This window comes from Eretmochelys imbricata, chromosome 10, assembly GCF_965152235.1.
Source record: "Eretmochelys imbricata isolate rEreImb1 chromosome 10, rEreImb1.hap1, whole genome shotgun sequence".
NCBI classification, from domain to species: domain Eukaryota; kingdom Metazoa; phylum Chordata; order Testudines; family Cheloniidae; genus Eretmochelys; species Eretmochelys imbricata.
This window is the reverse complement of record NC_135581.1, coordinates 62,414,560-62,486,648: the sequence shown is the minus strand read 5'-3', so window position 1 is coordinate 62,486,648 and position 72,089 is coordinate 62,414,560. Positions and strand designations below refer to the sequence as shown.

The window sequence follows — 72,089 nt, the reverse complement described above, 5'->3', positions numbered from 1 at the left end:
GAGTCCAGATACACAAGCAAACAAAGGGGAAGTTGCCTGAGTCAACAGCGTGCCTCCTAGAAAGTAGCAGGAGGCAGTGGCAGTCTTGGGACAGTGTTGTCACCGAACTTCAATTTGTGATGACTCTTGTCCATGTGCATCAAACATATGTTCCTCCATCTCCGTGCCTCACATTATTGTACCCGTTCATCCCAACCAGAAGCACCTACCTGTGGTCACTGAAACTTACAGTACCCTGAAATCCTTAACCTTATAGTACAGTCAGCTTTAATTTGCTGTATGCAAATATGCAAGAGTACATCTTTAATCATATGCTATTGCATGAGTTATGGATCCATTGTTCAGAGACGCTCCTGCTGCTGTGTCTTTGTTTGCATTTCTCGTATGCCTGCGAGCCCAGATACAAAGTACAAATCCTCCTTTAAAGGTACAAAGTTCCAATTGTAAGGTTGCATCATCTTCCACAGCTCTTGGCTGGGGGTAGTTTCAAGAGAATGATCTTTGAGTATTATTAGCAGAGTTTTTCTTTTATTTCTAATGACCTTGTTAGTTGGATAACCTAAAGTATGAAATATTTTTCTACAAAGACAAGATATGAAACCTCAGAACACGTGGCTTAAGGCCCTATAGGAGGGAAGATAAAAGGAGGGAAGATAAAAGGTCATCCTGTATTGAAAGAAACCAACAATATTAAAAACAAACCAGAAGACTAAGTTTAGGTGCTGTAAACTTACTGGTGACCTAATAGGTTCATACTTTGCAGCTTAAATATTGAAAACATGGCCACTACATAATGTATCTGTGTATGCTATATAGGGTTGCCAACTGTCTAATCGCTCAAACCCAAACACCCCTGCCCCAAGGCCCCGCCCCTGCTCAATCCATCCTCCGTCACTTGCTCTCCCTCACAGTCACTCACTTTCACTGGGCTGGGGCAGGGGGCTGGGGTGGGGGCTCTTGGCTGGGGGGAAAGGCTGAGGGGTTAGGAGTATGGGAGGGGGCTCTGGGCTAAGCCTGGGGCAAGGGGTTGTGGTGCAGGGGGGTAAAGTGGTATCAGGGGATTAGCCTTAGAGGGATTCCAGTTAGTTGTTCAAAATTTTGTTGGCGCAGCCAGCAGATGCTATATCCACCCTACCAGCAAGAAGTGAGACAGTGCATTGCGTGTGGTGGAATAATAATTAATAAAAGATGAGAAACAGAGCAATTAGAACAACTGTCCTGAAAAGAGGCTCTTGGAAACCTCATTATAAAGAGGCAATTGAATACTGTCTGAAAACAGGTGTCTTGGGAACAGGAGAACCTGGAAATATAGCCTTTTGTGAGGGTAAGATGGGGGAAGTAGTCTTGTGTGGTGTTGGGCCACCAAAAAAGCCCTTAGGCAGCACCACTGCATCCCCCAGAAATGCACTCTGGAGTATTGTCTTTTTCAAAGTTTTATTGTTTATTATGTCTATTTAGACAAATGTGCTCTTTCTCCCTATATTAGCACTTGCCTGTTCTCTTCCCTTTTGATACAATGAAGGTCATAAACCATTTCTTATATTTCAGTCTGGCGTTACGTTTATTTAACTTATGTGATCTAAAAAGCACTGTCAACTAGCAAAACTAAGATCTGTTTCACAGCTCTGATGTCCTGGGGAGCTGATCTAAACTTGCTGCTGGAGCTGTGATCTATAGCTGATTTTAAGTGTAAAACAAAATAAAATGCAAGCAACATTTTCCCCTGATAACTGACTCTTTAAATGTCTGATGCCAGGACACGGTATTCTGTAACCATCTTGTGTTTACTCCAGGGGAGTTGAGTCCCCTCAGCCAATGGAAAAGCTCCTTTTTCACCGTGAAAGGCCTATTGGAGAACTGTCAGAGTACTCGCTCTCAGATGTTTTTGACCTCACGATTACCAATCTAATCTAATCCTTCCTCCACCAATTATTGTGATATCTAGGCCTCTTCAGGAGAAGTGAGAGTCAGTTCCAGTGCTGGAGGCAGGTTTCTGGTTTGGGGACTGTATGGCAGATGAGTAAGGATAAGGTAAGACTTTTACAATACACATTTAGCAAGATCTTTATTTTCACCCATGGAAACCAGACTGAAAAGGCCTCAAGCAGAGATGGATCAATATGTATCTGACTCCTGGGTGTGATGCTATTCTGAGATGTTACATTAGCTGAATCATCATTGACTGGTGAATCATCATTCTCAGAATCTTAAAACATTTTTGATTCTGAACCCTGCATTCCAACTCCTGTAGCCATCTCAACATACCAGAGACAAAGCAAATCCATTAATAATAAAGCTTTTTATTCTCATCAAAGTGCAAGATACGAAAGCAGCATAATATGTTCCATTGTATGGAACAAGAAAATAAACTTTTCTTAGGCTAAGAATCAGGCTCATGTTCCTGTAATCTGAAAGCTCTGATGTCCAAAAACAAATGGATATTATTTTATTCTTGTGTAATAACAGCTAGCTTTCCAGCAACGCCAATTGTAACCACTAAATTTACTTGTATAAGCAGTACAGTCAAATTTCACTTGCAATCTAGTCTGTTAGCAGAAAGTTTCATAATAAAATTCAGAAAAAGATAGAAGCAAAATATTCCATGAGTGAGGAATAAATATTTTTTTATTCCACTCATTAACTATAGGAATGGCAACTGTATCCCAAAAAACAATGGTGGAAGTGGTAGACAAGGTGCCAGCTCATGCCAAGGTCCCCAGGCCTCACCAAATACTTACAAATGCAGAGCTGGAAACCGGTCTTGCTCACCTGTTTGTTAGCATTATCAAAATAGACATTACAGTTCTAACAATATGTTTAGTATTTAAACTTTATGGAACGCTTGTAGGATGCTGCATGTATTACTCCTACTTAAAATATCTGTATCCCCATGTTATAAGGTAAGGTTTAAATGTTTGCTCTGTAACTATAAACATGTTTAAGACTGTAAATTCCCCAGAGTCAGGGAAGAAGCATTACCAAGTGTGAAATATTAGTTTACCCCAAGAGGTGTTATCTCCTGCTCATCAGGAAGGAGGCTTGAATCCAAATGGGCCATTGTGGAATAAAGACTTTGTCAATTGCTCCCTTCACCCATGAAGAGGTGTTGAGCCCTTGTCCCATCAGCTTGGATTCTTGGGGGGAGAGGGGATAAAAATCCCTGACAAGGAGAAACTGGATCTTTAATGCTCTCTGGACTCCGAAGGGCAAAGATTCCTATACATAAGCAAGAGATGCTGCTTGGCCTGGGCCAGCCCTAAAGGACATTTACAGCTGCTTATTTTAGAGGCTTATATTACCTTTTAAAATCCAAGACTGTAACTCATTTGTGTATGTATGTGTCCTGTTTTGATCTTATAAATAACTCATTTTTTTCTTAGTTACATCTTTAGTTAGTTTATTACAAGATTGGCAACAGGCATTGTATTTGGTTTGAGATCTGAGTACAATTGACTTGGGGTAAGTGACTGGCCCGCAGGGACTGAGAGTAACCTGAATATTGTTATGATTTTTGGTGTATAGTGACCATCTATCACATAGTCCAGCTTGCCTTGCAAGGGGACTGTCTGTGACTCCATGATAAGACTGTTGTTATGCTTTAGGAGTTCACACTTTGTTACTGGGTTGGTGAAACCTAATTGTAGAACATATACCCAGTTTAGGTTTTCTGCCCTGCTGTTTGACAGGCTGCCCTGAGGTCCACATGCATGGACTTTAGTCACTCCAGACAGCATGACGGGAAGCACTAAAGTAGTTCAGTTACTGTAAGTCTTGCTACAGTATCTCAAGTAGCTAAAAACATAGGCGCCAACTCCGTGGGTGCTCTGGGGTTGCAGCATCCATGGGGAAAAAATGGTGGGTGCTTAGCACCCACCAGCAGTCCCCCATCAGCTCCCTCCACCACGTCTGTCCATCGGTGGGGCCCCACAGATCCGTGCCTCCTGCCCACCACAATCAGCTGTTTCACGGCATGCTGGAGGCTCTGGGGGAAGGGAGGGGGTGCAAGGATGTGGGGTGCTCTGGGGAGGGAGTGGAACTGGGTGGGAAGAGGAGGGGTGGGGCCTTGGGAGAAGGGGTGGAGTGGGGACAGGGCCTGGGGCAGAGCCAGGGGTCAAGCACCCCCTGGCACTTTGGAAAGTTGGCACCTGTCGCTAAAACGTCCAATTCTTGAGCAACAGTCCTTGCCACAGATAGTGCAGGCATAAGGACAGGACCAAAGGATGAAGCCTGATACTTTTCCTGTCATTGCCTTAGTGCGAGGGCCAAAGTGTGTCAATATTTGATCTATCAGCAAGGAAGCTGCACTGACTGACTGGATCTACATGTTCAAAAAGAACTTGCAGTCTTTGAAGAATGACCCACATCAATGCCTTGCCAGCAACACAAGGAGACAGGTTCCTCTGTAGTTATTGCAATTACTCAAATCTCCTTTGTTTTTATACAACATTATGATGTTGGCATCCTTCATGTCTTGTGCTATCCTGCTTTCCCTCCAGCAGGCAAGCAAGGCATTGTGAATATGTTTTAAGGCTCCACCTGTCCTCCTTGTTTCAGTACTTCAACTGGAATTCTGTCTTTTCCTGTAGCCTTTTCTGGTGCCAGGCAGGTGATTGCCTTTTCAAGCTCACATATACATGGTTCTTTATCAAGCTCTTTGATAGTCTGGGGATCATATTGACCGCTTCGTCAGAAATGGTGGTTTCACACTAATAGAGTTCGTGATTGTGTTCTACCCAGTGTTCCATCTGTTTGCTTCAGTCAATGATGGTATCTCCATTACGAGATTTGAGTGGGACAGTCTTCTTGGCTGAAGGCCTATTGCTTTCTTGGTTCCATCCTACATACCTCTTAGAACTCCATTCTCAAAGGACATTTGAATCTTCTCACACAGATCAAACCAGTATGATTGAGCACATTGCCTTGCTGTACGTTGCAATGCACCATTGGCCACGCCAAGGTTAGCACATGTCTCGGGAGAGGGCTTCGTATTTTGGTGGTGATATGCTGTGAATTTTTCTTTAACTATACTATAGTGCAATATGCTAATATAATGCATAGTTTTGCTTCATTAACTACAGCATAGTACAAATTCACTCATGGTCATCTTGTCCTCTCTAATTACAGATTAAAAAGGAATATTTGGTGTCCATATACAGAATATTCCCTGATTATATCATATGAATGGGAAAGAGACATTCATTGAACATTTTTCTCCTTCCCAATGCTATCAGACATTTTTGAATTATTTGAGAAGCAGCTCTTTTTTGTGTTTTTCGTAGGTAAAAATTACTTTTTCTAAGTAGCTTTCTGACTGGAAGTTTTGATTCTTGAAAGGCAGCTATAATCAATATTTCATCCAGGTGCCATGCTAACATAGTATGATAAGACTGTACTCCAAGTCAATAAAAGAGTCAAAGTACATTACAGATGTTGACTAGATCACTTGATTTTTATGACAAGTGATGACTAAATGTACTATTAAAATATGCTACAGGGTTGCTCTATCTAAAGATAAAATGGTTAGCTAGTGTCAGCAACTTTGATTCTCCGTGAGTTCAGGTAGTTTAAGCCTTTCGCCAGCAGCTCCCATTGACTTCATTTGGAACTGTGGGTGCTGAGCATCACAGAAACAGGCTCAGAAGGTACTCCAGCTGGCAGGGAAGGCGAGGTTATTGCGGGACTGTCAATGAGTCCTGGCACCAGTTTTAATAGATGACCATCCATTCAAATCAGGGGAAGGCAAAATTACTCCAAGGACCGAGCATCTCACACCTAGTATGTCAGAGAAGTGTGCTCTTCCAGCGTGACCATATGTAACAGGTCTGACCTTGCCCTCTACTGATTTGAAAGGACATTGTGATGAAACTTGCACATGCCCACATCAGAGAAGGGTTCAAGAAAGATGGAACTAGGTCAAACGCCCCCATGCGCTGCTGACATTTTGAAGCAGCTCCAGTTTCTTTGCAAATACCGGTGCCTTTTAGGGTTGAGACATCTGTAGATGCTAAATATTATGTCATCTTAGTCAAAACTTAGGCTTCAAGCACTTGCGAAACCAAAGCTGCATGAGCCTGCTAAACATGTGGGGAGGGGAATGTGCATTCCCAGTAAAAGTGATAAAGTAGTTAAAAGTAAAGTTAGTTAAAAATATTTGGCTCCAGAAATATCTTCCGGCACCACTTTGATCCAATTTACAATGGTCTGGCTCAGTGAAGTACGACAAAAATGCTCTGAAGATATTTGATCCAGGATGTGACGTGATGGGGACTTGTGCATTAGGGCATGACAGAAGAGTGGCACTGAGCCAGGAAACCCTCCTGACTGAGGCCACAAAACTATGAGCCCAAGGTCAGCTCGGCTGCCTTGTGGTTGGGAATGGATTAACTCTGAAAGCGCACACTTGTGGGACATGCCATGTGTGGCATTAGTGCAGGGGTGAAAGTAATGGGGTACAGGCCGGTATGGCATACCGGTAAAAGGTAGCTGCCAGGACCGGCCCGTAGCGCTGACTTTAAAGCGCCGCTTAAAGCGCTTTAACGTCGCTGCCCCTTTCGCGCCCCCGCCGGGTCCCTACCAGCAGGGATGCCAATGGGGGGGCCCAAAAGGGGCAGCGATGACCCAGCTGGGGGGCGCAGAAAGGGCAGCGATGTTAAAAAGCTGCTGTGTTAGCTCTTTAATATCGCTGCCCCTTTTGCCCTCTCCCCTGGCTGCTGACGGTGGGGGGGGCAAAAGAAATAGCTGCCCCAGGGCCACGATTTAAAGGGGCCTGGGGCTCCGGCCGCCTCTGCCGCTACCACGGCTGCGCTGGCCAGAGCCCCGGGCCCTTTAAATCGCCACTGGAGCCATGGGCGGTGCGGGCCAGGGAGCACAGATGGACTGGCTGGGGCCCTTCTGCCTGAGGCCTCACCCCTTTGTGGGGGGAGGGGAGAGCGGCCCTGTACCGGTAAAATCTGCATTTGACTTTCACCCCTGCATTAGTGCCTTGAAAAATATCATACAATAGTGCACACAACCCTCACAGAATGCACCACTTTGGCACTGGTGACCCGTCTAAAAACAGGGAACATCAAGCAAGAATGACAGCTGAGTGGCAATTAAAACATTCACACAATTCCTCATTTGTCATTTGAAAAAGGAGTCCACAGAAAATCCGATGCAAAGAAATCTGGACAGCTCAATGCTCGTACCTGGAGCTAATTTATACCATCAGTGTTTGTCATCTTCAAAAGATTTCCACACAGCCTTCTAACCACACGAAAGCCCAACAAACCCATCTTCAGTCACACACTAGCGGCACTTGACTCCCAGCACAGTTCTTGAACATCATTTGTCATGGATGATGATGAAATTTCTCATTCCAGTGAAAACTTCTTGGCAAAGCATTTGCAAGGTTTTTCGGATGCTAACTGTTTTCAGATAGTGTGCTTGTGCTCTCTCTGTGTGTGTGTGTGTGTGTGTGTGTGTGTGACTTTTCCAACATTAATTGATTCTCACCACACCCCAGTGAGGCTGGTGGTATTATCCCCATTTTACAATTGGGTAAGCTGAAGCAGAGAAAGATTAAAGCTCAGATTTTCAAAGGAGGCCTTTGATTCTGGATGCCTCAAGTTCTGGTGGTCCGCTTAAGTGACCTTGCCTTGATTTTCAGAGGTTGTGAGACCAGCAGCTGCCTTTGATTCCCGCAGGAGTTGTGGGTGCTCAATACTTCTGAAATTGAAACCAAGATATCTCAAGTGAGGCACCCAAAATCAGAGGCTACTTTTGGAATTTTGGACCTAAGTGACTTCACCAGCACAACACAGCAAGTCATGGGGCACCCACAACAAGTTCATCTATAGCTTATGTATGCCCCGGGTCCCTAAAAACTTCCCAGGTGAGAGGTTTTGGTCATTTAATAGCATCTAATGAACCATCTAATTTGATTAGAGAGTAGCAGCAGAGAGGATTGAAATCACAAGTTTGATTAAAAGTGGAGTGCAGGAGAATGAGCAGAAAGACCTAATGTGCCTGGAATATCTCCAGTACTTGATTCAGGAGACCATAGTGGGTATGAGGAAGGGGACTGAGGAAGGAGATTGGTGCCTTCTAGAAGGGAATATTACTATAGTTGCCAACTTTCATGTGGTAAATAAGCATTCTTTTACAATAAGCCCAAAAATCAAGCTAATCCCATTTCAAAACATGGCCAAAACAAGCCAATCCCTAAGGATCCCAACACTCTAGGTGACTAGATCCCCTGGTGTGCAGTCTGGGACTGTGGTGGGCCTGCTGTGCACCCCGACTTTGCCCCTGCTTGCCCCCCCCCCCTGAACCTGCTTGCCGGGAGCCGATCAAAAAAAAAGAAGCAACAAGCTACAAGCCAATAACTAGCCAACGAGCAACTCACAAGACAATTAAGCCAAAAACAAGCCCAGGTTCTGCCTTTTTTCCACAGGTTTGGCGTGTCTGGTTATTGCTGCTCCATGGGCTGTGCATAGGATGAGCCAGGAGCACTAAACTAGAGATGATTCCCTCTTCGAGCATAGTCTGAGATCTTCAGAAAGCCATGCTATGATTGGTAGAGTACATCCAAAAGCTCTTGTTTGCTGATAGGTGAGTACCCTCACAAGAGTTAGATGTGAATTAGCACTGATACCATTAGACAAGATGTCACAGTCACAAGGTGCACTTTAGATCCCTTTGCAATCTTCTCAAGACTACCCCATCTATTTGTCATTGTAAGTACGTTGCAGCAGGGACTGTCTTGTTGTTCCGTGTTTGTACAGCACCTCACACAATGAGCTCCTGGTCCATGACTAGGTGCTACAATAACGATGGCTCTGCAGGGTGGTTCACAAAGTAAAAATAATTGTGAAGTGTAGATTGAGGATGAAGATTAAAAATAAAAAGGTCAGATCATCTGATTTAATGTTTAGTTCTTGTGGGGAAATGCAAATTACGGTGCTGGAAGGCTTGTACTAAGGACAGCTGTTTGAGCTTGCAGATGACAGGATGTAGTAGGCAGCAAGGATACTAACTGTGTAACTGCAAGGAGGTGAGTTTAGTATAATCAACAATCGGCTCAAGTTCCCTACGTCAGTGCTTATGGTGATCCCCACTGCTAGTCATCTTAGCATATGCGCAACGTGCTTCAGGATTCATCACCGAATTTGGTCCCCTGATTGGTTCATTAGCTTCCCTTGCATGGGCCAGGTACTGACAGGGAGTATGATGTGAATGCTGATCCATGCCCCTGCATTGTTAGTGATCTGTCAAGAGAAGCTATCAGAACAGTGGAGAGCAAATCCAGGTGAAAAGAAAAGGACTCCGATGAAGTGAGCTGTAGCTCACGAAAGCTTATGCTCAAATAAATTTGTTAGTCTCTAAGGTGCCACAAGTCCTCCTTTTTTTTTTGCGGATACAGATTAACACGGCTGCTACTCTAAATCCAGGTGAGAAGCTGATATTCAAGAACCTTGAAAGCTTGTGTATGTAAAGTATTTTGGGGGCAGATAGTGACTCCTGTATTGAGATTCCTGTGCTAAGCTAAAATGCAAGTCTGTTGCATTGTCCTAAACCTGTATGACTTCCATCAGTGCTCTCCCTCTTCTTTTTTTTATAACATCGGTGTGAACATTTGCTGCTAACACTGGCTGTCTGCCTGCTCCACTCCACCCTGCCAGTGTTTGTTGGCCCTGGTTATGCTCTGCCAACGCTAATCATCCCAGCACACTCCCAAAGTTCCACTGAAAACCTGTTTCTTCCCCTCCTCCTCCTGCTCTTTATCTGTAGCTGTGCCATTTCCCCTTCACCTCTGTCTGCTTTAGAATTTTAGCTCTGGTTTTTAAAATGAGAATTTTATACCAGCTTGAAACGATGCAACACAAACTTTGTTCCACATACTTTGTATTATACGTAATTCTTACAGTTAAAGCCCTGGCCAATTTTCTATAAGATCAGGATTCTGGTTTGTGAAAACTCATAGAAGCCAAAAAAACCCCACTGCAGGGGAAAGACGAGAATAGGCTGATTTCCTTCCTCTACCACCAGCACACATCCTCACTTTGCCTCCTACATGGATCACTCTAATGCAGTCCACTTAATGTCCATTGATTTCCAGGTAGTGGGCTGGCAGCCAGGAAGCTGGTTGGGTGGGGAAAGCTGGCTGGATGTCCGTGAATGTTTCCAGCTGCAGGGAAGTAACGAGGCTAGAGTTCTAACTCACCCACCTTCCTGCTGCAAGAACCTGTCACCGATCTACTTGTGGATGGACCTGCTTTAGCAGGGGACTATAACACCCATCGGCTCCCTACCACTGCATGCCTTTCTCCTTGTTAGGTAAGAGGGAAAGTCTTGCATATGACGTTGCCAGGCTTTGTGGTGTGGCGACTGCATGGCAAGCCAGGAGCTGCAGAGAGGGTGAAACGGGAGCCACATGGCAAGCAGGGAGCTGGAGAGAAGCCCCAGGAACCGTGGACAGAGACACATGTGGACCAGGCTGTGAGTGCCAGACAATAAGTTACAGCTGTGTGGGACTTAGGAGGAGCAGTAGTGGCTGGCCAGGGAGCCAGTGCTGAGGGGCTCCAATGAGAGACAATAATGGAACCTCATTTACTTGGAAGAGAGGCTGGACGGGAGAGGGCAGCCCAGGCACTTGGCCTGAAGAGTGCTGACTGTCAGTTGGACTGCCCCAGGGGCCTAAACACTTACCACTGTCACTCGCTTTGAACTATAACTCTTTAAACCTCCGTACTTAGGGTATTTGCAACCTTTCCCTTCTTGCTAGCGCTAGTAAAATACCCTTTCACTTTAGCCATATATTGGCGTGATTACTGAGACATACCAGGGCCTGTGCCAACAAGGTCTGACTGCTGAAGCACCTACAGTCCTTGGTTCCGAGATGTGATGCTACTGACACACTAGAGGTGTGGTGTACTGGGCAGCCCCAATAATTACATCCACTAGCACCCCCTATGTCTCCGGTGGAGGCAGCTAGATTCCAGGTATTTCTCCCCTGGAAACCAGCATGGTTCCTAAGGATTAGGATCTGGCGGTCATAGTGGATCACAAGCTAAATATGAGTCAACAGTGTTACGCTGTTGGAAAAAAAAAGCAAACATCATTCTGGGATGTATTAGCAGGAGTGTTGTAAGCAAGACACGAGAAGAAATTCTTCCACTCTACTCTGCGCTGATTAGGCCTCAACTGGAGTATTGTGTCCAGTTCCGGGTGCCACATTTCAGGAAGGATGTGGACAAATTGGAGACGGTCTAGAGAAGAGCAACAAAAATGATTAAAGGTCTAGAAAACATGACCTATGAGGAAAGATTGAAAAAACTGGGTTTGTTTATTCTGGAGAAGAGACTACTGAGAGGGGACATAATAGTTTTCAAGTACATTGTTGTTACAAGGAAGAGGGAGAAAAATTGTTCTTAACCTCTGAGGATAGGACAAGAAGCAATGGGCTTTAATTGTAGCAAGGACAGTTTAGGTTGGACATTAGGAAAAACTTCCTAACTGTCAGGGTGGTTAAGCACTGGAATAAATTGCCTAGGGAGTTTGTGGAATCTCCATCATTGGGGATTTTTAAGGGCAGGTTGGACAAACACCTGTCAGGGATAGTCTAGATAATACTTAGTCCTGCCTTGAGTGCAGGGGACTGGACTAGATGACCTCTCAAGGTCCCTTCCAGTTCTATGATTCTATGATTAATATGACAGTGCTCTCTTGTTTAGCCAGTTATGTTCAAGGCTCAGGAGCAAGAATGATTAGCGTATTGGTGCTGCTGTGTCAGCGTCCGTGCATGTATCCAGCCAGAACATTATTCACCCTCCCAGACACCTTACAGTACCAACCGCAGCATGCTAACGTTGGGGGAGTTTTGTTTGGAATGCACTGTTTAAGTGAGTTAGGCGACTTGCTGCCTCTGCCATAACCAAATGCCCAGCAACCCATTTAGAGAGAGGAAATGTGCCTTTTAGGCTTTGTGTCTCTGTGTTTGCACTAAGCTGCTAGACAGAGGACTCAGAACATGCTGAAGCAGCGAAGAAAAAAGAGAAAAATATGAAAATACTGGCATTCTCGCTGTGTGTCTGAGGAAGAGGAAGTTTAATAACTAAAGTCCCGGTGGATACTGACATTTTAGCAGAGTAGACTGCCAGCACCCATCCTTCTTGAAACTGTCTGTGACTGTGCCAGAACCCAAGTGAATGAGTACTTTCATCGCAGTGTTTACCAAGATTGCTCACTATTTTCTTTGTGACGCTACTAGACCTCTGTCCGGCACTTTGCTGCAGACAACTGCTGGTCTGTTTCTTTTCTTTGGTCAATGGTTACAAAATTGAAGTGACTGATTACCTTGCTTTTAGTTACAAGCTGGAGAACTATCAAGGAACTCAAAGTCTAATTTGGGTCTTAATAATAAGAGAGGTGAAAAAAATCAGTGAATCTGATTTTAATAAAGTTTTGTTTTCCATTATCTTAATGATGGACATGAGAGAGAACATACTGAACCACCCGCCCCTTTCTTATTGTAAGCTCCTTGGGGTAAGGGCCATCTTTTTGTTCTGTTTGTACAGTGCCTAGCACAATGTGATTATTAAGAGTCATTAAATGTAGCTCTTACACCCTATCATAATGGAAATAATACAGAATGAATCCTGGACACATTGTGGTTGGAGATATGCTTACAACAATGGTGTTTAAGAACCCATTGTTGCTAACAGCTTCCACCAAAGTTTCTCTGACTGGGGTGGACAAGAATATTTTCCCTGAGAAATGTTGTTATAAAAGCACAATGTAGGTGATGGGTCCTTGTAAATCACAGATTTTACCATGATGGGACAGTGTGATACAACACAGAAGAGCCTCAGCCATGTCCTAAAACAGTTTTTTCTTGAGTGTGGCTGGAAGTGAGTCTTTTTCGAACTGTTACAGAATTGCGTTACAGGCCAGAGCCTGATTTCCTCTGATGTAGATCCAAAGTAACGCAACTGACTTTAGTGGAGTTGCATAATTTTATTTCACATTTCACCTTCTTTTGCTTAGTCATAGGGCTTCTTGGGGGCTTGGGGAAGAATTTATTTGCCAAAAATATTGATGTGTTAAGTAAATGAAGAGGTAAATCAGCTCCTTTCTTTAGTTGTCCTTTGACTGGTAAATAATACCTGTTTCAGACAGAAGCTTTCCACATGTACAATAGATTTTGGTCGGTATGTTATCTGAGCAATCTCAGTAACATTTCCAACTGTTGTAATGCTACATACTTTAAGAAGTTCATCCTGTACCTCAATACTGCCTGGCAATCTCTGGTATGTTGGCAAAGCATCCAGAGCATTACAGATGAAAAGCTCAGAACATGAAAGTAACAAAGTCAGTTTAGAATTGCCCTGTAGCTAAGCATTCTTTTCTTGTCCCTGTATTTTTGGATGGAGTCAAAAGGCTTACAGCAACCAGACATAGAGAATATATTAAGGATTTGCTTCTAGAACATAGTTCGAATGTACTATTTTTTAAACAAACTTAAAACCAAAGGATTTAAAAGGGATCTTACATAACATGTTTTCTTAAGTTCTCAATATAGTTATTCTAAGTACAAATGATTTGAAAGTAGAACAGTCTTATACAAAGTGCTTTTTCTCTTATGTAATCATATATTGATACTTGTCTAACGTGCTCATTTAAGAAATCTGGGGCCATAAAAATAAGAGCAGCATCTATCAATCTCTTCCCTAGGAGCATGGTAGTGATTTAAGGTTATTGCAAGTTTTTATTTACATATATTTATATATTATTTGAAGGTATATTTGTATAATTATCTAAAGATATAATATTTGTCTGTTGGAATGTGATACAACTGCAAGAATAGGTATCCTGAGGGGCGAAGGGGGATCTAGAGTAGAAATAAATGGTTCACTAAATTGATCAATTTTAACAGTAATTCTAAATCCAGTGGAACATGGAGTCTGAAGTCCTGATTTCCTATTGGTTACTGTAGTACCCTTTGATAGTTAGGAAAAGACCCAGTACAGTAAAGAGAACAATGGATGGTTGGCAACTTTTCACTTTTCAAGGTAATGTTTTCTTTTAATGATTTCATGTAGCAATAACGACCACTGGGTTGGGCATTTCCTGGCAGCTAATGTCTGGCTTGGTTCGTTAACTAACAGGAAATGCCCAGCCCAGAGAGCATTATTGAGTAAAGAAAAGAAAAGCATTTACTTTATTATTTTTTATATTTATTTCCCCCAGAATTTTCAAAGTCCAGACAGAGGCTTTTTTTCCTCTTCGTGTTTCACTCTTTTCCATTGGCAAATCTCCCTCAACTCCACACAGCTGGTGTTCGACACTTGTCTGTGTAGTACAACCTCCCCAGGCTGGAGCAGTCATGATAGAAAGGGACAGGGAGAGCACCAGTTACTTCTCTTACTGCATGAATTATGGTACGTGCCTTTGCATCTTGTCAGGGATTCTACCACGCACCCACCCGCCCCTGTCTCTGTCTTGTTTTCCTTCCCTCTTCTCTCACCCTCTCCAGTCCCCCACCCCTGTTTCTCTCCCACACTGGTCTCTGGGCCCCATTTTTCTCCTCCCCCATAGCCCTTTTCCTTTGTCCTTTCTCCCCCTCCCTTGGTACTCAGGATTACCCTCATGCTCCCTTCACTGTGCTGCTGTGTGATGACGTCCCCTGCCTGATGACTTGTCACTTGCTGACTCTCCTCTGTTGCAGCAGCAGGAAGTGCCAGCCAGACTTGCTGCTGCTCTAGGAAGATTGCCTGTGCACAGCCCAGGACCCCACTCCTCTCCAGGAGGGCTGTTGCTGCTCCTCGGCTGTTCCTCCTCTCTGTCTGCAGGAAAAGGCTGTTAATTTTTTCTGATACACATATTGCTCCTTCTGTGCGCTGCAGTGCATTCTGCATTCTCTCAGTCTGTGCTGTCCCGTTGGCAGGTAGCCATGTCAGGAATTGCCCTCACAACTGGCCTGCAGGTGAATAGTCTCAGCCAAGGCCTGAGTGGGCAGAATATGGAGGGAAATTTTCTTTGCCCTGACCTAGAATCCCTACCTGCAATTTTTTCTGTGGGAGAGCATGATATGGCCCTGTGTGATTTAGCCAGAGGAGGTAGCTAAATGGTCTTGGCATCAATCAGATTTGAAATATCTAAAGTAAAAAGTCCTGGCAGAGGCAACTCACCCCTTTGCCCATTCTCCCAGGGTAGAGGAGATGAGTTCCATCCAATTTACTGTTTGCATGTCTTTCAGGTGATGCTTTGCAAACTGAGGCCCTATTAGACCTGCATGGACAGCCAGTGTTCTGTGGCAATTTTCTTACAAGAAGGGTTTATTCCTGTGTCCTTGGCCAAATTTCCCCAGTGCAGCGGGCTTTGCACTTGTTGGCTGTCACCTTCAGTGCTAGTTGATGTTCTACTGTACACAAGAAATACACCTTATTCATGTGAGTACTCCCAGCAGCATCACTGGGCTAATCGTGAGCCAGCTCTCCCACTGAGCCGTATTTTAGCCGGCAACTAATCCCACTGAAATTAGTGGGACTATTCATGGAGGAGGCTATTCCTCAGAATAAGAAATGGTGGCAGAATCAGGCTCTCTGTGAGTAAGGAGAATGGAATCTGGCCCATAATTTGTATTGTTTGTACAACTGATCCTCCAGGATGAAGGTCTGAATGCTGAAAACCTAATCACTTTGGTTTATTTAATGGTAGAAACCTTGCCTCTTAAATAAATAGTGTCATTGTATCAACTCATTAGAAAGCTAAAACCTAGAACCCTACATTCTGCTAATACCCTTGAGGTTGTGTATACAGCATATAAAGACATACAAACATATAGGCTGTTTTCTTCTTCTCTCTGCTTTGAAAATCTTCCTGAGACTCAAAGCAGAATTTTTCAGGTTCTATATGAAATGTGATGCAAACCTTTCCACAAGTGATAATCACTTTCACTAATTGTAACCAATTTGCAATGACAGAAAGGAGTTTTGAACATGTTAGAATCTGGTAACAAGACTGACATTTGTTTTCAAGCATACAATAATCATGTCTTTCCAAAGTGTGTTCAAAGCATAAAATATATCTCTTTTTCTGTGATTGCTATCTCTTTGATGTCCAGCTCTGTCAAATTTTCCCTTGAATAAAGTCTCCGGACCTGTTTTCTTGCTTACATATTCATTCAAGAGCCATCGTGGTAGATGTTAATAAGTCCATTGACAACTATCTGTGAGAGATTCTCTGCTGTGCGTTAACCAATGGTTGCCAAGTTACAGCTGTCCTGTTTATAAAACATTTTTGGCAAGAACTTGCACAACAGTTACACCGTACATCATAACAAACATTTATTTTTCCTGAGAGCTTCTGAGAGCTAAACATTTTAAGTGACAGATACATGTCTGATACAAGGCCTGTCCTACACTAGATAATTAAGTTAGCTGAACTATATTGCTCATGGGTGTGAAAAATCCACATCTGTGAGCGGGGTAGTTAAGCCAGCCAAACCCCTACTGTAGACAGTGCGAGGCCAACAGAAGAATTCTACCACACTTCAGGGAGGTGGATTGCCTATGCAGATGGGAGAACTCCTCCTGTCACTGTAGGTAGTGTCTATACTGAAGCACTACATCACTGCAGCTCTAGTACTGCCCCTGAGATGCTGCAGCACGTTTTAAGTGTAGACGTACCCCAAGAATGCATATTTAATTCAAAGTGTATTTTTGCAATGAAGCAATAAGATTTACCTCTGTGACCAATTAAAATTCTCTAATAAATAAATGCTTCTCTAGTCCTATCTAGAAGATTTTCTTTTGGTGATTCAATAATATGTTTTTTATTGTGATAGCTAGAACTGTCAGCAGCTCACATTGTGTCCTGTAGGGCCTGTCATTTCTCTGGATAATGTTGCTTTCCTTTTATTACAGGCCTCGCGGAAGACACGTAATCTGAGCGGTTTTTGCCAGTCACAAAAGGCGAACTTGCCAGAACCAAATCTTATTTATGACCTTTAAACACTGGTTGCCAAAGGTGACCTTTGCCTTTTTGGCTTTAGGCTGTGTTCCAAATCTGATTTTTAATAAGTCTGTTTGCATGGAAAGGAACCATTCATCCGTGTCTATATTATGCTCACTTTCACTAACGGAAAATGCTCTCTAGAATGCTGTGGAAAGACCTGGATCAAAAAAAAGCCTAACTTATCTGACTGCTATTTACACCTGGACCAAGGAGTTGGAGAGACCGTACAGCTGTTTATAAGCAAACTCTTTTCTGTGGTATTATGTTTCGCCCTTAAAAAGTCAGCCTGTGAAAGAGTCGCACAATAAATGTCCTTTGTAAAGCCCTTACTGATATGAAACAGATCCACAACGGGGCTAGTGCCTGCTTTACACACAACGTACCTTATTCATGCCTGCTGGGGTGGAACTCATATAGCAATAGGCCCTGCCATCAAGGTGGTGGTGTCACGGTGCACGGTGAGGCATGAGACTTCACAATTTCATATGGTTTTCAAGCCAAATTTTTAACATCTTTTTACAACGTTTCTCAAAATCACAAGGTTTCAGCAATATAAAAATGGGCAGAACAAAGTTCTGGACAATTTGACTCGGGTGTTTATTAAACATTTTTTTCACAGTGTCACACAGCTGCTCCTGCCTTCAGCCCTGGTTGTTCCACTGACTCACTGAGAGACCTTTCATTTCACCTCTCTCTGCAACAGTGCCTCTATTTAACATGGGGATCCCACCTACCTCAGAAGTGCCTTGGAAGTAATAATATCATGCTTACAACTTTCTTTGGGCCCACGTGCTTCATATTGCACAGACTCGTGTAGCCAAATAGCCCTGGAGCCATCAAAGCACTTAAGCAGGTGTTTAACTTTATGCTGGTATACGTGACTATGCAAGGTGCAAGGCAGAGGAACACCAGACCCAGAATATTGCCATTGTTACATGCTGGCTGTGGTGAATTGGCCCAGAGTGCTTTGTTGTTTTGAAATGGGCAACAGAACAGCAGCAATTTCTAACCTCACCCCTTAACAAACTCGGAACCCCAAATTTGACTGGTGCCTGTCTACTTCTTACCTTATCCTTCATCACCTTTTGCCACTGTGCTTAGAGCACAGAGACTGACCAGTTTCATCACCTCGCACTTCCCCAAAGTCATTTCACACAATTGTGCCCATGAGACTCTCATTTCTGATGCTGTGGTAGCTTCATATTCTCAGCTGCTGCTGCCACAATATAGCCTGGGCCAAGGTGGCAGAGAGCAAAGCCTGAGACGTCTCTTGCTGAAACTAATGAGTTTAACCTGCTGAAATAAACAAGAATCCTTTGCTAGGCTATTACAAGGGTCTGAGGTTGCAATCTGCTGACTTTTACTTAAACTCACTGTTCTAATTCTAGTACTCTATTACGCAACTCCACCTAAGTCATTTAGCTTAGACAAATCAGCTTAATGTTCTTTGGCAAAACACAGAATGAACGCTATGCTTTCTCTAAAAGGGACGGTATAAAACAGCTTCTCTGTTTCCTCCTGATACAGCCATACACTCAGAACAAGCAGTCTCCCAACGGCAATGAAAGCTCGGACAGGAAGTCCCCGTGCTGTGCAGGTGGAGAACCAGCATTCAAACCCTTAGGATCAAGAGGTCAATTTTTTAGCAATTGTGCTAGACCATGTGTACTCACAAAGTTGTATAGCTTTACTGGCATAACCTCTCCCTCCTCCCCTGAGTGTGGGCACAGTCATACTAGGGCAACTGTGCTTATCCTGGTATAACTCGCTCCTATATGATACAGGGACTAAGCTATACTGGCATGAAGCGCCTTTATACAAGTATAACTGCATTCGTGTGAGGGCTTGTACTGATATAACTATAGTGCTAAAAAAAAATCACACCCCAACCAAAATAGCTATATCGGTATGCAACCTGCATATAGTCAAGCCTTAGAGTAGCCAGCCCAGGGCTCCAAAGGCCAAATCATGGTCCAGTTCAAGTCTGTAGCAAAATTCCCATTGATGTCAATGGAATGAGGATTTGGCTCCAAGTCCAGGCATTAAAAAAGAGGCGACCCTTCTCCTGTATATCGGTCAAGTCTGCTACAGCTTAAAGCATTTGCTAGGTGCAAGATTCTTTCCATCGTATGTGCCATGAGTTAAACTTCTGCCTTTACTAGGGTGTTCTGGTTCATTATGAGCAACATGTAGCAGCCTGACAGAGGGGACTGAGCTAAAAACTTGATCCGCACTCACAGCCCTGAGGTATGTCAGCTTACACACGTCATGAGGTTTCCTAGTGATTTTGATCTTAACAACAAGAAGCTCTTTCTTGCAAAAAGTAATGATGAAATGTACCAGTATGATACTAGGCCACAGCACTTCCCAGTCCCATGGGCAGCAGCCACCCTATCATCAGTGTTAAAAGGCTGCAGCATTGGTAGTGCCAATCAGTCTAGGGCTTTCAGCTCTAATTCTTAAGTACAGGAAAACTGCAATGAAAGCTACAGTGGCTTTCAGACACTGGAGCCAATGGAAAACTTCTGCACTAATAATTATTTATTTTAAATGATTGCTCTCTAAACTGCTTCATTATGAAACCACGAAGAAGGAAGCAGCCATATTGTGAGCCTGGTGCAATGTATCAAGACTGGAAGTACTGTAGACAGAGACATCGAGAACAGCAGATTTCAAGAGCTCTTTTTAGGTAACATATTTCTTTCTGATGTCATTTTCCTTACAGTTTCAACTGGATATAGTATTCTTTCTCACTTCCTGCCTAAGACTGTTTTGTAGTAGCACCAGACCCTATTAAACAGCTGTTGTGGTCCATTTCAGAGGTATGTGAAATGATTCCTGGTAGGGATGTCAAGTTGTTAAAAAAAATTAATCGTACGATTAAACAATAATAAAATATCTGTTTTCTACATTTTCAAATATACTGATTTCAAATACAACACAGAATACAAAGTGTACGGTGCTCATTTCATATTTTTCTTATTACAAATATTTGCACTGTAAAAAAGAAACTTCAATTCACCTCGTACAAGTACTGTAGTGTAATTTCTTTATCATGAAAGTTGAACTTACAAATGTAGAATTATGTAAAAAGAATAACTCCACTTAACAATAAACCAATGTGAAACTTTAGAGCCTACAAGTCCACTCAGTCCTACCTCTTGTTCAGCCAATCACTCAGACAAACAAGCATTCAGTGTTGGGAGAGGACAGGGGAGGGGGGAAGTAAGCAAGGACTTGTGCAGGAGGAGGGTCTGGGAGGACAGGGGGTGACAATGGGGAGGAACAAGCAGTAACTTGTGCAGGAGGAGGGTGAGGGAGGCGTCTTGCTGCTCCTGCTTCTGGAAGGGTGGTTTCTGGTACTGGGCTCGCCAGGCCTGCCTCCTTTTCCGGAGCTAGGTGGGCTCCTTTCCGCTGAGTGAGTCCTTGTTTGCAAGGGAGGGTGGATTTTACCTCAGGGACTCGTCACACTGGAGGGGTGGAGAGGCTGAGCAGGGAGGCTGAGCTCGACAGGCCCATGTTCTCTATGGGGTACCCCTGGAGTGAGCAGCCAGCTAGGGGAAATGGGACACGACGCGGGGGTGGGGGGGTTGGTCCTGGGAGTGAGGGGCCGACCAGGAGCAATAGGGCCCGGCCTGGCTAGGGTGCCGATATGTTCCATTTTGGCCAGGACAATCCCATTCTTCAGCTCTGTCCCGGCCGTCCCTACTTCGCCAGAACATTTGTCCCGGCTGCAAGGCAGAGCGGAGAGCGGCGGTGGCTGCCTGGGGATCAGCTGAAGGCAGCACTGCTCGCGCGCAAGAAAGTGGAGAAATTTGCTGCTGGCGGGGCTGTGCTGGGGTCAGAACTGACCCTTGGGCAGCACAGAGCTGGTGGGTGGGGGTGGGGTGGGGTGGGGGGGGAGGATCAGCTGAGCAGGGGGGAGGCGTGGAGCTGAGGGGTGGGGGAGATCAGCCTCAGCCAGGAGAGGCGCAGAGGTGGGGGAGATCAGCCTCAGCTGTGAGTGGCACAGGACTGGGGGCGGGGGGGACTGAGCCCCAGCCGTGAGCAGTGCAGAGCTGGGCTGTGGGCAGCACAGGGCTCGGGCAGGGGGGTCAGCCCCAGCCCAGGGTGGTGCAGGGGGTGGGGTCAGCCCCAGCTGCAGATGGCATGGGGCTCAGGGGTGGGGGTCAGTACCAACCATGGGCAGAAGGCAGGAATGGGGAGGAGTCAACCCAAGCTGCAGGAGGCATGGAGCTCTGGGGATGAGGTCAGTCCCAGCCCTGGGTGGCAGGGGGGGGCAGAGGGGTCAGCCCCAGCTAGTGTTTTCCCCAGGAATTGAAATTAGGGGGGGGTGTTTGAATTTACAGGGGGGTGGGAAATCAGGGGTGATGAGGGGTGAGACCATGAGGGTGAATGTGGGCTGTATGGCACTATAGTAAAAACTGAAAAATGTTTCATAACTATTTTATTAGTTTTAACTCCTGTTTTAGAATCATCACACAAATTAAATTGGCTACTCAAGCCTTCTATGAAGCACTACATCTACATCCTTCTTGGTTTCTTGTTATAATTTTGCACAACTCTGTTAATGAACTTCTTGAATGCAATGTGTTCATCTTTGGTGGCTTCTCATGTGTCCAGTACTTCCATTCCTTCAATTGATATGCTCATTAGTTCAGTCACATGATCAGGCAGAAGGCGACTTCTTTCAAAAACACAAAATTCTATTCAATGATGAAAAAGAACGCTCAGCTGTAGGTGTTGTGACTGGGAGTAGGAAGAGATGAATTCTGACTTCTTTCATCCCAGGAAAGATAGCATAAAGATCGGGTTGAGCCACTAGTGATGATAAAAAAGAAGTTGAAGTCAAATCTTCACTAATCCGTCGTATGATATTCCACTCTGTGTTCAAATTCTCTATTCTGTCCTGAGCACATGGCAGCCCCATTGCTGGTAGTGCCTCACTCCACTCAACTGTCAGTGTTTTATAAGACAGGGATCTATAAAAGCTACGTAGAGGTTGAGTAGACTCTAGAAGTCACTGTTGTCGATTTTTAAGAATCAAGTCTGTGTACTTTTTTAGTAGACTTAACAAACACTTCTTGTCCTCTTCACTTAAGGATTTAATATAAATGCCTTCATTAGTCAACTTCTGGACTGAAGTCTTTGCTTCTTCCAGTACTTTTTCAGTGGATAGCTTTCTGATTGATCCAAATGTAGCTTCTATTGTTGGACAAAGATCTACTACTGTTGTAGCAGATGCCTGGACGGCATTGTTTAATGACCCAAGTGGTTTCAACAGTAGGCTTACAAGAGGGACAATGGCAATAGTCTTCTCTGAACATAGTAGCAAAAGTAATCCACCTCACTACTTAGATCCATCCCACTTGGTAGATACTTTCCAAACCCCGTAATAACGGCTGGAGTAATTTTAAGACAACAGCCAAGGATCGCTCATGAGAAAGCCAGAGGGTTTTCCCAGGTTGGACTAATTTGAACTTCATTCCCAGTGTATCTTCTATATTTTCCAAGATATTTAGTCTTTTTGCACTCTTGCTGAAAAAATAATATAATGAAGACATTAAATTTATAGCTTTTAAAATGTCTTTTGAAGAGTCTGCAGCTCGTACTAGCACTAGTTGGAGTAGATGGCCTCTGCAGTGTGTATAGGAGAGATTAGGGTTATACTTTTCTCTGAGCAAAGCTTGTACTCCACCATGTCTTCCAGAGAAGTTTGCAGCTCCATCAAATGCACAAGCAGCCATCTCTTTGGGGTCCAATTGACAAGCATTTAACTCTAAGATGTGGGTTGTCACAGATGCAGCCGGTGCGTCTTCTATAACTTGAACATCTAGAAATGCATCTACTGGCCTACCACTGACATCAAGATAATGTACACAATGACTTAATACTTGATGCCTATTTGCATCGGTGCATTCATTAGCCATGTAAGCAAATTTTTTGAATGTGGTGAGAGAGTTCTTCACTTTTTCAATTGTTGAGTCTTTCACTGTTGCACCACATGCTTCTAGCCAGTCAGCTGAGTTTCTTGCAGAAAGATAGTGAGCATTTGCTGGTCTTGTTCGGAACCAGTGTTCAACTTCAGGATGAACAAGTGACAAAGGCACTTAACATTGGCCTCCAGTTTGTAGTGTATGGTATCTCTTGCTTAAATAGAAAGTATGATGCCACAGCCATGTTTGTTCACATGAACTGTGTTGTGTCTCTAGGATTCTTAACAGCCTCATTAACACTCACTGGTGGTGTCCTTGGTCAGTGGAGACTCAGAGTTCAGAGGTGCTTTCACATGAGTTCACCTCCCGGGTGGGGGGGGAGGGGGCAAGAAGACACCTTGCTCATTCCTCCAGCTGCTCACTCTTCATTCTGGCCACTGTTGTTCATTGTGCCACCGTTCACTCCATTGCTCTGTAGCCAATGACCCTGCGCCGTCACCTTCTGCTGCCGCCTGCCACTGTGACCTCTGCGAGCTGGTCTCTTGAGGTTCCACCCAGCTCTCAGTGATTTCAGCTGAGCTCTCAGTGGGGGAATCTCGCTGCAAGTGCAGACTGGGCCGTCTCTTCCACAGAAACACTGTCCCACAGCAGGTCTAAGCGCTTAGACCTGATTATCAGTGATTTCAGCTGTAGTGGTCACTTAACAAAACAAAAGACTGTCTATGGAGTCTAATCAGCTCTGTCTTTAAACAGAGGAGAGGGGCAGGCCAAATAGTACTTGGGACTCAGGCAGACCATCAAGCAAAACACCTGTCCCCACCCTCTCTCTTGATGCCCTCAGTCAGCACAGGCTAAGTACAGTTCTACTGCCCTTTACTCATACAATAAGAATAACAACACTTCATTACCCCCCCCACCCCCGCATTCAAGTGATTTGTAACCCAACCCCAGTCAAAATCGATCACTTGGGCAACACAGATCTGTTTGCTGGATACCTAGGTAGATTAGGTCTGAATGTAAATACAATCTGGTCCTGAAGCCTTTCCCCACAGCTCATCACTAGCTGTCAGAGAGAGCTCATTTAGACTTTGCTTACAAATCATAATTTTAAATTATTAAGTTGGCCAACATCACCAAAATGAATGCACTGACATTGTCATAAAAAACAACAGCTGTATAAGGAAGCTAGTCTATGCTCATACTTTTCAAATCTATTATACTTTTTCAGATGCACGTATTTTATCATACACTTTATATGCTTTTAAAGTGTGTATTAATGTTTCAATTTCAATTCAGATTTTCCAAACAACCACTAAATTGGGAACACCACATGAAACTAGTTCACAAAACGGGGGGGGAAGGGGGGAGTTGGGGAAATTCAGGGGGGGTGTAAGGAAATCCCTGGCCCCAGCTGTGGGCAGCACAGGGCTCGGAGGGGAGGAGGCCCAGCCCCAGCCACGCGTAGCAGGGGGATCAGCCCATCATGGGGTGGGGGTGGGGTGGGGTCAGGCCCAGACCCGGGAGGCACATGGGGAGGATGGTTCGGGTGAGTCCCGAGGCGTGGGGGGGGCGCTCCTTTTTTACTTTAAAAACGCAGGGATGAGAACTACTCGTCTCTTCACGCCCTCTGGTGGCGGCTTGTGTTACTGCGCCTGACCAGACAGGTTTTTCGGAGCTGCTCATGCTGCCCTCCTGCCCAGAGGGTCTGTGATTAACGCAGGTTAAAAAAATTAATGCGTTAATTGTGCTGTACCACCGCCAGCAGTAGCGCAGAAGTAAGGGTGGCATGGTATGGTTTTGCCACCCCTATTTTTGCCCTGCTGCTGGTGGGGCGCTGCCTTCAGAGCTGGGCGCCTGGCCAGCAGCCGCCGCTCTCTTGCCACCCAACTCTGAAGGCAGCGCAGAATTAAGGGTATCAATACTGCAACCCCCCTAAAATAACCTTGTGACCCCCTCCTGCAGCTCTCTTTTGGGTTGGGACCCCCAATTTGAGGTCTCCCCAGTGAAATCTGTATAGTATAGGGTAAAAGTACACAAAAGATCAGATTTCAAGGGGGAGACCAGATTTCACAGTCTGGAATGCATTTTTCACGACCGTGAATTTGGTAGGGCTCTAGCAATCGTTTATAAAAATAGTTTGAAGGCTCTGGTGATTTTTAGAGCCTGGTATTTAGCAGGACGTCAGCCTAGCCTCTAATTTTGTGGTGGCTGTTTTTCACCCACAAAAATATAATAATCACATATGCTAGATGTCTAATTCCTAAATTCACACCCACAGTTCATGAAAGAAGCAAACCTGCAAGGGCAGTTATTCCCCCTGACCGCCCATAAAAGAAGCCATCACTGAAAATCAGCCCTTAAAATTCAATATGCTTCTCTTTTCACCATTGTATTTTATTTATGTGTCCAGTTTTTATTTGTAAAGGATTAGATTGTCACCAATTTAACCATTTAGTTTATTGCTGGATATTAGGCATCACCTATACAACATGAACTAGATTCATTTACAGTGATCACAGGCCATAAACGGCTTGTAACCCTCATCAGTGGAGAAGACGTGGCTTAAGCACCGCTGAGATGCCAACGTCTATTGCTATGGTTAATGCAATTTAAACCAATTGTTTAATATGTTCCTGGGGAAAATGGAGCCCAGCATCACACTCAACTATCTGTGAGTTCGAAGATGACATAAAAGCACACACGAATGCTGTAGACACGTACAGACCAGTGTCAGAAAAGAGACTTACTCCAGCAGGGCCGTCCTTACCCATATGCAAAGCACGCAGCAGCATAGGGCACCAGGAAATTTAGGGCACCAATTTCCTGGTGCCCTGCACAGCTGCTTGCTGCTTCAGCTCCTGCCCCGGCTCTTCCCCAGGCCCCTGCCTCTTCCTGCCCCAGCTCCGCCCCCACTCCCCTGAAGATTGCAGCCGAGCCTGACCCTGGACTCAGGAGCATGGTAAGTGGAGCAACCCGGCCTCAGCCTGCTCTGCTCCCCTGGCTCCCAGCCGCGCCGCCGGCAAGTGCTGGGGGGCGGTTCCCCTCTCCCCCCAAGCCTGGGAGCCAAGGGAGTGGAGCAGCCTGGGGCCCCAGACCTCTGCAGGCTGGCCCCAGGCCTCTGCAGGCTGTGGGGGGCTGGCCACTTCCTGCGGGAAGTGGACTGACCTGGCCCCAGCCTGCTCTGCTCCCCTGGCTCCCAGGCTTGGGGGGAGGGGAGAACTGCCCCCCAGCACTTGCCAGCGGCACACCTGGGAGCCAGGGGAGCGGAGCAGGCTGGGGCCAGGTCAATCCACTTCCCGCAAGAAGTGGCCAGCCCCGGCCGCCCCGGCCTTGCCCATGGAGGCCTGGGGCCCTACACAGCCCCCTCACTGGGGGGCTGCGTAGGGCAGCAAAATAGCTAGGGACGGCCCTCTACTCCAGTTACAATAAATAACCTTGACAGAACTTCCTGAAGGTGCATGTCTAAGTTACATTAAGAGTGGCTGGCCCAAGTAGCTAAAGGATACTAAGGAAGTGACAAGAGACTACTACTTTGTGGTGCATGTACAATTAAACAAGTCAAATGGACTCATGATTAAAGGTAATTACATTGTAATTCCAAATTAAATGAAATGAGAGGAGAAATCCTAAACCTCATCCTTGAAGGACACCAAGGATGAACTAAATGCCAGGAATAGGCCAGCCAGTCAGAATGGTGGCCAGGCATCAGCCAGGACATAGACAACACAGTATCTGCATGTGCACATTGCAGAACTAACAGATGAACACAGCACAAAGAACATTTGATAACACCTCTAGCAGACATACCTTGGAAGAGACTAGCTTCAGATGTATGCAAATTCAGAGGACATCCTTACCTGGTCATTATGGACTATTTTTCCAGGTAAATAGAAATAATGTACTTGAAAGACATAACATGTTGCAGTGTTATTGAGAAACTGAAGTGCATTTTTGCTCACTTCAGTATTCCAAAATGAATGATAGACAACGGACTACAATTCACTGCAGCAAAATTAAGTCATTCTGAATAAATATGATTTTGATCATATTACTAGCAGCCCACATGCGAATAGACACGGTCAGAGAGCTGTACAGACAGACAAGAAAATCTATAAAAGGGAGATCCATTACTTGCTCTTTTGAGTTTCAGATCAGCACCAGTAGTGGCTTTTGGATATTGTCCAGTACAGCTATGATGGGAAGACAACTCAGAACTACTGTTCCAACTTTGGAAAAGAACCTATTTCCACAGTGGTCAGACATGAAGAAAGTAGCCAAATCATAAAAAGGCTAAAAGGGCTTATGAACACTTTTACAAGAGATGTCACTCAGCTGCCTGTGAGATGTCAGATCTAGAACCTGGTGACTTCGTCCATGTCAAATTGGATGGAGCAAAAGAATGGACAACTCCAGCTGTCATAAAGAAAAAATAATTCAACACCCAGATCATCCGTGATATAGACCAACAATGGAGAGTTCCACAGAATTGCCTACATTTACAATATGTTCCTTCCTTACAAAGGACAATCAACAGAGCAAATGCTACAGCTGGCAGATACAGAACAAGAAGAAGATGCAAGGATTTCAAGCCAACCACAGTCAGTTGTTGCAACTAATGGATAGCCAGATGACTAAGTTGTTATGCATTCAGGTCACATAATGAGAAAGCCAGCAAGATTCAGAGACACTTAGTACACTGATTTGTCCTGAACCTCAAAGACAGTGCAATAATGTAAATATTGTAAAGGGTAGAAATCTATAACTTAAAGGAAGGTGTGTAATGGATTGTTAAACTGTTTCATACACAGTGCCACCTAGTGGCTCAATAGTGTAAAATACTGTATTTACACTCGCAAAAAGAAAAGGAGTACTTGTGGCACCTTAGAGACTAACCAATTTATTTGAGCTGTAGCTCACGAAAGCTCATGTATTTACACTAACCTCATCTATGCCTGGCAGAGAGTTAAAGGATCTTATGATGAACACAAGCTATGTTGCCAGTCCATATTTGGTACAGAAGTACATTACAGACTCTGCCTCCTCCCCAGCATGGAGAAAATTCTGATGAAAAGTAATCACATGCTGCTTCTATTGTCCAGTTATCATCAATTAAATGACCCTGTAGAGCCCCATCCTCTCCTGAAGAGGATATGGGCATGTAATTCACCACCCACATACATACATGAAGACTTCCAGAAAACCTCTCGCTCAACATTTGATTAAAAATCCAGCCTAACCCTAAAAAGAGAGTTATTCAGAATATCAATAACAGCTGTTCAAGGAAATGTATTGACACAAGAGAAAACCTCGGTATTGCAGTGTGGTTCTACAAAATGTGAGAAACCTAGGGATACCTACCAGATCATAGCTTGCACCAGGCAGCTCAGGACCAGTTTGGTGCATTAGCTCATGATCTGCTTACAGCAAAACAAAGACAAACAACAACATCCTCAGGCAAAATCTATACTAAACAATAGCCAGCAAGATGTCATTTGCTGTGCTGAATGGATATCTGTATACTGCACTACTGTAGCCGGGGCTGGATCCTACTTTTCTTACTCCCTTACTTGCCAGGCATGGTCAAAGAGAGCTTTGTCTGAATAGAGCAGGCAGGATTTGGCCCCAGTTATGTAACTGTGTCTAAAAACACTGCATGTAACTCTGGGGTGCCTACCAATGTTGAATATTTCACCCCTGTGTTGCCACCTACCCATGTAGAGTAATGCTGGACAAGGCATTTACATGAATATTTACATGTGTACGTACTTATTAAAATACTCCTATGAAATACAAACAAACCCATAAAAAATAGACATATAGGGCCAGATCCTGGGCCTATGGCCTAATTGGGCAGTTGGGGTTTACCCTAGCATGGGGGAACCTTTAGAATGGAATCCCTCTGACGTGGGGGGGTGCCAAGGAGGAGTGTGGCCAGAACACTGCTGTTGCCCCAGCAGTCCTCAACTGGCAATATAGCCCCTTGGGGGCTGTTACCAGCTGGCACATCTAACTGGTCCCTGCAGCCCTGAGGATCAGGGCCATTGTATTTCTAAATCATTCTTTTAAATGTTCACTTGGCATCTATCAGTTTGGGGGTGTCAAGTCATTCATCTAGTGAAGTATTGTAATACCCATCTCTTTGTAAGTAAAACCCTATCTACGTACAACAAGCCCGACAAGTTTCTCTGAGGAAATTTAGGGCATTACCTGCCCATTAACTTGTTTTGGTTTATTTCCCTATTTATACTGCCTAAAGGCGAAGTGTCCCTGTGAACTGGCTCCTGATTTCAAATCTGGATTGCACCTTGGCTACTAGTCTCAGGCCAATAGGTATTGCAGGTTGGTTTGTATTGCCCTCCCACACAATTGGCATGATTGCTCAGAGGATCATGAAACTGCAATAGAAAAGCATGAGAGGTCAGGGACTGGCTAATGCTGTGAGGAAGCTTGCCTTGCTTTTGTGTGTCCTGTGTCTAGCTCTAGTCAAGTGCTATACAGCTCTTCTCTTCATCATAGGCAGTAAAAAAGTCACTGAATTCACATGCACATTTTAGATTAGATACTTGGTTAGCTGATGCCCTGTATACTAGTAGCATGGACGGTTAAATGGTCTATAACAGCGGAAGGCTATTCTAGCTCAGAGTTTGCATGTCTGGTATTGAAAGCTGAAATGCTTGGCAGGCTGTGAGGCACTGGGTCTGAACGAACATTACTTCAGACAACAAAGGCAGCACTGTTGGGCTGAGTATCCAAGATATTATAAATCTATATTAAAATCTGTCTTTGCAAGCTGAGTGGAAGGAGTTGAGGGACTTGGGAGCTCAGTACTCTACACGGTTGCCATGTTAATGAACTGCAGGCTGCAAATAGGTTAACGGCACCGCAGAGTCATCTGCTAAAGTAGGTTAACAGACTAGAGAAAACAAAATCTTCTCTCTGGCCTGGATTGTCCTCTCCGCTTGTGTGGGGGACGGGGACCCAGATGTGCCCATTACGTGGTGCCATCACCCCCTTTCTTTGGGTATGCGGTACAGGGTGGTGGACATGTGCCACAGCTCCTGGGAGTACCAGTGTTCAAGGCCATAGGGAGGATCCCTCTCCATAATATTGCCCACCCTAACCCTGTCAGTATTATCTCATGCGGTGTTCCCCTCAGGACAGTGATGCCAGGAGGCCCTTTAGTGCATAGATCCAAACAATGGAAGGAAACAGCGGAACACCCCCCAATGCTTCACCGTGCCGTTCATGTCCCTCTCAATACAGCTGCATGTCTACTTTCTTGGGTCCTCACAGTAACTGTGTGTGCTTGGCGCCTCTGCTTCCAGGAGTGATGGCATTTAATATTGCTGCACTTGTGGTAGGATGGGTTGGGAGGTGTGAGGTTTCCACCTTTAGATGTGGTGAGATTAGACAGTGTCACTAAACCCAGGGTGAGTTTAGTGCTGATAAAACAAGCAGCCCCTTCATTTTACGGGAGAGAGCATGACATATTTGCTGTTGGCTCCAAGCTGCAAATACTTCTCATAAGAATTTACCCTCCTCCTGTAGCTCCTTTCATCCAAGAATCTCAACTAGGGAGGTGACAAGGCCAGCTTTTTGGGTGTGCACTGAATATCTTACTGCAGTACTTGACAAACACTGAGTCGGAACATAAAGATGAGTGATGGGGATTGGGAGAACTTTAGCGTGGGGAAGGAGTAGTGGAAGGAAGCTGGGAGCCAATGGGTGGGGTGTTTTGCGCCAGGGAGGGATGGCAAGAAGAAGCAGAGGATGTGGGCGGAGTTGTCTTGCACTGAGGAGGAGTAGCATGGAGTGGGACTGTGGGAAAGGAGGTCTGGAACCAGGAAGACATTTCTGCCACCCATGGAGATTGTGCTCTATCCTTGTGCACATTGGAGAGTAATGACCTGTGATAAGTCTGCAGGTTCAGTAGAGTGCCAGTGTAGCTACGATTTTACAGCCGCATGCGGGGTGAGCCATTTCAGTGTCTGTATTCAGCCTTCGGCTCAGTTCCATAATTGTGCATTTGCTCAAATAGAGCTGCCTGCAAATGGTCAGTATTTGTGTAAGAAATGAACATGAATCAGAAGGTGGCAAAGAGTCAGTATGGTCTTATGGTTCAAACAAAGAACTCAGCGTCGAGAGACCAGGATTCCAGGCCAGCTCTGACACTGACTAGTAACGATCTCGGGCAAGTCACTTGTCTTCACTGTGCCTCAGTTTCCAAATGGGGATAATAATGTTTATGTAAGTTGCGGGGATGTTAGAGACATAATCAGTTGTTTGTAATGAAGGGTTTTGAAAGCCTCAGATGGAAGGTGCACAATATTATTATTATTTATGTATTATTAAGTACTTTGCAAGCCTTACCTAATTCAGCCTCTCCAATGCCTAACAGCGTTTCTCTACTGTAACCACGAGCCCACGCTCTCTGCTGATATAGCCATTACGTGGAATTTGAAGTGACTGATCAGCTGAATATCATTTTACACTTCTCTTTTAAAAGCACAGGCACTTCCTGTAGTCATATTACAGCTGTGCTTTGTTGAAATAAATGGTTTGTTTATGGACCTGTGCCCACAAAATCAAAAGCCCCGTGCCTCTTTTTTCAGGATATTAATCATGATAACACCATGGTCTTGGGTGTCCCTTTTGCTTAATTATATGTGATCTAAATAGGGCTAGTGAAGGAGAGAGGAGAAACTCAGAAATATGTCTGTGCATCTAAAGCACAAGACCAAAGCAATCCACTTCTTTTAGTTTTTTAAATGAGCGTGTGAGGATTATCACAGGGATTCTTGCTATATCTAGGAAAGCCTCAGTTTTACAAACATAGGCTCTCATCCTACAAATTCTTGCACACACGTTTGATTTTACGTCCTCAAGTAAAATGACATACTTGTATAAGCAGTTGCACGATTGTGCCCAGAGGAACTATAATGAAGGCACTAGTCTCTTCAAAACACAGCATCTAGCTAAGGATTCCAAATCTCTTAGAAGTCTGATTAGTTCTCAGGCTGAAAACCAGTTCTTCACTGACGTCACAGTGTGAAATTTCTGAGATCCATTCAAATAGCATAGGGATCTTGCTGGATACAGAAAAGTACACAAGACAAAAATTTATGCAGAAATGTTTGCGAAAGTAGAGTTGTCTTCAGGAGGGTTACCCAAGAAAACAGTCCTTGGATGCAGGGAGAATTTTCATCCAGTTCCAATAGTTCATCCTTTGTCTATTTTCCCCATATTTTTGTAGTTTGACACAATTCCATGGCTTTCGTGGTAAGTCGTCATTGTCTGTAATGAGTCTCAATATTGCATTTGTTTCTTTAGATGGCAACCTCCCATCTGGCATCTAAGCAGCACTAAGGTGCCATTGCAAGAAACTCTTGCTACCTCAATCCTACAATGTGCTAGTTGTCTCCAGGGAAGTGCTGGGCACACAAAGTGCTGGGCACCCGGCAGGAATCGAGAGTGCTTTGCACCTCTCAAGAGCAGGCCTTAAATCAGCAAAACATTCAGGACACTTTACATTCAGAGCATTATCAATAATGACAGCCAGTCTTCCAGCGGTTCCATTAGGAGGGTTGAGTCAAATAACATGTGCCCCTGGAATTCTGATTAATGTTAATAGGAGCTATACTCATGCATGGCATGAAAGATTTAGACAGCTTAGTTCTCTTCTCTCTTACATCAGTTTTACATTGCTGTAGCTCCATTGACTTCAGTGAATTTGGAATCAGGCCCTTGTCTTTGCACAACAATGTTAAAGATGTGTCAGAAGGGAGTAATGGCAGAGTTCAGGCTATCTTTGGGTGATTAGGTTAAACATACGCATTACTTCCTTCCAGGTAGTGACCAGGCACTACTGATGAATCACACATACAGTATTGATTCCTGTCCGATCACATCCCATCCCATGATACAAATTATACGGCACCATTGGCAATTATAGATACTGCTGAGACAAATTTAACACGGGAAGCTGTCACAGTTCTCCAAATTCTTAGTGATCGGCAGTGCTACTTGTCACAGCGGTTTACTGCCGTACCTCTTAAAACATTCTGTGCTCCATTCATTTTAAATGTGGAAAACCAAAATTTTCAAATATCTCTTTCCCTTTCAGATCTCTCTCTCTTCCTTTGTCTCAAGGGTGTTGTGCAATCGGATCATCACAAATAAATAACCCTGTATGTTACCAAGAACTTTTCCCAACATTTTTGTTGTTTCCTACTAGGGCAGAATTTCCTGTTGTGGACTTCAATTTTGTGTCAGCCACATTGCACATACGTGTGTTTGCATTTGCAAAATGGCACCTGAAACTATGTAGCGTCCACAAACAGGCATCTGCAAGCACAAAAGAGGTAAGTGGACTCCCACTTTTGTGTGTGCAAATGTGGATGCAAATGTAGTTTGCATGCACAAAATGAAAGGGTGCTTTGAGATCTTTAATGTATGGTTTGTAACAATGTGTTCTGAGTGTACTATGCAATCCAAATTTAGTGCCTGGGAAGGACTGACAGCAAGGGTCCAGAGATGCACATCTCTGCTGAAAACAAGAGAGCTGCAGAGGGAGGTGACCCCTGCTTAGGGATAAACTCTCTTTGCAAGAGGATTGAATTGCATGTTTTTCTTGCAGCAAGAATCAACAATAATTACCTCTGGAAATGTGGCAACATGTGGTCTGCAGTCCTGGAGACATGTCAGTGCTTGGTAAGGCAAAGTTGAATAATTTTAGGAGAAGAAAATTTCTCAGAGCCCTGCCTGTGTCTGTTTTAATAGGGTTTGAGCTCATTAAGTAATGAAATGCACTTTATGTCTATATTGCCCCTCATACAATGTACTCCAAACATTTCATGTGATGTGCTATAGGTGAAATAGCAAATCTGCTGTACAGAGCTGAGTGAATGGTGTGGGAAAATATTCTGCAAATATTCATTTGAATTACAAAGTGAATTTCTGTTCAGCTGAGCTTCCAGCAGCGCCCTTTGGTGTTCACTTTCCGCAGCTATTCAAGGGCGTGGTGGAGCTTAGCTAGCACGGACAGCTTGGAAAAGCAAATGTTCAGCTTAAATGCATGCCTATTCACCCACAGTGAATTTAGAATTGTAAAAGTCTCAGTTTGTGCTGTGTTAGCTAATGCATAAGTCACGCGATCATTTTTCTGTTTCCTGCGTGGCTTATTTTTGTAACTAACCAGCCTCCCCCTCTCTCACCGAATAGAATGGCAGCTGGGTTGCATTCAGGGAGAAGTTGATGACCCATAAGGGGCATCTGCCAGAGTGCATCATGCAGGTGAACTCGGACGTTTGAATCTCCCAGGGAGGTTGTTCCTCAAGCTGTAAAGCCAACATGATATTCACATGGAATAATGGGGTATTACAACAGCGAGTGCTTCCTGGGGCTCCTGCACGCGTTTGTGTCGGAGAGCACCCGGTGGCTACGCCTGAGCAGCCGCCGATCCCCATACAGGTCTGGAAGGCACAGGCGGCTGCGGCGTGCTCGGTGAACACAGTGACGCGTGCACGTTGGTCGGGGCTCGGGTCTGAACTCTGCCGAGCGCACAGGACAAAGAACGCTCCGTTCAGCTGTAAACGTATTAGATGGCGCTGCACCAAGTTGATCTCGGCATAAAGACGAGGCTCTCACTACACTCCAGGCTGGGTTGGCGCAACTTATGTCGCTCGGGGGTGGGAGTAAGCTACCCCACAGTGACACAAGTTTCCCTGACATAAGCGCTCTGTTGGCAGGAGAGCTTCTCCCAGGGACGTAGCTTCGGCCCCTCGCTGCGGCGGTGTTGTTTTGCCAAGGGGAGAGCTCTCGCTCGTCAGCACAGAGCGTCTTCACCACCTACGCCGCAGCGGCGGGGCTGCATCGATACAGCCGCAACGCCGCAGCTCTGTACGTACGCGCGGGCCCCGCTGCGTTCCCAGGCCATTCTACCCGATCGCTCTTGAGCTGGAACGGCTCAGGACTGAAACAGCAAACGGGCTGACTTACCTTTTGCAGTGTCCAGGAGAGCGGGCTGGCAAAATGGAGATAGCTGGAAATGAACTAACCCTCCTTCTTACCTTCCTTCACCGCAATACAGTCACTACATAGCCGATGCCTAATACTCACCCTGACCAGAGCCCCCCTCCCATCTTAAAGGAGAATTTACGCTCCTCCCCCCCCAGAATGCTGAATGTTCAGCATTTAAGAAACATTTATCAGCAGGAATAAAACTGTGAAATTTTGCTGAAAATAGTGTTTCATTCCAATCAACATTTTTGCACCTATTACAGGTGCTGGCCAGTAAATGTCCACATGTAGGATAATTAATTAATGATTCATGTTTCTTATGGTAGTGCCTAAGGCCAGCCAAGATCACGGCCCCATTGTGTTCAGCACTGTACAAACACAGTGTAGTAGACAGGCAAGCTGGCCCTGGTTTGGAATTCACATCCCTGTATGAGAGGAAAGCAAAGGGGTGTGTGGCTGATTTGCAGGTGCAATTACCTGCATACAGAAAACAGGACAGAAATATTCATCCACGTGTGCTGAAGGGTGGTCTCCCTGGGGCAGACACAGGTTGTGCCCACAGAATTTATCCCCACAATGAAACCACGGGAGCAAATCTGCCTGTGACTAGCCAATCGCAGGCACCAATCAGATAATTAGAGGTATTACTACTCAGACTTGTGCCCACAGACAAGGAGACTGGGAGCCAGCTCAGCTGCAAATCCCCCTTAATATTTGTAACTAAAATGTTTGACAGTTCACAAGGGCTGAAGCATTAGTCACCACGACCATGAAATAAACCATGAAATGATCTATGGGTGCAGGATCAAGCTCAAACAGCTGGGTTGAGCAAAAGGCCTATAGCTTTGTTGGAATTTCCCTTATAACTCCATCATACCACCTAGTGACCGAACAAGGAATCAGAATTTATCATTGATTTAAAAGACACAGTAGCCAAAAACATTGCACCCCAGTGCATCTACCCCTGTTTTTCCCATTAGCATGATATCCGGGTAAGTGAGGGATAGAGCACTAAAGCGGAATACTGTACACATAGCCAGTTTATTGTCTTGCCCTTTATGTACATAAAACCAGAAGGACCATAACAAATGTACAATAGATTCTTTAAATACTGATTGGCCAGATTGTGATCTTAGCCACACCAGTGCAAATCTGGAGTTACACCACTGATGTCAATGAGCCTGACTCTCAGTTGCTCTACACCTTGTGTAATTGTTTACACCAGTGCAAAGTGGGTGTAAATTACTACCAAGTGGGAATGGTAGCATTTACACCCATTTGCACTGGTGTTATTGACCATGAAAGGCAGAGGGCAATCATACCCAATGAGCTTTGGATTTACACTAGTGTAAAGGAGCTCAGAACCTGGCTCACTTTGCACTCTTGACCATGAGATACTCCAGTCAATTAATCTTTCAGTACTGTTGGATATTCCCAGGAGTTAATTTCCTGTTCAAATTATTCCTTGCTTTGTGTTTTATATTATTTATTCAGACCTAAAACACAAGAGGAGAGTAGGCATAATTAACAAAGAATTGTATCGCACGTACCTGTAGGCCTTTATGTTACCATGGGGCACGGTAAACCAGAAGCAAGCATACAATTATCCTGTTCTGCCCTTGTCCCTCACCCCCTGGAAGGGAAAAATAGAGACTTTGCCTTCAGAGGTCTTAGATGTGGCCAGGTGCCCCAAGGACTTTGATCTAGGATGGCTGTGTCCAGGATGCCCGTTAAGGATGGTCGCATTCAGGCAGTGTCAAGCCAGAAGGCTCTTCATTGTGAAATTTAGGAGCTGCATTGTATCTTGTTTTCCACATTGCACACCTTGATGCAGACCCGTTGAAGTTATGCTTCTGTAAATGGGTGGCATTCCCAACCTCTTCCTAACAAAGCACACACATACAGACACTGGATTTGTCCAAACTTACTCTCTTCATGGAGTTTGCCTTTATTGTTAATTTAAATAACAGCAAAAACAAGCAAACCAAAAATCCTTAGCCTGAACTTTCTCCTGAATTTGCCTGTTCCTAGGATTTTCCCTGCAGGACATTCTCACTCTCAAGTTCTCCTGGCATAGAGCTTTCATTGATTTCCATGAGAGGTCTCCATGTAAACAGCAGGATTAGGCTCCAGGAGTGAAATCATGGCCGCACTGAAAACAACACACATTTGGCCATCAGCTTCAGTGGGGCTTGGATTTTACCCTGTGTGTTGGCCAGTAAGGCCTAAACTGAGACTATTAGTCTGGATTCCCAGCAGGAGAGTAAAATGGCATTTCAGGTGAGACGGAGTGAATGTGCATACTTCACTAAGCCACCTCCAGCTCTTGTTCCATGATTCTATACCTGAGGGAATTTTGATTTAAATTAATCCTTTGGCACCAGCTGGTTCAGGACGTCCACCATTAGGGCTAATGAGTTGCATTAAGATTAAATCCCATCAAAGGAGAAGCAATGTATTCACTATTCAGCACAATTTAAGAGCTTTCTGAAACCTTTAATTCAGTCCAGTGAGTCACACTCCTTAGGCTTGAGGGATTTGTCTCAGAATTCTGTCACTGGGAGAAACAGTGCATTAATTGTATCCTTCACATTATTCCTTCTAGCATGTGAAAATTGTTTGCAGACTTGCTTTGCACAAGGTCATGTCTCATAAAATGTTCACATGGAATTTTCAATACTGCCTTTCATGGGGTGACATGCCCCAGCTTTCAAATGCTTAGAAAAATCTGAAACTTCAGTTGACCCTTTAGAAGGGAACTCTGCAGAAACATTGTTACCTAGAAACTGAAGTAAACTTTTAGAACCAGATTCTCATTGACTTAGTAGTCATTTCCACTGACTTAGTAAGCCATGCTGATGTACACTACCTGAGGATCTGGCCTAATCTTGATTGCTGAATCAGGTTGTTTTAATGAATTCCTGGGGAAAGGAATTTTGATGCAGACCTCCTGCCTATAAGAGAGCAAACTCCTTGTCCAGGAGTTATGTTCAGTGATTAGTATCATTTCCTGGGGATCATATGAATCAGAAATGAAAAAGCACTCTTGGGTCACTTTGTCCATTCGCCTGACAGTACGGATGTGTTCTCTCTAGTATTGCTACCCCTGTTAACTCAAGCAGTTAGCCAAAAATTCATGTCATGTGGTTTGTTCCAGTCAGGAGCACAAACTGGTGACTGAGTCAAGAACATTTAATGCAACCCTATCTATTTACAAAAAATATACATGGTCCCATTTCCCTGAATGCAGCAGGAATCAAACAAGAGACAGTGTCTTTGCTCACAGGTCCAAGTTCTGTTTCTAGTCAGCATGCAGTCCAAAAACTCACTCTCCCTTAGTTCATTGTCAGAGCCATACTACCCCTGCTGTAGGTGTGTCCTTGAATTTCTGCTCCCTCTCTCGCTGTCTCTATGGTGTTTCCCTCTGCTTCAGTCTCTCTCTCCCCCATTGCCCCCGCCTACTAAAACTATCCCCAGCAAAACCCCACTGTGCACACATGCCTCGTTTTTGGTCATGACATATGCCTGTGTTTTGGGTGCAAGCTCTTATTATTTCAGCTACCTGGTTCCATAAAGGAACTTAATGGCTTCTTACAACTATCTTACATCAAGGGCACTGGTTATGCCCATTCCATAAAAAAGAAATGGGTTTGTTAGTCTGGAGATGAGATGACTGAGCGGGGACAAGATAACAGTTTCAAAGCACATAAAAGGTTACTATAAGGAGGAGGGAGAAAATTTGTTCTTCTTAACCACTGAGGATAGGACAAGAAGCAATGGGCCTAAATTGCAGCAAGGGCGGTTTAGGTTGGACATTAGGAAAAACTTCCTAACTGCCAGGGTGGTTAAGCACTGGAATAACTTGCTTAGGGAGGTTGTGGAATCTCCGTCATTGGAGATTTTAATAGCAGGTTAGACAAACATCTGTCAGGGATAGTCTAGATAATACTTAGTCCTGCCTTGAGTGTAGGGGATTGGACTAGAAGCCCTCTCAAGGTCCCTTCCAGTTCTATGATTCTATACCAATTGAGTTGATTGTATATTTAGGAGGTGCCTGTGTAGGTCATCTATTTCAGTGCCTGTCAAAGTCTTATTTAAATGCTGCAAGCCATCTAATAATAATTATAAATATCTCACTCATATAGTGTGTTTTATCATTTAGAGCTCAAAGAGCTTACTGAGAAAGTCAGTAGTTTTAGTCCCATTTTACAGATGGGGAAACAGGCACAGGGATGAAGATCACCTAGTAGGCCAGTGACTTGAACTATATGAAAAAGGAGTTTTTGCCTTTTACTGTTACTTACGTACTTATAAAATAGTCTCAATGTTTAAAAAAGAGTTGTCTTGGTTTTGTACATTTACTATATCAGGCCTAACTGTGAGAACTTGATATGGCCAATATAGTGAATGTAGGAAACCAAGAGGAATAGTAGCCCCTCTTTTTTCAGGAAGACCATGCTGAGGTCTTTCATGGAGAGGAAGAGTGATGCCTCATGAGGCCAATAGCTGAACCCAACCAAAGTCACTGGGAGCTTGGTTCAGCTGCAGCCCTGCAAACCAGGCTTTCGGCAGCTCAGGTTGCGTACCCAAAGGCTGAGGTACCCACAGCTGGTGGCCACTTCTGACAACGTGGCTGAGTGGGAACATATTAAAGAAAAAAACAATTTCAAACTGAGCTGTGCTGCATCAATGCTCTGACTTCCAAGCTTGTTTAATTTCTGCCTATAAGCTAGAAGAAAAGCTTGTAGTGACTACACGCAGAAAGGGACCTCCATGCCACGTGTACAGCTGGGGTGTAAGCCAAAGCTCACTGAGGTCAGCAGTGGTCTCTCCAGTGAATTCCGCGTACATTAGATCAGACCGGTAGTCATGGTTGGAAGGCAAGGCCTTCTATCCGAGGTGCTCACAGGGATATAGATACCACATAAAAATGGCTGCCAAGGAAGCTGGTTTTTAGCTGAAGAGCAACTAGAGCTGGAAGCAGAGGTGAAAGTCAGCCAGTACTGTCTGGTACGGCGTACAGGCAAGAGCCGTACACAGCCGACCGTACCGGCAGGGGGCAGCTTCCCCAGGCCAGCAATTTAAAAGGGCCCTGGGGGTCCCAGCAGCAGAGCCCCTGTCCTTTTAAATTGCCACCAGAGCCCTGCTGCTGGAGCCCTGGGGTAGCGGCAGCAGGGCTCCGGTGGCAATTTAAAGGGCCCAGGGCTCCAGCTGCAGTTGCAGTGGCCGGGAGTCCCGGGCCCTTTAAATCCCTGCCAGAGCCCTGGGGCTCCCAGCCGCCGCTGCAGCTACTGCTTCATGGGGCTGTGCCCTGGTGATTTAAAGGGCCCTGGGCTCCCAGCCACCGCTACCGCAGCCAGAGCCCCAGGCCCTTTAAATCATGATTCAAAGGGCCTGGGGATTTAAAGGCCCCGCCCCTTCTGGAAGAAGCACTGCCCCTTCTGGTTGAGGGCCGCCCGCCCCCCCCCCCGGGGTCAGGACCCCAGCCCCGTGTACAGGTACGTCCCTTAAGTACTTTCACCCCTGGCTGGAAAAGTGAGACAGTTTAATCACCGGTGGAAACTTTTTCATTTTTGTATAGAGATGGCTGGATTTGGGACTGGGAAGGGGCACAGTAGTAACAGAGACAGGCTGCAGCAAAATCCTGGACCTTTGGGAAAGTTTGTGTCAGCATCTGAACTTTGTGTGTCATGCTCAGCTTGAATTTGTACTGTACACTCTGAGTAATCTCTGGTCTTTCAGGGTTAGTAGTTAGAGAGGAGCTTTGTAATTTGCTGAACTTCTGTATTGAGAAAGGTCAAGCTGCATAAAGATTAGTAATTTCTCAGGAGAGACATATTAGCCAGAGTGACTGGAAGGTTTTGGGCTTGACCTTTCTTTCATTAACAGGAAGAAGATATGTTACAGCAGTACTTTCTTGCAGTGATTCTTTGCATCACACTCCAGCACAGTGTTACAGACAGTTGCCTTGGATCCAGTTATATTTTGTCCATCTGGTTTACCAGTGGATGCCCCAATTTAGATGTTGTAATGTTGAGAAGCATTGCCTTTGAAAGTGCTGGGTTAAACACTGATACCCAGCAGGGAAAGAAAAGATGGAAAGTATCTTTATATGACAGCTGAAAACAGTGTTGTTTGTTCGTTAAGGCTTGGGATTTTTCCTCCTCATGCTGTACTTATGTCAGTGCCTTGTCCTAGCCTCTAACGTCCTGATGCAACCAGACTGTTCTCCTTTCTCTTAATGTTATCTTTCTTTCTGTCCTCACCTGCTCTGAACTGATTCCCTCTTGGTTTCTTTCTCCTCTGAGCACATCCACCTCTCTGGAAGATCCCATTGGCCAAACATAGACACTACTCTTCTCCATGCTCCACCCTCTTTGCATCACTTTTATTTACCTCTAACTTCTGTCTTCTCCAATTCCTGCCTGACTTCTGCTCTGCCCCAGCAGGTTCTTACCACATTTACTAAAGGACCAGACCCTCGCAATTTGACCCAAATACACAAATAGTTTCAGTGCCCCCCAAAATGCATTCGTAGCAAATTCACTATTCACCGAAAAAATATTGCCCAGCTCTATTCATAACGTGAAGGATGGGGGTGTCATGAGGGTATTCCAGTTTAAAACTGTCCATTGAAGACGGACAATCATTTGTTTTCCACCTTGGTTGATAAGACTGTGGCAAAGGAGATGCAGTAGTACCAGATTATGTACTATAGGTACCTTATGAGTTTTTAAAGTAACTTTATATTTGAGGATAATCTAAGCACTATACCCAGATGTACAGACACTCTTTTCCCAACCTGTGTATTAGATAATTTTAACATTAGCTCCTGGCTAGATTGTGCTGCCCTTCCCCCTGCTGAATATCACCTGGCACCTCAGCAATCCCATTGATGTCTATGCGGAATGAAGAGCTATGCAGTGTAAGTAAGGGGATCACGGTCTGGCCCATGGTGATTGTCATTGTCCCGAAAGTCTGATTACAGTTTTGAATTTTGAAATAACTGAGTGGCATTAGACTCCATTATTTACTCAAGAGACTGGAATGATGGCTGCAGCCCTCTTTAATGATGCACAAGAAATGTAGGATTGCACCCCAACTCTGCTCCAACTCGCCAACAAATAACATCTGTAGAGCTACTCCTGAAAACCTGAGTCCTTATTCAAGCAAAAGCCACAATGACTGCTGGCTGAATGGGCCCACATACTGAGCGTCTGCTCCTGAGCAGGACCCATCACCCATGGGTTACTGAGCACCTTCAATGGGAGGTGACAGCACTCTGCACCTGTCAAGATCGAGCCTTCCCTTCTCTGCATGTTTTCCCCCATTCTTTTTAAATCTCCTCTTAATATCCCCCCCTACTTTTCTTTAGTGCTACAAGCCAACATAGTCTGTAACCTTAAAAGTGAAACTGATATGTTAGGTTCCGACAGAAAACAGTTCACTCCTAGGCAGGGAATGGTATTAGAAATCTCTTATGCTGGATTTACCTGAGGTTATTAGGCCTTTTTCCCATGATAACCTGAGTGAAAGGCACAGTGTCAGCCTCAGTTTGAAGTTCCTGGCTTTGTATGTTTGTGTCACACCGTTCACATTGTTTAAACATAGGGGCCAAATCTACTCCCATTGAAAGAAAAGGCGAGCTCCTATTGATCTCAATGGCAGCAGGATTTGGCCTGTAGATGCTTGTTAATCATAGTTTTATGCTTGCTGTATAGTTATAATAACCTCTAAACCCAGCAGTCTTTGAAAGATTATTTCAGTCAACAGTGACACCTGTTGGTGGCCAAAAAATTGTATTGTTGCAAGCAAATATTTAGGGTTGGCAGAATTTGATTCTTGATCATTTTGAAAGTTAATATCAATGTTTATTTTAAAGCTTTTTTAGATTGTTATCAATTACATTTTTTACAGTTGTGTAAAATTATCGGTGTAAGTTTATACATATATTCACAGTGTCAGGAAATTATGGGGCAGGCCAGACATTGTGTGTGGGGATTTAAGACAATAATTATTAATGACCGGGGATACTGTGATTCAAAAAGTCAAAGCTTTATAACTGTTAAAACACAAGTTATCAATATCACATGTTAAAATATACACAGTAAACATCAGAAGTAACCCACTGAAATCAGGGGCGTTACACAAAGATAAATAGTGTGAGTGAGAAGAGAATCAACCTCAAAGTGTTTTGCAGGTTCCGCCTTTATAGTTAATTCCATCTACTACTGGGTTCCAATAGCTAGTCAACGGAGGATGAAAAAGATGAACAGTTGGGTTTCAGATCTTATCATTAAGAACACTGGGGTGGAAAAGGACACTGATTCAATCTATTGAAACAAATATAAAATTTACCATGGTGAATTAAGAATGCATTCTGTATACATGTTAACAGCCAGGCCATTAAGTTAGTTATGTTGTGTACCTCAAACATCTGCCTCTTGTAATGGCATCATCCTGATCTACCACATGAGGGCAGAAGTGCCTAGAAAGAGGGATTTTTTTTTCTTCTACTTATCCAGCCAGAAATGTGTTACATTGCAGAGCAGCCAAGACCTAGGTTTTTAAGGTCTCATCTAAAGCCCCATGCACAGTAGACAGTACAGAACAACGAATAAAAGGCTGATGAGCCCTGGGAATTTGAAATAACAGGCTAGGTGTTTAAAATCTTAATAATCTACCATTAAGCAGCTCCTTGAATTGTCTCTATAAGCACTGAAATGAAATATACTAATCATTTAATTGCTGCCATACAACTGATGAGCAGGGTGACATATTCCAATGGGAACAGAAAAGACGCACTTTAATGATAAGTCCTATGTTCATTTATTAATGATTGTGTCAGGGCAGAGTTAGAAGGCAGGATTGCTTACACTGTATATAATGATCTAGTCAAGCACTTCAAACAGTGGCTACTGAAAACGAAGTTTCAGATAGCAGGGTGAGAACTGGCTAATTTAGCAAGATCAGCACCAGAGGCTTGCATGGTTGGCTGTAGACTTTATACTTTAAAACACAATACAAATCATAGCACTGGATTTCTTTGCAAATAGTGCCAATTACAATAATGTCAAGTGTTAAGAGTCACATAAATTTAACTTCCCAGTGTAGAGACTCGAAAACCCTGAAACTGGAATAATAGACAAAGTCAAAAATCTTGGGGAGGGGAGGAGGACGCTAACCTGAATGTATCCTGGTACAGTTACATGACCCTAAAGCCCAACTCCTAACTGGAGCTCTAACACTAGTGCAATCAGATAGGCCCTTAATGTTCAGCTTCACTATGCCAGCCTTGCAGAAACCCATCTCATTAAGTACTAAACACAACAGAGTGTCAGCAACAGATTGTGTTGTGTGGTAGGGCCTCTCCTTAGAAATGCTTTTCCTGTCAATATAGGTACCAATAACACTGCATGTCTCCTGCCCCCCCCCAAAGTGCTGAAGACTCACAACACCCCTGTGAAATATCTTCCCCCATTTGCGAGATGGGATTTTTTACATAGTCACTTGACTCCAGGAGCTGGCTTTGTGATGACCTCACAACAGTTGGCAGCTGTATTGTGTCAGCAGGCTAGGTTACAGCCTGGCCGTCCATCAACATAGTTTGGTCTCGCCGTGTAGTTGGAATGAAACTGTTTTAACTCTTCTCCCTGTCCATGCTGTGGCCTTGGAGAAAGCAGGGCTGTAACGCTGACCCGGGATATGGTCTCCCTGGGATTAGAGCATGGAAGGGATCCGGTGCATGTGTATCTCATCCTTCACACGCAAAGGGATGGGGTCAGCCACCTTTTCTCTTGAGAGTGGACTGAACCCCATGGAAAGCTACCACAGAGTTAAGGCTCCACAGGCTGGCCCATGGTTAGGCCCCATCCACAAGACCAAAGCATGCGTACCTTGTATCAGGAAACCATGGTGCTGTAATTGAGTTCTGACTGTAGTCTCCACTGTAGACAGCCATGAGGCAAAGGGAGGTTAAATCACAGTGATCCACTGGTTTGGAACCCAGCTCGACTGACTTCTTGACCCCCGGATCGCACCACCAGATCACACTTCTGCCTGTGTTACAGGGTGTGTCTGGTCACCCTACTGGCCAGTTTCATGACAGACTATCTCTAGTTCTGTGTATGTGAAGTTAAACATAAATGGGACTGCATCAGCAATCTGAAAAGTGCACCCTGTCATGTGAATTGGTTAAATGCTTGTTCAGGTATTGTAACCAACTCCCTTCTCCACAAATACACCTAGTGCTCCTGTGGTGACAATCATTTGCAGCCATGCAGTGCAAACAGCTTTGACCTTTGTATCTCAGGTTTCTTTCCTTGCAAGTAGCACAGATGCAGAAGCCTTGACCTTGCAGACCAAGTTTCATCAAAGGCTCAGCATGTGTAGCTATGAATAACTATATAAGGCGCCAGCAAAGGTGAAGTGAGCTGGTCCGGCCATTACCACTGTATAAAAATGCAGCATGGGTTAACTAACCACCAGGGTTTAGCTTAATAATTCAGCATAGTTTTTAAACAGCAGCTAGGAAATGCCAAGTGCAGCCCACATTGACTGAATGGCCATTAATCGTCAGGCATCATCTTTCGAGGAAGAAAATGAAGTTGTAAATAATTGCAATAAAATGCTACCTCCACCAGAGTTACAACAGTCAGTGCAGCCCTTACATAGGATCAAACACCATCTATTAGCCTATGGCTGCACCTGTGTAATTTCCATGAACTCCATGGGAATAAAGGACACACTGGGTGTGTCATGGCTCACAAGCTCCTATGACTCTGTCTGTGTGAAATATATTTACCCAAATCTGAATTTGGCCAGGACATCAGTGCTAATCCCCCTAGTCTTATGAATTGCACCACTGGCTACATGACCACAAGCAGCCAGAGCCTGGGTTTTATCTCTAGAACCTCCACCAGCAGATCACCCCTAACAGCGCTGATTCAGGACAGATGCTGAGAAAAAGTGCTACCTGTTATCACCGGCACAGCTTCCTCCAAGACTTCCTTAGAGGTCTACCGTCCACAGTCTGACACAGCCTGACTGGTGATATCTGATAGGATCACAGCAGAAGGTGGGATGGCAGTTCTGCCACCCTAACTCGCATGAGGCTGCTTGCAGGTGTCCATGTTACTCACTGTGCCTAAGGTGAGCCCTATCGGTGGTGGAAGTGCCAAATCACTGGTGCTGTCATGGCGTTTCTGGAACTACTGCCCTCTCTCTCAACGTGATGCTTGTGTAAAGCAGGTTGTGGGGATTTAAGGAAGTACTTGTTGGAAGAGATTTGAGTGTCTGCTAATTTAACTTTCGTTAAATTCCTCCAGATTCGCAGGACCTAGCCGAGAGGCAACGCACATACTTTAACTCTAAGAAGACCAGCTAGTGCATATTTATAGTACACTTCTTACTGTTAGGTCTCTTACTATATAGTCAGGTTCCTTATGTATATCCACTGCATATGTATATTTTTTTCTGAGATTTGTTCTGCATATTTGCTCACTATTTTTAAATATGGTCCCTTTCCCTGGGACGCTGATGACCTTGCTCCCTATTTGTAAGGGAGATAGTTGTGATGTAGTTCCCCAAGATGATGCTTTATTCTCTCAACCAGCTAATGAGTTTGACCAAGACCCCGTTCTAGCTGAAGATCATTGACCAAGGTGCTCTTCCATTTGAAGTGTTTGCACGTGTGAAATGTTCGCTGAGATGCCATTCCTCTTGGAATACATTATCCAGAGACTGAAGAGTTCAGCTGGTGACTAGCATGCTATTCCACATTGAAAGGTTTAATCTCCATCTTTCTCTCCCTCTCTCTGGATGTGTAAAATTAACAATAACATTAAAGCGTGTGTGCCCATAAACTCAGGCCCAGACGTCTTGACCAGCTAAGAGTTTATAAACTGAGGAAACATCTTCAGCTGATGTAAACTGGCATCACTCCACTGAAGTGAGGCTCTGGCTCTGTGTTCTCTGAAAGTCATGGTCGCCTGGATTCAGAGGCAGATTAAGACACATTGGGGTCCTAAAGGCCGCACAGCTGCCTATTAAGCCCCATGCAGGGACTCAGGGCTGTGCGGGGGGTGAGATGCCTCTCCCCATCAGCCAAAGCACAGACCCGCTGCAGCGGGGAGAGGTGCCCCTTCCCGCCGACCGGCCATGGACTTGCCACGGTTACCTGGGGAGAAGCGCCCCTTCCTCAGCCTGGCCCAGCCCAGCCCCGCCAGAGCGAGGCAACTCTCCCCCAGCCCTGAGCTGCTGTGGCGAGAGAGAGCTAGGGGGAGTCCTCTCACCCCACCGCAGCCCCAGGGCAGCCTGCACCTCAAGCCCCTCATCCCTGGCCCCACCCCAGAGCTCACACCCCAATTCTCTTCCCCTGCCCTTAGCCCCCTCCCACACCTCCTCATCCCCCGTCCCCACCCAACAGTTTTCACCCCTCGCCAGAGCCCTTACCCCCCTGCACCCAGCCCTGAGCCCCCTCCCACACTCCGAACCCCTCGGCCCCCACCCCCACCACATAAATGTTGTTATGTGCACCAATATGAAGGTGCTGTGTCACACATCACCCCCTCCCCCCCCCCCCCGCCATAACATAACATAGTATAACATAACAAAATTCATTGTGCACATGAACATAAAAAGTTAGAGGGAACAGTGGCCCCCACATTCCCCCCTGCTCCTCCCTTTCCTCACCCCAAGGACCCCACCTCCTGAAGCCAGGCCATGGTAAGAGTTGCCCAGGGAGCCTGGGCCACTGTGGGGAGACCCACCTGCCCTGGGGGGGGCCGTGACACAGGCCAGGGGCAGCTCTCTGGCATCCCACCTAGGGTTGCCAGGTGTCTGGTTGTCTACCGGTATGCCAGTCGAAAAGGAACCCTGGTGGCTCCAGTTAGCACTGCTGACTCCAGCCTTTAAAAGTCTGGTTGGTGGTGCATCGGGGCTCCGCACGGCTCCCGGAAGCAGCAGCATGTCCCCGCTCCAGCTCCTAGGTCTAGGAGCAGCCAGGGGACTCTGCGTGCTGTCCCCCGCCCCAAGCGCCAGCTCCACAGTTCCCATTGACCGGGAACCATGGGTGTGTGTCTGTCCAGTATGGGGACGGGAGGACATGACAGACTCAGGCCAGCTCAGCATGGGCTCAGGTGAGCCTCCCAGCCAGCTCTGCCTGGGGGCAAGGGGCCTATGCATTGCTCACCACCCTTCCACAGACTGCCGGCTGGAGTGGAGGCAGGGCCTCAGGGGGAAGAGGAGGAGTGAGGTAGAGGGAGAGGAGGTGAACGGGGCCAGGGCCAGAGTTTCAGCTGGGCCCCTAAATTGATAATCCGCCACTGCCTGGATTCAGTTGTTTGGTTTATGCCTACTGTGTGTAGTAGTTAGACCCTTGTCTAATGTATCCCTGAGGTCTGAATGCAGCTCTTGTTTCATCAGAGATAAGGAAATAGCAGTAACATTCACCAAGGAAAGAAACAAAACTGGTAGAAGTCGTATTGCGCAGTCCCTCATGCCAGCTTATCTCTGTCAGAGTGAGAGGTCTTTTCATTTTATGACCTCCACATGTGATTGTTATTTTTGGATGAACTCACTGGGTGTTGGAGCACTGAAGCACCTCAGTCTCTGCTGGCATTCTTAGTTAATACAGCTACCAACCCCATGTTCCCAAGGGCTCAGGTTTATACCAGATGAAAGAATGGCAGTGACAAAACTGTCTAGAAGCCTCTGAGCACCACAACAGATGTTGATTGATAGCCGTTGCCATTTAATTCTACAGTCTTTTCTTCTGAGTCAGTCAGCAGTTTTTCCTAACCAGACCGTAAAGCCCTTAAATACATTGGGGCTGCTGGTTTGGACTCAGTACAGCTGTGGAGAGCACGAGGGGAGCCAGCTTTCCACTCCCCCATCAAAATGGCCCATTTTAAATTAGAGCAACCTAAGGGCTACTCTAAAATACACTGGCTGAAGTGGTTCCTCCAGAGATCTCTGTGTTGCCCAGGATTAGCAGCACACCATGTGCTCTGCTCCTTCACGTTTTGTCCTGACGCTTGGTCTGTCTGGGGTCAGGAAGTGGAGGAGAGAGTGACTGCAGCAGACTGGCTGACTGATTTCAAACCCCTGGGTGCTTCAGCTTGCTCGTCTGCTTGATGGGAAGAATACTACTTATCTGCCCCACAGATAAAATACTTAAATATTCTTTGGTGCAGGACTAGACTCCAGGTGTCTCAGATGAGGGCCCTATCCACCAGGTTATAGGGTCATGCTCATTCCTTCTCTGGCCCCAAATGCTTTATGTATGTATCATTATCCCTACTTTACAGCTGGAAAACCCAAGCCATGGAGAGGTTAAAGAACTAGCCAAAGTTACACAGCAGAGGTGGGGATAGAAATCAGGTCTCCTGATTCTTATTCTTGTGTCTTACCCTCCGGACTGGATTGCCTGACTGGAAGAATATTAACTCACACGTTCATCTCTTTTACATGTCTTTTCTTTTCCTCTAGCTTTTCACATCTTGCCAGTGGGACACTGAATTCTACCTTTGGTGGAACATTGTTTAAAACGCTAGCATCTTGTTTTAAATTGCACAAGCACACACTGAAATAACCCTAAAGTCTGTTGTTTTATCCACACGTGTTAACATTATTAGCTCTGGTAAAATAGTTTGGAGTGCTAGGGGATGATTTAATAGTCACGTGCCTCTAAGCGACTGAAAAAACTCCCCTCACCCCAAGTACTTTATGACCTTGTATAATTTTTCTGAAGGAAAAAAGAACCAGCTGCCAGGAGCGGTTTTTCAATCCCCCATGACAGAGCAGAGCATGTATCATGAATCTGTTTCACATACTGACAAAAAGAAAGAAGAAACATGATATTGTTCAAAATGAAAGATTTTTTCCTTACTTTCCCTGTGCAATTCAAAGGGCTTGATTCTGATCTCCCACCCCTGTGAATCAGGCGTATCTCCACAGAAAGCAGTCGGGGGAGGGCAGATATGTCAGACAGCCAGGTGCACGCACACTAGCCTGCATGCACTTGTGTTTACTGTCTGCGTTTTGTACGGAGTCCTGCTTCTTTAAGGCACATGTTCTTTGATCTTGTGAACCAGGCTGGAATGAATGATGTCAGAGCAAATGGTAAGGCTGATACTTGACCAGGCTTGCTAAGCTGTTTTCCCATTCTGACTGTTCACAGACTGTTCACATTAGGTAAGGCCTTTTGCTTTCCTGTCTCACTCAATCTTTGCTCCCATCTTTGTACTATAATAACCCCCAGAATGAACTCTGGTTCAAACCTCACATCAGCAGACAGACCATAGTCAGTGTAACTGACAAAACAGTTTAATAGTAGTTCAAATACTTTAAGAACATTGTATGCAAAGAAATATGTATTCTAAGGCAGGGGTTCTCAATCTTTTCTTTCTGAGGCCCCCCCCAGCATGCTAGAAAAACTCCAGCGGGGCCCAGCGGGGCAGGGGGAAGGGGAGCCCTCCGGGCCAGGGGTGGGACCCTGGGGCAAAGGTGTAGTTTGACTTCTATTTCTGTTTCAGCCCCGCACTGCTCCCGGCTGCAGGGGAGTTGGGGGACTCAGGGTTTCAGCCTCACACTGCTCCCAGCTTCAGCCCCATGGGGGGCCCTAGGGCTCATGGCTTCAGCCCGACACCGTTTCCCGCTTCAGCCCCCTGTGAGGCGCTGGGGCTCAGGGGACTGGGTTTCATCAGCCCCACCCCCCGCAAAAGGGCTCGTGGACCCCAGGTGGCCACGGACCTCCTGCTTGAGAACTGCTGTTCTAAGGTACCTGTAGATGAACTTATATGTATCATGGGCCTGATCCTGACACCTGGCAGCTAGCCACATATCTCACTGAAGTCAATTGGAGTTATGGATTTTCATGTCTATTTAGTTGTCCATTGAAAAGAATTTCTCCTGTTGAACTGATCTGGACTCACCCTATGCTAAGCAACAGTTTAGGATCAGGAGAGGTTAAAAGTGGCTTTGGTTCAATCTGACCATTTCCAATGACAAGCAAGTAATGCAAATTTCTTAGCAAGAAAGTAGTTTGTTTACTTCACACTTTCCCAAAGTGTTTAGTGAGTGGAGTTTTCTCTCACTGCCTTTATTCCTTTTCCTTCTTTTTGTGGAAACAATCAAGATCAGATTTTCCAGCAACTCCTGAGAGATGAGAACAATGGCTCATAAATTGTTGTAAAGAAAGGAAAGGTACAATAATAGAAATGCACAAACACCCTGCAACTACCTGTCCAGTGAGATACAAAACTAATACTTTAGCCTGCAGTATAACTTATCATGCACATGATTTACTGATTACACCTTGTCATGGGAAATGGCATCAGGTAAGGTGTGTATAAGCCAGGGATTGGCAACCTCTGGTAGGTGGCCCATCAGAAAAAGCCACTGGTGGGCCTAGATGGTTTGTTTACCTGCAGCATCCGCAGGTTCGGCCGATCGCAGCTCCCACTGGCCGCAGTTCGCCGTTCCAGGCCAATGGGGGCTGGGGGAAGCAGCAGCCAGCACATCCCTTGGCCTACGCCGCTTCCTGCAGCCCCCATTGGCCTGGAGTGGCGAACCGCGGCCAGTGGGAGCTGCGATCAGCCAAACCTGTGGATGCTACAGGTAAACAAAGCGTCCCGGCCCGCCAGCAGCTTTCCCTGACAGGCCGTGTGCCAAAGGATGCCGATCCCTGGCATAAGCAATCATACACTCTTCCTACATTTGTTAAAGCCAATTCTGTGATTTTAAAGCCATCATTGCTTGACTTTTAACCACACAGAGCACCAGTCTAAAATGGCTTTGAGAAATTAGAAGAACTGATGTGACGGGCTGAATTTAAACAGAAAAATGTGAATGATAACTGGAAACTGTGTTAGAACATTTTATTAGATGCCCCAAAAGCCACACTCTCAAAATCAAGAAAGAGAGCTACACTGGTTAAAAAAAAACAACCTGGCTCAAAGGGAAGTGAAAGCAGCTATAAAAAATAAACACTACATATAACAAATAGAAAAAAAGGGAAAGTTGATAATAATTAATATAAATTAGAAGCTAGAAATTGTAGAAAATTGACAAGTAAAGTAAAATAACACAAGGAGAAAGCTGTGGCCAGCAGAATGAAGGACAATAAGGAGCCGTCAATGTATTTTAAGAACACAAGGAATCCTAACAATGGTATTGGTCTATTATTAGATGGAAAGGGAAAAATTGTCATAATAATGCAGATAAGGCAGAAGTGTACAATAAATATTTTGGTTCTGTGATTGGGAAAAAGCCAGATGGTATAGTCATATCTTATGCATAGGTGCTGGAATGAAGGATGCTGGAGGTGCGGCCGCACCCCTTGGCTTGAAGTGGTTTCCATCATATATAGGGTTTACAGTTTGGTTCAATGGCTCTCAGCAAACCCCATTATACAAAATTGTTCCAACACCCCTCATATGATGATGAAATGCTTTCCATTACAAAAGTCACTCAGGAGGATGTTAAGCAGCAGCGACTAATGTCAGACATTTTCAAATCAGCAGGTCTTGATAATTTGCATCCAAAACTTTTTAAAAAGTTGTCTGAGGAGCTTGCTCAACAATTAATGTTGATTTTCAATGTCTTGGAACACTGGGGAAGTTCCACAGGATTTGAAGAAAGCTAATGTTGTGCCAATATTTAAAAAAGGTAAATGGGGTGACCCAGATAATTATAGGCCTGTCAGCCTGATGTCAGTCCTGCGCTAAGTAATGGAACAGCTGATACAGGACTAGATTAATAAAGAATTAATGGAGGGTAATATAATTAATGCCAATCAACACAGATTTATGGAAAATAGATCTTGCCAAACTAGCCTGATATCTTCTTTTTAAATGAGATGACAAATTTTGTTGATACAGGTAATACTAATAGACTAATAATACTTGTTACCACATGACATTTTGATTAAGAAATGAGAATGATGCAAAATCAACATGGCACACATTCAGTTGAATAAAAACTGGCTAACTGATAGGTCTCAAAATACAATTATAAATGGAGAATCATCATTGAGCAAGTATGTTTGTAGTGAGGTCCCATTGGGATCAGTTCTTGGTCCTATGCTATTTTTATCACTGACCGAAGCAAACAAAATTATTTCTGATGAAGTTTGCAAATGACACAAAGATTGGGAGGGCCAAACAAGCTCATTCAGCTCTTGGATGTAATAACAGCAGAATCTTGAATGTAGAAGGAGGTCATATTACCTGTATATTTGGCACTGGTGTGACAGCAACTGGAACACATTGTCCAGTGCTGGTGTTCACACTTCAAGAAGGATGTTGAAAAATTAGCAAGGGTTCAGAGAAGAACCCCAAGAATGATTAAAGGATTAAAAAACATACCCTATTGTGAAAGACTCGAGGAGCTCAGTCTATTTAGCTTATCAAGGAGAAGCTTAAAGGGTAACTTCATTATAGTCTATAAGTATCTACACAGTGAACAAAAATTTGATAATAGAGGGCTCTTCAACCTAGCTGACAGGTATAACAAGCCCCAATGATTGGAAGCTGAAACTGGACAAATTTAGACTAGAAATAAGGTGCAAACTTTTTAACAATAAGGGTAATTAACCATTGGAGCAACTTACCAAGGTCTGTGGTGGATTTTCCATCACTCGACATTTTAAAACCAAGATCAGATGATTTTCTAAAAGACATGCTGTAGTTCAAACAGAAATTAATTTGGGGAAGTCCTGTAGCATGTGTTATGCAGGAGGTCCTTTCCAGCCTTATAATCTATGAAATCACATAGTGGGAATCTTGAGGGTTTGTTCCTAGTCCTTTCCCCCCCCAGTGTGTGTTTCCTGATTAAATAGTTAGGTAAAAGCTTTAAGACTTCATAGGACCTTACAGCAATGGCATTATTCCACCCCCAGGCTTGTGGATCATTGTCTTGCTAACATGCATGGAGAAGCTTATATTTTCTGGGGAGGAAAAATGTATGAAAACTACCCAAAGGGTCTGTGTGATCAGAGTGGTATTGACCATCGCCCTTCCTGCAAGGATTTGTCAGCCTGAGCAACTGACGCTTCAAAATGTCCAACAGGTGACAGCACAGGTCTGGCAGGTCTGGACACTGGTGGATCCTCTTTTATACCCTGATGACAAAGTTTTGTGTCTCAGGAACTTTGAATGTGTTCCTAAAAGTCTCTCAAACTACATTCCAAAGCAGGGCCATCTAGGGACAAGCGCAGATGGACCAGCACAAAGATGGCATCTCCTGGCAGGAGTTGGGGCTCTACACTTGAGCAGCTGGTGTTATAGTGATAAAGAGATGCGAAGCTCCCAGGAACTCCACATATGTCTGTTATACCAATAAAATAAAAACCAGCAGGATCTTATTAAAGGGGAAAAGGCAAAATACCACATTTATTGTGAATACAGAAAGAATCATAGTAAGCAGTTAGTTATAGTTATAACATTCCATTCAATCTCATATTTATTCACACATTCATTCATACACACACACACACACACACACAGAGGTTCTGCAAGGTTGTTATCATAGTTACCAGCCTTAGAGTTGCTCATGCCAAGCCACTGGCCAGGTGGCCTGGACGTGAGGAGGGAGCAGGGCCTTGTCAGATGCTCATCTGATGCTCCTGGAAGTTGGTTTGCAGAATCAGATCCCCCCCCAAAGTTCTCACTTTCTAGAGTCTATTTTTATAGGAATTTATTCCTAGGCCAGTCTATGGGAATTGCTTCATCATGCTGTTGCTGAATCAATCAGCAGATAGCACATTCCTGATGGCTCCGTGCTGCTAGATGTTATTTTGTTCTTTGGTTCTCCCATTCTTGAGGTTGTTGGGTGGATTCCAGTCTGCCCTCCGGGGGGGGGTCCTCTGGTTATTTCCACTTGACACCTTCTTCAGCCGATGGACACTGGATTCTTAGGCTGGCACCTCCCTGATCATTCAGTTATTATCCACACCAAGCATCCATCCACATACATCCTCTCTCTCTATTTTAATCACAATTGTTAATACAACAAAAGGGCGGGGAGTCTCTGGGTGCTGTTTCTGTTGTTACAGAGTATTGCTTTGAGTCTCTCTCTGTGTGAATTGCTTTGAGAACAGACTCTGTCTTAGAAAGTACTAACGCAATTAGCAACTTGCAGGTTTCACACATAGAGGGAGAGAAACAGTACCAAAAACCAAGAGACCTCTTAATTAGTAATACTCTGGAATTTAAACTATGGGGAATCAAACTCATTTGTGATTTTAATACAGAACTTCTTTAATATGATCCAACATGTCTGCCTCATGTTGTTATTTAGGATGGACTCATCTGTAGCTTCCAGCATGTGTAATTTTCCCTTCAAGTTCTCTGTGAGCTGAATTTGCATGTCCTGCTTCCATTGTACCATTTTTGTTCAGTTTTTAGCCAAATCAGCAGTTTTTAAGGTCTAGAATAATATCTTGATCAACCCTTCCATGCACTTCCAGCCAGTAAGTAGGGGTTCTAAGAGGCAACTTGGGATGAGATTTTTCTCAAAGTTCACTTTCAGTAAGAAGTCTTTAAACTGCATATAACAGAAAATTTGCCTTTTTTGAATGTGTTTCTATTATTTTAAAGAGAATCTCTCAAGCTGAAAGCTAATCATTTTGAAGAAACAAACTAAAAACAGGTGCAGATGCTAGCCCCACCCTGTCTCGCCCTGCCAACTTTTGTGGATCTACAAACAAATTTTCCTATTTTTAAAATGTTTCACTGTTTCCCATAGCCCTGCACAAACTAGAGCAAAAAAACACAATAACACCACAGGGAAACCATGAAATTGACTACATGCGAAATGCTGTCTCATGTACAAAGGAAGAAAACTGAAAAAGATTGAGAAAAATACTTTTTTCTCCTCAAATCTCTTTCAGTGGTAGCAGTCTTAGATGTTCCTTGTAACAATGGTGGGTAAAAAATGTTTAGGCAGAAGGGTGAATGGTAAATTGATGACATCTCTTTAGCTTTTCAAAACGGGTGTGAGGAGCACTCAGTTTCCTTTGCTGCCCATTCCTGACAAATGGGGTCACCCACAACCCCCCAGGAAACGCGCATTGCTCCCCCAAGTCTGCAACTTCATAAAGTAATGCTGTTAAATTATTTTTGTGGCTTTTAGTGTAACCACCTGATGAATGTCTAGGTCACTTTGATGCCTTCAGATAAGATCATGGAAAATTACAAAGAGTTCACCTTTCCGTATCCCCCTGTATCTGTTTGGATCAACAATCTAAGGCAAACAAAATTCAGCAGGCTTTCTGGGCTTGCAACCTCCAGCGCTCCAATAACTCATCTTGGTGTTGTGAAAAACAAATGTGATAGGGTTGGTCTTCCAGAATGGCAATATCTTATCTACTCTGAGTACTCAGCTGGACAAACTCCACTTGGGGAATTATACTTGCAATTTGCCCTGGGGTTCCAACTGGACGGTGTATTCTTCACATTTTGTCTACTAATCATCAGTCACTTTGTACCCCAGAGGCACCTGCATTTCACTAGTGCAATCAACCCTATCCAATCAATTATATATATATATTCAAAGTGCTGTAGGATCTTTTGTTGCTGTGTTCCTCTAACTTAGGGTGAGCTAACTTGGGGTGTGCCTAATCTGTGCGCGCACACACACACACACACACACACACACACACACACAGGCTCTCACTCAGGTTTGAGCTTCAGCCCCTCTTCTGTCCAAACGAATCAGACTGACGTGGGTCACTAAGCACCTGCTAGGGATGCAGGTCAAAGCCAGAGTCCCGCTCTGACTCAGGCCCAAGCCTGTCATTTTGCTTTGTGGATGCAGCTCAAGCTGCGGAGCCAGGTCAGAAGATCTGCACAGTGCAGTATGGACGCGTTAGCATGGCTAAGAGACCCGGGTCCAGTAGTTGTAAACCCAGGTTTACAGTGCAATGTGGATGCTCAAGCACAGGCTTAGAAACACCCTGTCCCACAGACCAGGTTTACAATACCTATACTGACCCAAGAGTTGAACAGAGGTAATCATATAGCAGAATGGTTGGCTGAACAATCTGAGCCATATACCCTGCCATTTTAAACCCCATTGACTTCAAATGACATGGTTTAACTGAGCCCGGAACTCTGTTTGTGATTTCTGCACAGTACCATAGCAAAGACTCAAGAGCAGGGCCCTTTATTTGTCTATTGCTTTTCTCTAGCCCCCTCCATTATAGTATCTGAGCATGGCACAGGTAAATTAGATCAACGTGCCAGGTGGATTCCATGCACTATAAAATGAGGAAGTCCCCTTACTCAGCCAAGCTAGCCAGAATTGTGCTAAATGTCTCAGGTGATGGTTGCTGTTTGCCTGTCTCACACACGTAAACAGCCAAAGCCTTCGCTCTGGACATTTCCCAAACTTTGGAAGCTGAGCACCCTTTCCAGGAAATGAAAATGACACACACCCCCAACCTCCACCCCACTGTGTGTTGTTAAAGTCTGCGTATGCACTGTCATTTACTCATTTTCTGCACCTTTGTACCTTCTTGCCCAATGGGGCAGCCCTTCCCACGCTTTAGGAAACCCTGAGTTAGGATGACATTCACTCTTGTATAAGCTCTGTGCTCCATTTATGCCCTAATCTCTGAGGCCTGAAGCAGTGTGTAGGCCTAGGGCTGGTCTTCTGCACAGGGGTGAATTTCAGTCCTACAGCTTTGCCATATATCCAAAAGAAAAGAATAATAAGACCAGTAAGCTAACAATAGTGGACTGCAGGACACAGTTCTCTTCCTGATTACTGGATTCACTCTCATTACTTATTTTCCATGTGGAGAGGAAAAAAGAAAACTGTCCTGACCTGGTTTTAATGGGTAATTTGGGAGCACATAACTAGGATTTCTTTCTAAGTGTGCCTCTCTTTCCTGCTATGGCCATGCCGGTGCTATGTATAATCAGCGATGATGGAGAGATGACAAGCTGCAAAGATGAAGAAAACCAAGTTCTGCCTTTACTTTTGCCCCACGCACCCCCATTAAAGCCAGTGGGGTTGCACTGATGATGATGCCCCCCACATCAAATTACAGTGGGGTTGCACAGGGTATATGTAAGGGCACAATCTGGCCCACTGTAATCTGTTATATACTTCCAGAAAGAAAAGAAGATCATTTGTATTCAGAAAGTTGAGTCTTCCATGAACATCAGCATAGCTTTTCTTACTCTGAGCATCGTTCATATTTCAACATCAAGGGTCCCCTGTCCCAGGGCCTTTAGTTCAGACTGGGAATCCTTTTTGGGTGCTTTTCCATTTTTTTTTCCTACATAAAAGCGAATCTCAGATGTATTTTCATCTCAGTCTTTGCTTGTGGTAGAGCTGACTTGCAAAACCGATGGTCATGGGCTAACCCAAACATTTCCCAATGAACCCTTCTGATGAAGTAGATGGTCCTTGATCTCAGGTGGGCCCAGACTGAAACCTTACCATAACATGCACCAACTTACACCAAGGGTTGAATGTAGCCTTGGGTCCAATTCTATTTTCACCCAGAGTGACACCACTGAAGACAGGGAAGTTACTCCAAATTTATATTCGTGTTTCTTGAGAGTTCGACTGGGCCCTCAGCATTGGAAAACAGGCACGGGTGCATGGAGGTCTGTGTGTGAGACGTTATATTGATGGGTGTCTCTGTGGTGCCACCACTTTATTTATTTAAAATACATAAGTTAAAAACTTCTTGCACCTTGAGGAGTGCTGCTTTCTCCTGCCCTGGGACTCATTCACTTAGTGCTCTTTGATACTTTCCTAGAAAATAACAGGTCAGGGTAACTCTGGGGTAGTGCAGAACATGTACTTTCCACTCTTCTCACAGGGTGCAATTAGGTAGGGGAGGAGGCCTGTGAGACAACTTCAGAGGTGAGTCTAAGTGAACTGAAAGGACAGTAAATTGGTATAATGTACCCATTCTTGTGATCCTATCAGCATGTATTGCACATCAATACAACTTTGTCTCTAGACTCACTTAGACTTACACCCACCTTTGTGCATTATCTCTGAATACGGACATTACGCCCTCTTTCTGATTTAACTGACACTCACGTAAATTGGGATAATTCCATTGAAGCCAATGGAGTTTCACCAATGCTGAAACTCTGTAAATGAGCTCAAGATCAGGCCTGCTGAATCTGAGCGTAAAGAAGTCTAAATTCTATTGAGGTTCTTATATTGTGCTCACCTCTATGGTATCTGAGTACATAAAGGAGTCTAAATCCATGTCTACACCACACACCCTGTGCTGGCATAGCTTTGCCGGCATACCCCCTAGTGTAGACACAACAGAAGGCAAAGTTCTGCTGGCATAGTAAAACGACCTCCTTGAACAATATTAGTTATGCTGACAGCTGACAGGGGTTGGCTGGGGTGCGTGATTTTTTTTTTTTTAAACTCCCCTAGCCTACATAGCTATGCTAGCAAAACTTGATGTGTAAATCAGGCCTAAGATGGTTTGAGGTCACATGAGGGGGCTTAGGGGAATGGCAAGAAAGGAAACTAAGAGGGGTTGCGTGAAGATCTAGGTTAAAGAAGGGCGTCCCCTACTTTAATTGATTTCCAAATTCTCAGTATGTTTCTTAAACCATGTTACACTCCCTTACACAGCAGTAAGTGGGACTGAGGCTACATCTACGCGAAGAGCTAGGGCTGTGATTCCCCTGCTTGTGTACACAGACTCATGCTAGCTCTCATCAAGCTAGTGTGCATATAAATAGCAGCCTAACCGCAGTAGCACAAATAGTGTCAGCGGAGGCATGTCTGAGCCCTGCTGAGTACATACCTGCTGGTTTCAGGTGTATTATTGAGCTTGAAATATGAAGCAAAAAAGGGAAGAGAAAGGTGATTATGTAACACCGCTAGCCTACAGACCCACCATGTAAATGATGTCATTCAAACAGGAATTCTGGATTTTCTCTTGATTAACTACATAGGAGACTAAGAATGATACACAATTTACACTTCCCTTGTCCGCTCAGCCATGTGGCTAGATCAGCAACCAGTCAGCATTTACAAAATCAACCCAAAAAGTCCGAAAATATAGATTACAAAGAGAAAAGTGAAAGGGAAGTCTGAAAAATACCCCGTTTGTCAGTGAGTTTCTCTCATCACCCATTGCTGGTTGTGTCTGTGCATTCATCACCATTAGTGACATGGGTCTTGAGGACGCTTTAGGCCTGACTCTCTTTAACCAAAAGACTGTTCTTGCAACAAAGCAATTCCAGATGCCTTGCCTCCTGGTTGACATTATCTGGTAACCAAAAGAGACTATGTATTTCCTTTGAAATGAGAGATGACATTAAAAATAATCCACATCAATAGTAAAAAGGCAGCCAGCTAGGAGGAATCTTTGTTTTCTGCCAAAATCCAGTCAGCTTTCCGTTACTGAAATACACATAAATGAGTTTCCGGCAAACATACTAACTCAGCAAGAAAGCTGTCTGTAAAATCAGTACACGCAGCAGAAGAAATTTTGGTGACAGCATGATGTGTTTAGTCATAGTCACAAGACAAAAGCACCCAGAAGGAAGTTGTCTTAAACTCCTTATTTACCAAATGCTTCAGAAAGGGTCATTAATATTTTTCCATTCAAAAATTAGGATTATTCTCCTTTGCTTCCACCTATGATTTATATCTAGGATCTTCTGTGATACTCAGCAAATCCTGAAGATTACAACCTTGCCCCCCACATCAAATTACAGTGGATTGGGATTACCTGTTCCCAGGTAATCATTGAGCAGTGTATTTGAAGATTGTACCTGAAAATAAAGACTGATGGGCTATATTATGGCATCTGTTTTGAAACAGAACTCTTCCATGGAAAATTGATGGGAATTCTGCTTGAAGACTGGTACATCTATACAGTCCCATGCCATTGGAAGATGATGAAGTAACCATAAACAAAAATTTACTTGTGATTAATACCATGGGTTACCCTGGAAGATTAATTAAAACTCACTTGTTAATTAAAACCAAAGTTAGGGCCCAGTCCTGTAAACCTTCCTTGCACTGAATTTGCTTTAGTGACTGCAAGGAGTACCATATACATAGTACCACACACAAAACCATCCCTTCCAAGGAGACTAGAAACTGGTAAAACGACACCCCCTTTTACGTGAATATACTTTTCAAAGGACATTCTTCTCAGACCAACCACGGTTCATTTAAAAAATCATCCTGTGCTAAAGGATTTTTCTCCTCAAGAGCTCAATAAGTGCTTTTTTGCCAAGGCCTCCATTTCTAATGTGAGTAGGTGAGAGGAAATAAGCAAAAATCAAATTGCAACGATCCCAGTAAACAAACTGGTATTTGTCTAGTGCAAGGGGGTCCTTGGTAGCAGGCTGGGTATTGAAGTCAAAGGCTCTATATTCACTCTTTCAGTCAGTGATTACATCACTCTCAGTTCCTTATTCCCAGGCATGAGTATGTCACTGCCTGAAACAACAGCCTTTATATGAATAATTAATCATTGCTAAATCACAGAGAGGCCATGCCATTTTTTCAAGACTCAACCCGCTAGTTTGACCTTGTGCCTACTGTAAAAAAGCAGTTCAGGCCTAGCAGATCAAAGCCGCCTGGAAAGCACTGCCTGCTACAGTGTACAAAATCTGCCATATATCGAAAAGCTAATGGACTCCAATGGAGTCACATTGCTTTACATTACGATGGTGAAAATTTACAAACTGCTGTTTGTTACTTCTAGGTTCTAACATGCAGGAAGTTGCTATTTCCATGGAGGGGTGCTCTTTCTAAAACCATCGATTTTTCAAAGGCACTTACCCAGACTGCAGTCAAAGGCCAATAGATGCATTTACTTCCTCAGGCACAAGTACAACTCAGATTTATAGCTTCCCTCTGGTCGCTTCCCTCTGTGGTAATTATTAGCCTTGCCTGTCTCCTTCAGGGATGCCTGCCTCTGTTCTGATGGCCCCAGCGCCCTCTCTCCACTCAGACTTCTTTGCAATGGTTGAAAATTGACAACAAAAGCAAAATAACAACAAAGGAAAGAATTATTGCTAATACTGATAATAAATAGCTCTTCTGTCGCTCTTGTCATCTGCAGCCCTCAAAGTGCTTCACAAAGGAAGACCGTACCATTAGCTCCACTTTACAGCTGGGGAGACCAGGGCACAGAGCGATGAAACGACTCAGCCAGGGTCACCCAGCAGGCCAGTAGCAGAGCCAGGAATACAACCTAGGCACGCCAGTCACACTCCAGTGTCCTGTTCACTGGGCCATGCGGCACTGCACAAGGTAATTGCGTTAAAAAATACATATTCTGAAATAAAGAGCTCTGCCTATCGTAAGCCGTGGCGTTTACTGCTAATCGCTTTTAATTTGTAAGGTGCCCTCCAGCCAAGGATTTTAATAACAGATGTCGGAAAGGGCTGCAAGCCAAATGTCAAGCAGTTCAGCCAGTGGGTGTGTTCAGTTGAAAGCCTGGTTTCCAAAAAAGCATCAGGTACACACAATGGGCCTGGCTCTCCCTCCACTCACACCAGTTTTAAACCAGTGTAACTCTTGGGGCTTTAAGAGGGCTACTTCTGATTTACACCTATCTGAGCAAGTGAACCAAACCCCTCTCTAAATTGGCTTTGTTAGGTCATTTTAAACCCTAAGTGTGCTCTCTTATGGTTCAACCTTGCAAAGGGTTGAGAATCTCTCAGGAGGGGCTGAGCACTCGCAGTTCCCTCTGGCTTCAGTGGCAGTTGGGAGCACTCAGCACTGTCCAAATGCTTTGTGGTTCCTCCTAACCACTCTTGGAGTCCCTGCAAGCACTCTTCCATGCTCCCCTCCCCTGGAATGCATGGTTTCTCTCCGAGCACTCTCATGTTTCCCCCAGCATTGGTGATCCTGGGGATTCACTGTCCTGAACAAACAATGCTGTTCCTATGCTTCTAGGAGAGCGGAGTGCTCTGACCTGGCCAGGTTCTGAAATACCTGTGCACACACTATGCCCAAAGGGATTTCCTTCCGGATAGAGGATCAGGCCCAATAAAAATGTTCAATCTGTGCCTGATGACCATATGGCTGTTCTATTGTAATCAATGCTTTTAATTTCTAGAGCAGCAGAGCAAAGCAGCAGCTCTGGTATAAAATCCAGTGCATTTTACATTAGATGCAAATACAGGCTTTTTTGTTTGGTTCCAGGAAGAAACTAGCTACAAAGAATATTTTGCATCAGGCTAGACTTGTGCTTAGCTTCACTTTGCATTCCTAGCTTGGTGGCCTGACTGCTCACAAGCAGGTTGTCCTATTTGTTTCTGACTGTGTTTATTTATTTTGGGGTTAATACACATTGACACCTCAAGGCAGAGCTGTAGATCAATTGCAATTACTGTACTATTGATTCTTTTTCATCCAAGTGACCCCAAAGACTTTCTGTTGTGTGTTGACTCTGCCTCCACTTTGTTAGCAACACTTTTAGCTCTGAGGTTTTCTTCCAGACAAACAGGTTTGGTAAATAGTCACACTTCATATTTCTAAACTGAATTATCAGGAACAGAGTGTGGTCAGGTTTGGAAAAACTAAGTACCTCAACACATTGGGGTGCGGTGTGGCAGGTAAGTTGTTCTGCTCTATGTACCACTACTAACATAATGCATGATTAGACTGTCATAATTTCTGAATCATTCTCTAATTCAGTGGTTCCCAAACTTATTCCACCGCTTGTGCAGGGAAAGCCCCTGGCGGGCCGGGCTGGTTTGTTTACCTGCCACATCCGCAGGTTCGGCCAATTGCAGCTCCCAGTGGCCACAGTTCGCCGTCCCAGGCCAATGGGAGCTGCTGGAAGTGGCGGCCAGTACATCCCTTGGCCTGCACCACTTCCAGCAGCCCCCATTGGCCTGGAGCAGCGAACTGTGGCCACTGGGAGCTGCGATTGGCTGAACCTGTGGACGCGGCAGGAAAACAAACCGGCCCAGCCCGCCAGGGGCTTTCCCTGCACAAGCGGTGGAACAAGTTTGGGAACCACTGGTCTAACTGATGCTACCGTGTTGTTGGCAGGAGTACTTGCTTTTGGAAAGTGGCACTTTTGGGAGTCACATCAGAGCTTGCTGTTTGGTTATGGTGGTGCACAGATTGGTATTAGTTCACTCCAGTGGCAACCCCACATGACAGTAAGAAATATACAATTTGGGACTTAAACAACATTTTAAAAACTCATGCAAACACTCAAAATCTCCAATGCTCTACTTACTAAAGAGAGAAAAATTGTTACTTTTTTCTTTTACTCTATAAATTTAAACTATTAAACCAATTTAAATCTAAAAGGCTGAATTGTGTTAAATGTGTTTTAATGTCTTTTATCTGTTTTGCAGCACCTATCTTTGATTTAACGGATCAAATCTTCTCTGTTACATGGATGCGTCTTCCATGGACCCATGTAACCAAAAGCACATTCCAGCCCCCAAACTATCAATCAACAAAATTTTCATGCCAATTTAAAAAATAATCCCTCATGTTGCCAGAAGTGCCCATATATCACCACTGACCAAACCTGCAAGACCATAAGCCCCTCGTTTCATTCAGCCAGACTGAGCACCCCTTCACTGCATGGCCTCTAGACATCCCACCCTGCACAAAAGTCTCTCACAAGCTAAACCAGGGTTCAGATGCATCAGAACACATACAGGAGACTTCCAAGAAATACCAAGGGATTATGCTGGCGACTCAGTGAGTGACACACTGTCCTCTGAGCCAGAGCCATGGCAAGGGAGTGCGGGCAAATTGGGTTGATTCATGATGGGCCAGTGAACTGAGGCTGCCCTTTTGTGCTCTGGAATCTAAGCTGTCATTTAAAAACAAATCAACAACAGGAATTAGGTCTCTCACCCTCATGCCTGTGGAAGAGAAAACTTCAATTGATGAGTGAAATGTAAACCAATGCAGTGATATGTCTGCTCCTCTAGCCAGGCTGAAGCTGCGCTATGAGAGGGATATGACCTTTTCCCTAAGCCTTTCAGTGGATTGTCATGGATTCAGTGGATTGCAGTGGACTGACTCATTTCAGCTGCTGCCTATATGTTATACCCATACAGGCAAACAAACCCATTGCAAACTTCTGAGCAGGTGCTGCTGAGGAGGGGACCAAGTCTTACTCCTCTCCACATGTGAATACCCAGCCCCATGGAGAGAACTGTTAATTATCATTGTTATGTATTTGTTTTACAATAGGAGCTAGGAGCTCTAGTCATGGACCAGGACTCCATTGTGCTAGGCCCAATGCCATGGAGCGAGGGATGGCGCTAGGCCCACCTCTTACCCGCTAGAGGAGGAGAAACATGGATGGAAGCTTCCCTCTGCACATGGATTCAGGGGGGAGCAGCTGGCCCTTTCTTTCAAAAGCAAAAGATCTTCTGCTGGAAGTTGCCACAGCAGTGAAAAACAGTGCAATTATTTACGTCCGTTTAGTAACTAGCCCTTCACCTTCTCTACTGCCAGCGCTCAGGGTTAGTCCATTTCACGCTGCAGTCCCAAATTCGAAAGAACGCGTGTGCCCCAGCTGTGCTCTGTGCCAGAGCTAAGGAGGGCTGGCAGGAGGAGAAAGGACCCCAGAGGACACGCCTCTGCCATTCCAGCTCCTCCTCACTCTGCAGAGCGGTGTCATTTGCAATGCAGCACTTACTGAGGGACTAGCTGATGTTTACACAACCCCATGTATGTTTTCCCCTCCTCGGCAGAGGAGATTCAGCCGTCTAATTGCTGGCCTCCACTGGCCTGTTTCTAATCTGGACCCGAGTGCACATTTTACTGGAAAGTCTTGCAGCAGGCTCTTTGCTTTGAACACAGAAATAGCTGTGGTGATGGCTGTGGCGGGACTTGTCAAAGCATGTTAGACAGATAATTGCCTTCACTAGTTGATTTCTGAGAAATAATCCACATTCATAGAAACATGTAGCTTCTGCTTTCTCTATCGCTCGGTGACCAGCAATGGACCAAAAAAAGATCGTTTTGCTACATATAAATTGCCTGGGTGTCAGTGTGGTCCATGGAGCAGAAATACACTGCAGAGCCTCACGCTTACCCATTTGCTTAACTGCAAGAATATCTGTTTCCTGAGGAGTGTTTTTTTAAACCTGGCTCACACAGGGATTATGACAGTCACTGTAGTTTATGTTCCCAATGAAAGTTATTTAGTTCCAGAAATATTCATGGCCAGATTTTCAGCCTATTTTGGACCAATCTCTGTTTGCATGCTTGCTTTTCACACTAAACTGTCCCCAGTGTGTGCCCTGTGCTCTGTGAACTGCACTTTTAAACACAGAAGTCTGCCTTGGGGAGGCAAGGCTGTGAAGGGGCTCAACATGGAGCAACATACAGCGTGAATGACATGCTCTGTTCTCTCACTCATGAGAGAGAATTTACGTTCTCAAATTGTTGGAGGCTTTATGGGGTTTTTTGAGCTGGGGGTGGGGGAAGTTGGTAGAACGGAATCAAAGCAGAAAAATGAAGAAATTAAATAAAATCCCCTTTTGATTTCAGGGGAATTTTATTTAAGGGGGATTCCGGTTTATACTGTTGCAGCCATGTCCTGAAGTGCATCTAGCAAATAACCCACATGCCTCATTAATGGGATCAGGAGATTATTAAGCTCAAAATTGTTACTATACTGAAAGCTTTAATTAAAATATTCACATTTTAAATTAAAGAGGAAAGAAACTACTGGTCTGGCTCTGTACAGCCATGCCGAGGCACACACACAAACCCTTACGCTCTCGTCTGCCTGTGCAAAGACATCCCACAATTGCCTTCATCATACTTAGCAGCTTGCCCCTCCCCACCGCCTTGCCAGCCTCTCCCCACCTGGCTTCCATCGATTTTGCTGAAGGAGTGGCTCTGCACAGGGAATACCCTCACATCCAAGAGCTAGCAGGGCAGGGAACCTTGGCGGCCCTTTGAGAGCACTGCGAGGTTCAGGGGAGAGCAAGGAGGATTGCTAGGAAGAAATGGGATCCACCTAATGAAGAGAGGGAAGAGTATCTTCGTAGGTAGGCTGGCTAACCTAGTGAGGCGGGCTTTAAACTAGGTTCGCTGGGGGACGGTGACCTAAGTGGGGAAGTGGGATACCAGGAGGAAACACAAGGAGGAGGGTGCAACATGGGGGGCCTCCTGATTCATACTGAGAAAGCAGGGCAATTGGCTAGTTATCTTAGATGTCTGTACACAAACACAAGAAGCCTGGGAAATAAGCAGGAAGAATTGGAAGTCCTGGCACAATCAAGGAACACTGATGTTATTGGAATAACAGAGACTTGGTGGGGTAGCTCACATGGCTGGAGCACTGTCATGGATGGGTATAAACTGTTCAGGAAGGACAGGCAGGGGAGGAAAGGTGGAGGAGTTGCACTGTATGTAAGAGAGCAGTATGATTGCTCAGAGCTCCAGTATGGAACTGGAGAAAAGCCTGTTGAGAGTCTTTGGGTTAAATTTAGAAGCGAGAGCAACAAGGGTGATGTCATGGTAGGCGTGTGCTATAGCCCACCAGACCAGGAGGATGAGGTAGATGAGGTTTTCTTCGGACAATTAACTGAAGTTTCCAGAACATAGGCTCTGGTTCTAATGGGGGACTTCAGTCACCCTGATATCTGCTGGGAGAGCAATACAGCAGTGCACAGACAATCCAGGAAGTTTTTGGAGAGGGTTGGGGACAACTTCCTGGTGCAGCTAATGGAGGAACCAACCAGGGGCCCCTCTCCTCTTGACCTGCTGCTTACAAACAGGGAAGAATTGGTAGGGGAAGTAGAAGTGGGTGGCAACCTGGGCAGCAGTGACCATGAGATGGTTGAGTTCAGGATCCTCACAAAAGGAGGAAAGGAGAGTAGCAAAATGCGGACCCTGGACTTCAGAAAAGCAGACTTTGACTTCCTTAGGGAACTGATAGGCAGGATCCCCTGAGAGGCTAATGTGAGGGGGAAAGGAGTCCAGGAAAGCTGCCTGTATTTTAAAGAAGCCTTATTGAGGACGCAGGAACCAACCATCCCGATGTGCAGAAAGAATAGCAAATATGGCAGGCAACCAGCTTGGCTTAACAGTGAAATCTTCGGTGAGCTTAAACACAAAAAGGAAGCTTACAAGAAGTGGAAACTTGGACAGATGACTAGTGAGGAGTATAAAAATATTGCTTGAGTGTGCAGGGGTGTAATCAGGAAGGCCAAAACACAACTGGAGTTGCAGCTAGCAAGGGATGTGAAGGGTAACAAGAAGGGTTTCTACAGGTATGTTAGCAACAAAAAAAAAGGTCAGGGAAAGTGTGGGACCCTTAATGAATGGGGGAGGCAACCTAGTGACAGATGATGTGGAAAAAGCTGAAGTACTTAATGCTTTTTTTGCCTTGGTCTTCACAGACAAGGTCAGCTCCCACACTGCTGTCCTGGGCAACACAGTATGGGGAGGAGGTGAGTAGCTGTCAGTGGTGAAAGAGCAGTTTAAGGACTATTTAGAAAGGCTGGACATGCACAAGTCCATGGGTCCAGCTCTAATGCATCCGAGGGTGCTGAGGGAATTGGCTGATGTGATGGCAGAGACATTGGCCATTATCTTTGAAAACTCGTGGCGTTCGGGGGAGGTCCCTGACGATTGGAAAAAGGCAAATATAGGCCCTTCTTTTAAAAAGGGAAGAAGGAGAACCCAGGGAACTACAGACCGGTCAGCCTCACCTCAGTCCCTGGAAAATTCATGGAGCAGGTCCTCAAGGAAACCATTCTGAAGCACCTGGAGGAGAGAAAGGTGATCAGGAACAGTCACCGTGGATTCACCAAGGGCAAGTCACGCCTGACCAATCTGATTGCCTTGTATGATGAGATAACTGGCTCTGTGGATATGGGGAAAGCAGTGGACATGATATACCTTGACTTTAGCAAAGCTTTTGATACAGTCTCCCACAGTACCAGCAAGTTAAAAAAGTATGGATTGGATGAATGGACTATAAGGTCGATAGAAAGCTGGCTAGATTGTCAGGCTCAATGGGTAATGATTAACGGCTCAATGTCTAGTTGGCAGCCGGTATCAAGCGGAGTACCCCAGAGGTCGGTCCTGGGGCCGGTTTTGTTCAACATCTTTATTAATGATCTGGATGATGGGATGGATTGCACCCTCAGCAAGTTCACAGATGACACTAAGCTGGGGGGAGAGGTAAATATGCTGGAGGGTAGGGATAGGGTCCAGAGTGACCTAGACAAATTGGAGATTGGGCCAAAAGAAATCTGATGAGGTTCAACAAGGACAAGTGCAAAGTCCTGCACTTCAGATGGAAGAATCCCATGCACCGCTACAGGCTGGGGACCGCCTGGCTAAGTGGCAGTTCTGCAGAAAAGGACCTGGGGATTGCAGTGGACGAGAAGTTGGATATGAGTCAGCAGTGTGTCCTTGTTGCCAAGGCGGCAAACGGCATTTTGGGCTGCATTAGTAGGAGCATTGCCAGCAGATTGAGGGAAGTGATTATTCCCCTCTATTCGGCACTGGTGAGGCCACATCTGGAGTATTGTGTCCAGTTTTGGGCCCCCCACTACAGAAAGGATGTGGACAAATTGGAGAGAGTCCAGCGGAGGGCAACGAAAATGATCAGGGGGCTGGGCCACATGACTTACGAGGAGAGACTGAGGGAACTGGGCTTGTTTAGTCTGCAGAAGAGAAGAGTGAGGGGGGATTTGATAGCAGCTTTCAACTACCTGAAGGGGGGTTCCAAAGATGATGGAGCTCAGCTGTTCTCAGTGGTGGCAGATGACAAGACAAGGAATAATGGTCTCAAGTTACAATGGGGGAGGTCTAGGTTGGATATTAGGAAACACTATTTCACTAGGAGGGTGGTGAAGCACTGGAATGGGTTACCTAGGGAGGTGGTGGAACCTCCATCCTTAGAGATTTTTAAGGCCCGGCTTGACAAAGCCCTGGCTGGGATGATTTAGTTGGGGTTGGTCCTGCTTTGAGCAGGGGGTAGGACTAAGTGACCTCCTGAGGTCTCTTCCAACCCCAATCTTCTGTGATTCTAAGAGCTTGAGTCTGCTCTAACATCTGTAGCAAACTGCCCATTGATTTCAACACACTGAGCCTGAAGGAAGACATTGAGTTCCAAGGATATTTTAAGCTGGGTCCCTTTCACAGCTGCAGTGTGTAGGAATAGACACTGTCCTTTTAAAAAGCTTGTGAGCCCTCTACTAGTGCTCACTGTGTTCTATGTTTTAGAAGCTGCCAGAACCCAACCAGCATGTACAGGTAGATAGACCTTGCACAGAGCAAGTATTCAGTAAACGGTGTTATTTGGACTCCACTGTACCTGCGTGGCTCCTTCACATCACGTTTACTGTGCAAAGAGCGAATGACACAAGAATAAGCCCTATCTTTTGCTTTCAGGTATTTTCACCTTCCTTTCTAGGTGCATTCTGGGCATGTGCCTAGTCATCTGAGGGGCGAAGGAGGTGGCTGTGTTGCTGGCAGACAGCGTGATCATTCTGAGCAAAGGAGCCTGTCAAAGCAGAACTATTTGTATGAGCACAGTATGGTTATTGAGGAATAACGGTGGTGAGCACGCAACTCCTGCTTACTCTGGCGGCTGGTAGGCAGCGTAGCCCATCAGGGTGCAGGAGTTTGCATGCTGTAAGATCATTGCAAAGTCAGACGCCCAGAGTTCAGGGAACTGCCTATCTGATGATAATTGCGCAGTTATGGGTCAGTGAGAGCAGAATGTTACCGGCATGCTGCTGGGCTGGGACAATTCCACTTCAGTGTAATGGGTGGTAACTTCTAGTGGGATTTCATTCATTTTGTGCTTTCATGAGCAAAGCTGCAGCAAACAGCTAAATGGAAACACGGGTGGAAAATGGGTTTGACTCACCTCCACTGGTGCTGTATCGCCCTGGCCAGCAGGGGTCAGCTCACTCCAGAGGGTGGCAGGCAGTGTTTGCCTGGCTTCCCCTCCATTCTGAGGTTCTGCCTTGGTGTCTGCCTCTGAAACATGAACAAGGCAAGGTTTGGAATACTGTCTGCTCCAAATTGAGCGGATCTCTCTCTTCTCCTCTTTGGCTGGTAGCTATGACTTCATATGCTGGCTGCTCCTTGCAGCTGGCCCAGAAGATCAGGGAGGCCAGAACTCCATTCCTAGAGAGCAAGTGGGAGGAGGAGGTCAGTTTCTGCAGCTCTCCTGAATGGTATGGCCATCCACTACATTTCAACCCAAACCTCTCCAGGTTTTCCAGCACATTATATCTTTTAAACGCAATTAACCATGGCCCACTGCTTGCTCCCAATAGCTATTAGTGGCCTCCTCCCACTATCCAAAGTACAGCAAAGGGTGGGGGCGAGAAGAGGGAAAGATACGATTTTTTTAAGCAAAACTAACTAAAATAGGCAAGTGCCAGGTTTTTTCTGCTTTCCTTCTTTTGCTCTGCCTTTAAAACTCCAGATGCAAAAAATAAATATTGGAAGGTTATCCTTTGCAACTCATGATCAGATCACAAGCTAGCATGTGACTCCAGGACAAAAAACAAGTCCTTGCAGCAGATGGCAAGTACAACTAGTAAACTTTAGTACTTGCTGTACCTGGATGTTTGCTGCCAAAGCTGGATTCTTCATGCATCTCGGAGGCAGGCAGAACTCATGATTCATCAGGATTTCATTCTAATTAAAGGAAACGGCACACAGAGGAGTTACATTTTGGATTTGCATTTCTAGCAGTTCTGAACATAATGTAAGCGCAACCATAAATAGAAGCCCTCAGTCATTGTTTTATAAACAGGCTTTAGTTGCATGAATGACAAGGGCAGGTTTTAGAGTCACCTTTTAAATCATGTACTGAACAAAAGGCACCTTTAATCAGCATTTCTTCTGGTAACATCTGAAAAAAAATGATGATGATTTTATTTTATAAAACTCTCTCTGCTCTATGGCCAAGGCACTCAAGGTCCTTTAAAATGATCTGTAATAAATTATAAGAGTATAATTAAAATATTGTCATACAAAACACATCAGACAAATAGAGGCTGCCCAAGGAAAAGAGGAAGGGAAAAGCTTCTTAATATGGGGGTACCAGTGTTCTTCCCACACCCCATATCTGACTTCTGCCAACACAATAAAATTAGGTATAAGAAAAGCACGTGCTGTCAGCTCCACACCGATTGAACAAGG

At 44.8% G+C, this 72,089-nt stretch overlaps 1 long non-coding RNA gene across 2 annotated transcripts; it reads right to left on the bottom strand.

Annotated features, from left to right (window-relative positions):
• Positions 1 to 54,216: 54,216 nt before the first annotated feature.
• LOC144271512 (uncharacterized) lies at positions 54,217 to 71,833 on the bottom strand. Of its 2 annotated transcripts, XR_013347357.1 has the most exons (4): positions 71,505 to 71,833; positions 70,801 to 71,063; positions 68,627 to 68,681; positions 54,217 to 61,921 (listed from the first exon to the last, which is right to left on the bottom strand). It is a non-coding gene; the product is annotated as an uncharacterized LOC144271512 (long non-coding RNA). The 2 variants fall into 2 exon arrangements; XR_013347358.1 differs by lacking the exon at positions 68,627 to 68,681 and having other exon boundaries at positions 54,217 to 61,924.
• Positions 71,834 to 72,089: the final 256 nt, after the last annotated feature.